We start from the raw sequence: 72,089 nt of genomic DNA, 5'->3' as shown, positions 1-72,089 counted from the left end.
TGATTTTCCGGAGGAAAAAGCGCCAGCAGGAAGATGATCGAGACCGTGAAGAGACGGAGGAAATGTACCGCGCTAATAACGCACGAAAGTCTATGAGAAGTTGAACCGTTCACGTAAGGGCAACGTGCCACAGCCCGATATGTGTAAGGACATAAACGGGAAGCTTCTTACAAACGAGCGTGAGGTGATCCAAAGGTGGCGGCAGCACTACGAAGAGCACCTGAATGGCGATATGGCAGACAACGGTGGCGGTATGGTAAAGAACCTAGGAGCACGCGCGCAGGACATGCGACTTCCGGATCCGAATCTCCAGGAAATCCAGGAGGAGATCGGCCGGCTGAAAAACAACAAAGCCCCTGGAGTTGACCAACTACCAGGAGAGCTGTTTAAACACGGTGGTGAGGCACTAGCTAGAGCGCTGCACTGAGTACCAAGGTTTGGGAGGATGAGGTTCTGCCGCAGGAGTGGATGGAAGGTGTCGTGTGTCCCATCTACAAAAAGGGCGATAAGCTGGATTGTAGCAACTACCGCGCAATCACATTGCTGAACGCCGCCTACAAGGTACTCTCCCAAACTTTATGCCGCCGACTAACACCAATTGCAAGAGAGTTCGTGGGGCAGTACCAAGCGGGATTTATGGGTGAACGCTCTACCACAGACCAGGTGTTCGCCATACGTCAGGTATTGCAGAAATGCCGCGAATACAACGTGCCCACACATCATCTATTTATCGACTTCAAAGCCGCATATGATACAATCGATCGGGACCAGCTATGGCAGCTAATGCACGAAAACGGATTTCCGGATAAACTGATACGGTTGATCAAGGCGACGATGGATCGGGTGATGTGCGTAGTTCGAGTTTCAGGGGCATTCTCGAGTCCCTTCGAAACGCGTAGAGGGTTACGGCAAGATGGTCTTTCGTGTCTGCTATTCAACATCGCTTTGGAGGGAGTAATACGAAAGGCAGGGATTGACACGAGTGGTACGATTTTCACGAAGTCCATCCAGTTATTTGGTTTCGCCGACGACATTGATATCATGGCACGTAACTTTGAGAGGATGGAGGAAGCCTACAGCAGACTGAAAAGCGAAGCTAAACGGATTGGACTAGTCATCAACACGTCGAAAACGAAGTACATGATAGGAAGAGGCTCAAGAGAGATCAATGTAAGCCACCCACCACGATTTTCTATCGGTGGTGACGAAATCAAGGTGGTTGAAGAATTCGTGTACTTGGGCTCACTGGTGACCGCCGATAACGATACCAGCAGAGAAATTCGGAGGCGCATAGTGGCTGGAAATCGTACGTACTTTGGACTCCGCAAGACGCTCCGATCGAATAGAGTTCGCCGCCGTACCAAACTGACTATCTACAAAACGCTTATAAGACCGGTAGTTCTCTACAGACACGAGACCTGGACGATGCTCGTGGAGGACCAACGCGCACTGGGAGTTTTTGAAAGGAAAGTGTTGCGTACCATCTATGGTGGGGTGCAGATGGCGGACGGTACGTGGAGGAGGCGAATGAACCACGAGTTGCATCAGCTGTTGGGAGAACCATCCATCGTTCACACCGCCAAAAACGGAAGACTGCGGTGGGCGCGCACGTAGCCAGAATGTCGGACAGTAATCCGGTGAAAATGGTTCTCGACAACGATCCGACGGGAACAAGAAGGCGAGGTGCACAGCGGGCAAGGTGGATCGATCAGGTGGAGGACGATTTGCGGACCCTCCGCAGACTGCGTGGTTGGCGAAGTGCAGCCATGGACCGAGCTGAATGGAGAAGACTTTTATGTGCAGCACAGGCCACTCCGGCCTTAGTCTGATAATAAATAAATAAATTAGGTGCTTCATGGTTATAGGCCGCCATAGCAGCCCGCGGTTTGATTTTTGATCAATCGCACCTACCAGAAACTCGTCGATTACGATGAGGAACAATAACGGTGATAGAATACATTATTGCCTCACACCAGCTACGACCCGGATAGGGTCGGACAAGACCCCATTGTGCAGCACTCTACACGAGAAGGCCTCGTACTGTGCCTCGATGAGGCCGATGATTTTCTCAGGAACTCCCTTGCGTCTCAGGGCGCCCCACATATTCTCGTGATTGAGACGGTCGAAAGCTTTTTCGTAGTCAATGAATACCAAGTAAAGGGACTCTTGGAATTCGTTGACCTGCTCCAGAACGATGCGGAGCGTGACAATATGGTCCACACAGGATCTTCCGGCACGGAATCCGACCTGCTGCCGCCGGAGAGTCGCATCGATATTCTCCTGAATCCGGGCTAGGATTAGTTTGCATAGAACTTTGAGAATAATCATAATCACGAAATTATAATCGCACCTTCGCTGCCTCATGCTGCTCAAAATTTCACCCGGTGGTGATTTCCATCGAGATTCGCATTCCTCTCTGCTGGTCCACAACACAAGTCAACAAGCTTCCATTGGATCTCCAGGACGCCCCATGAAAAGCATTTTGGGAGAATTTCCCGGTTGCTCTAGTTCAGTCGCGCCTGTTGCAGCCAACGTTCTTCGAAGTTGTCCTGGCCCTGAACTTAGATGTAGATCGGGGAGCTCCCAACCTGCTATTGCAAGCAAGTACTCTTACATCCCTGAACCTTCACCGCCTGATGCCGTTCAAACTTCTAGAGCCCCGTTTGTGGATTCCAACCTCGTTTGCGTTGACGAAGTGCTGATATATTATCAGAACGCCGGTGGGATGAACTGTGATGTCGAACAATATCTTCTTGCCACGTCCGATGATTGTTACGATGTGATTGTGTTGGCTGAAACCTGGCTCGACTCCCGTATTCTATCTAGTCAGGTCTTTGGGCCTGAATACGAAGTTTTTCGCTGCGACCGTGGCCCCATGAACAATCGCAAATCAACTGGAGGAGGCGTCCTAATCGCAGTGAATAAAAAACGAAAAGCAAGAGTTATTTACAACGACTTATGGGGATGTGTCGAGCAAGTATGGGTGCGCCTCCAGCTTTCCCATCGTTCGGTGTTCCTGTGTGCAGGGACAGAAAAAGTCATTTCAACTACACTCACACAGCTGACATCCAACACATAATCAAGTTGCTAGTCCTTCCCGAATTTTAATGTGCGAATGAATAGGACAGCATGTGCACGAACAGTAGCAAGCGATGACATTCGATGTCAGCGTTGTTTCGTGCGGTGTCAAAATGAATCTTCAGCTTGGCACATTGATATTCAATTTGAAATCTCAAAATATGAATATCATTTCATACTGCGGTGTATGGATTCAACATTTTGAAGTAAGATTCCTAAAATATATGCATATGTTTAGTATATAAAGTAAAATAATCATCATTTATCGGTACAAATCAACCGCAATTCAAAATATTCATTTCAGCCCCGGTAGATATTCATTTTTTACGCTCGATTATCAATCGGCTATTGAGGATCGGACGGTAAATTTGATATGGAAGTTTGACAGCATGCTGCGAGATGTTCGTGCCTGCATTGCCGAGCGTCTGATCAAAACAAACACGAATCAATGACGAAGCTGCCTACTGAGCATCGATGCAACTGATAGTAAAACGAAGATTTCCGTCCTTGCCTGTGTGCACTATACATACCTCCTGATCGTGTTCGCGATGATACACTGATCGAAGCCCACACACAATCAGTCTTGTCTGTGATCAAAATGACGAATGCTTCAGACGAAATCATCATTATCGGCGATTTCAATCTGCCAGGAATTTCGTGGAGTTCCTCCTGCAACGGGTTCCTTCACATAGATATGGAACGATCTTCATTACACAGTCATGCCTCCAAACTCCTCGATTACTACAGCACAGCCACGTTACGTCAAATCAATCACGTTACCAACGAAAATAATCGCAGCCTGGATCTGTGTTTTGTTAGCGCTCAGGACGCTGCTCCGCTAATTTTGCATGCTCCATCACCGTTAGTTAAAGTAGTTAACCATCATCCTTCGTTGATACTCAAGCTGAACAACACGCGAGCCAATGTTGTTGCATCGATCGAGCCCATAATCTTCAATTTCCATAACGCCGATCATCATAACATTGCTGAGTTCTTTGCTACATTGGACTGAGTTGACATTCTTGGCGGTTGTGATCCAGAGAATGCGGCATTGACTTTATCGCATATTATTGGACACGTGATTGAAAGACATGTTCCTAAGAAAATCGTCGCTCCTAATAGTTATCCTTGGCAGACCCGTCAGCTTCGTAGAATGAAAACTGCTAGAAGAGCTGCTCTCAAGCGCTATTCCAAACACTACAAAAAGTTAAACTCTGCGTACAAGATTGTTAGCCGCCTCTGTTTTTCTCAATATCAGCAAAATATACAGCAAAACTTGAGGACCAGGCCTAAAACGTTCTGGAAGTACATAAATGAACAAAGAAAACAAGCAGGGCTCCCTACAACAATGACTCTGGACGAGAAAGTGGCCTCTACACCCCAATCCATCTGTCAGCTATTTGCCGACAAGTTTGTGAGCACCTATTGTAACGAAGTCATCTCTGATGTCACAATCGCTGAGGCTGCTAACAACGTTCCTGCAGTCGGGATCACTTGGGCCACGTTTTTCGTAGATGCAGAAATGATCCGTAGAGCTAACTCGCAGTTAAAATCATCCATGAGTCCAGGTCCGGATGGCATTCCGTCTGCGTTCTTGAAAAGGCACATCGAACTTCTGCTCGCTCCCTTTCAATTGATTTTCAACAAATCGCTATCCAGTGGACTTTTTCCGGCCGTGTGGAAAACCGCTACAATGTTTCCCGTGTACAAGAAGGGCGATCGAAAAGATGTCAACAATTATCGCGGCATCGCATCCTTGTGCGCTGCATCCAAATTATTCGAGCTAGTTATAACAGAACCACTCATATCTCACTGTAAGCAACATCTGAGTGCCGATCAACATGGGTTCATCTCAGGCAGATCTACGACCACTAATCTTTTGTGCCTAACTTCGAGCATTACCGACAGTTTTGTGCAGAAAGCACAAACGGACGTTGTATATACGGACCTATCTGCAGCTTTCGATAAAATTAACCACGCTATCACGGTTGCGAAATTGGAAAGACTTGGCATTGCTGGCTATCTTTTGCGCTGGTTCTATTCATATCTTACCGGACGGAGACTGTCTGTTACGGTAGGCAATTCTCAGTCCACTGAATTGTTGGCAACCTCAGGCATTCCTCAGGGAAGCCATCTTGGCCCCTTGATATTCCTCTTGTATTTCAACGATGTAAACATTGTGCTTCGAGGACCGCGACTATCGTATGCGGATGATATGAAGCTCTATGCACTAATTCGGTCTATCTCTGACGCAATGGACCTACAACAAGATATTAATCCATTTGCGGCTTGGTGCACATTGAACCGGATGGTTGCCAATCCTAGCAAATGTTCCGTGATCTCTTTCACTCGTGTACATCAGCCAATAATTTACAACTACGAGCTCAATGGAATTGTGATGCAAACTGTGAACTGTATAAAGGATCTTGGTGTTATTCTAGATACGCAGCTAACATTCAAGCATCATGTCTCTTACGTGATTAAGAAGGCTTCTAGAACATTAGGATTCATCTTTCGCGTCGCCAAGGGTTTCACCGATGTTTATTGCTTGAAATCACTGTACTGTTCGCTGGTTCGATCTACGCTGGAATATTGTTCCGCTGTATGGCATCCTAATTACCAGAACGGATCAGTAAGAATTGAATCTGTTCAACGCCGCTTCATTCGTTTTGCTCTTCGGTTGCTTCCATGGCGAAACCCATTCCGGTTACCAAGTTATAGCAGCCGTTGTCAATTAATTAATCTTGAAAGCCTACAATTGCGGAGGCACATTGCACGGGCCATGGTCGTTGCTGATACGCTCCAAGGCAGAATCGACTGCCCTGAAATTCTGGAATCAGTAAACTTGAACGTTCGACCTAGGACACTGCGAAATAACGGAATGCTGAGGATACCTTTTCGAAGAACGAATTACGGACAACGTGGAGCGATGGTGGGTCTACAGCGGGCATTCAACGAGGTTGCCCCATGTTTTGATTTTAATCTATCCCGACAGACGATTCGTCGTAATTTTACAAAGGCTTATTCTGCCATGTTTCATAATTAACGATGATTTTATTATAATTACTTTTTTAGTATTAATTAGGATAAGCATCATTAGGACCTAAGTTGTCTGTTGATGAATCAAACAATAAAGAAACTATGAACTATGCTAAAGAACGGTACACAGCAACATACATAATGCCTCGCTAGTTATCGCATACAGTCAAGTCACCCTCTTTTTGGGAACCTTTACTAAGATACCTTGCATCCAGTCGACCGAGAAAGTTGCGGTGTCCCAGATATTACGAACTAAACGATGCAGTTGTTGAGCGGATGTCATGGGGTCAGCTTTGAGCATCTCGGCTGATATGCGATCGACCCCTGGGGGTCGATTCGATTTCATGCTTTGGATGGCTGTTTGAATCTCTTGCAGTGATGGAGCTTCGGTATTGACGCGTGTTATACGTCGGATCCTAGGCAGATCATGCCGAGGTGGTGATGGCCTGGCTGGCACTTGAAAAAGTCGTTCGAAGTGCTCGAACCAGCGTTTCAGCGGGTCAGTTGGGTCGGTCAATAACTGATCATTCGCGTCTTTCACAGGCATCGTTGCATTCACCTTCGCCCCGCTTAAGCGTCGTGAGATATCGTAGAGGAGGCGAATGTGCCCGGTTGCTGCGGCTCTGCTTCGTCGGCCAGAGAGTCTGCCCACGCTCGCTTGTCCCGTCGACATGAGCGTTTTACTTCCTTCTCAAGAGCCGAGTACCGTTGACGGGCTAAGACTTTGGCTCCTCTGGTTTTTGATCGCTCTATCGCGGCTTTGGCTTCTTCTCGCTCCTCTATCTTTCTCCAGGTCTCATCGGTGATCCATTGTTTTCTCTGGGTGCGCAGTTCGCCCAGATTGTTCTCGCTGGTGGCGATGAAGGCATTCTTGATGGCGGTCCATTGGTCTTCCACGCTGCCATCTTCCGGAATATCTGCAGCACGCGTCTCCAGTTCTTCAACGAAGAACCGTTTCACCGTGGCATCTTCCAGTCGGCGTGTGTTGAACCGTCGTCCAATATCTCCTTCTGCCGACGAATCCGCGAATGCGACGAATGCGCAGGCGTATTTCACCGATGAGGAGGTGATCGTCGTCAAGAAGGCTCCGTTTCCATTTTCGGCTGATGCAGATGAGGTCGATTTGATTTTCTGTAACGTGACCTTGTGAACCGGTCGATCAGGCAAGAGCGATCCCCCGATCACCAAGTCGTTATTACCACAAAATTCAGCGAGCAGCTCTCCGTTTTCGCTCATTTCTCCGAGACCATGGCGTCCCATAATACGCTCATGGTTCGAGTTGTCTGATCCGATCTTCGCATTGAAGTCTCCCAAACAGATCTTGATATCACCGTTCGGAATTCTATCTACGACGGCATTGAGTTGACTGTAGAAGACTTTGTTTTGCAGATCGGCAGCATCGGTGGGCGCATAACATTGGATCCGTGTTCTAAATATGGCAACGATTATCCTTCCACTTATAGGTTCCCATTTCATAGGCGCAGAGTGTGCCTGACCGCTTAGTATGAAGCCAACACCGCGTTGCCGGGGAGCGTGTTCACCTCGTAAACCAAGAGTATAGCAGAACGTGTCCCGACGGCGTTCTATGTTCTCCAAAGTTTGGCCAACGGACTTCACTCAGGATCTCAAGCTTCATGCGGCGTGCCTTATTGGCAAGTTGTGCCAATTTACCCTGCTGGGCTAGGGTTAAAACGTTCCACGTTCCTATTTGTGTCCGTTGTTTCGCGTTAAGAGTCGTCGCCGTAAAATCAGTCCGTATTCTTTCATTATCGGATTCTCGAACAAATTGATGTCTCGGGAACAGTAGGTTGTTGGCCCAAGGTTCCCTATCCACCGGGATTGGGCTGCCATCTTAGGTATAGCTTCCGGGGAATAGCATTTCATACTCAGCCGCTGGATGCCAGAATAGACGCTGTTGGAGCCGCACCTCCTTGGTGAACAGACGCTCGATCAGTCGGGTCAAATTTGTTTAAAGTCCCACCCAACACCAGGACTAGGTTAGTGCGCTTTGAGCCCATTGTCGAACCCCACCACATCCTAGGTAGACCCCACAGGACGCACCCTCTCACGCTAGCTGATGTCAGACGGACAACAGTGCCCAGGCTGCACTACCAGCTAAGTACGCAACCCTTAGCTGGCGGTCAATTGTCATCGGAAGACCCGTGGAAGCGTGCGTATTGGAACTTGTGAGGACCAGAGCTATGTTAGGCGTTCCTTCCCGGATGTCAACTCACTATTACGTAGCCCATTCACAATTATCGGTATTAAAGAAATGAAACAAAACAAAATTTGTATTAGTATAAGTTATTGCATTAGCTATGATGGTTTATTGGCTTATTAGTTTATTGTTATTCGGGACGTCATATGTGTGACTTACGATAGGTGTCATGTGATGCATTGTTTAGAATAATTTAATTATCCTACGATTTTTTCCTAAATGTTGGTCAAGGTTAATTTCTATTTATATAAGTTTGTTTGTAAGTGTTGTGTTTGGTCGTTGTATGCTTGAGTCGGTTTTAGTTTGTTTTGATAAGCCCCCTTTGTTTTTAGTGTTTGATCAATGCATGATTTGTAACCTGATTTATGATTAAGTTTATCTTTGTAACAGCATAGCTGGGCATTTCGATGACAATCCAGGGCAATCCTACCAGCACAGAATTACATTCTCCCGATGCAAAACCATGCCGATGAACCATTCTGCATTACTCCATCACCAGTCGAGGGAAGTCAATCCGAAAATTGCCTAGGCCGGCACCGGGAATCGAACCCAGCTACCCTCAGCATGGTCTTGCTTGGTAGCCGCGCGTCTTACCGCACGGCTAAGGAGGGCCCTTAAAGTTACAGTGCGGTTAATTGAAAAATACCATCATGAGAATCGTTATGCTTTTCAATATGACAGATAAGACATCTATCTATCTATTCAATGGAACGATATCTTTTAATTTCAATTTAAGTTATTTCGTAGAATAAGACGAGTCCTAATTGTTATATGTTTACCAGAAAATTGAAATATGTAAATCAAGAATGAGAAGACACATTTGTAATTATCATGTCATACATATCAGAAACAAGGAGTCTGTACAATGAAGTTCATAATCTAAACGCTCCTTAATTATTAATTATTATATTTTTAGTTTATTTCTTTGATGAATAATTTTCTTTCGGAAGGGATGTCCTCATACCACGTGGACTGAAGCCGAACAGTTTTAGATGTGTAGGGTATGATGGGGCAAGATGGGTCGCCTAAGGCAAACCCTGAATATCTCAAAACAGAAACATTTTAATTCAACTTTTCAACATGGATCTATAAAAATAGCTCATAATCTGTAAGCCAGGGGTATGAAATAACAAAAACTCCACTTTTTATTCCATTTCGAGTCATTAAAGTAGAAGTCTATTTTTCTGTCAATCAAAAAATGGCGGGGTAAGATGGGTCAAACAGCGGGGCAAGATGGGTCACCTTTAAATACTGCAATTAATATTGTTTTTATTCCCAATATTGAATTACACACAGATAGATAGCTTTATTGCCAATGATTATATTGAATAAAAAATAATGTTTAAGCCTTGGATGATGAAATGGCTCTACATTTAAAAATGTCTGCAAATTCTTATGAAAACAAGCCGTCTAAGTATAGCTTTCTTAAAAACAAAAAATAGACATTTTCAATAAACAAATTAACATCATTATGTCAAAAGTAACCTTAAAATGATTAAACCAGCAATGGAAAATATGTTTTGAATACGAACTATGCCCTTCAGTATGCGCTGACCCATCTTGCCCCATTTGTAAGTTCACGTTAGAATGTCTAATTTTCGATCAAATTTATTTATTTCAACGCAGTTAGTATAACATCACCTACATTACTTATAATACGTTCACTATGTTACTAAAAATGTTTAAATTTCACATTGCTCGACGAGATTACACATTTTGTAGAAAGTGTGTTTCGCATAAGAAACAATGATGAAAAATATTTTATCTTGCCATACTCTACCAAAATAAAATTTTATCATCAAATCGAGTGATAATAAAGTAGAACCAAATTATTCCTCCTACAAAGTCATAATCACCACATGAAAATGTACACGATGCCCAAAAACGGCCCTGACCCATCTTACCCCGTGACCCATCTTGCCCCGCCTAACCCTACTTCCTTTCATCAGCGTTTTGGGTTTAAATGCAAATACAAATACAAAAGGGTTAAAGTGATTTTTCTTATAAATAGAGTTCATCACTGAGGCAGGAACACAAAAATGTTTCGATTTATTATAAAACATAAACAAAGTCAACAACGGTAACAAGTGATGTGGAATCGTTATCATTTAATTACAATGCGCTGCAAATAGTTTCACTTTTTTTAAACCTGTTATATTATTCCCAATACACTTGACACTGCACTAGTTTCTGAGGTCGCTGATCTCTCAAGGACGAATGACCAGCGAAGAAATGCGAAGAAGGAAAGGAAAGTGACCAAATGCCGGCCACTTGATAAACACATTCGGCTTGGCACGATGTTGTGTGTCTTATCAAGCGCATAGAAGCGATTGTATAACAACGAACTAATAAGGTGGTGCCTGCTGCTACCAACTTACGTCGGCTGAATGATTTCTGCGAAGAAAAAAAAATGTACCGAGAAATTAAGCCCGCCGGAGAATCTCAATCAGCTGCGATTGATCAACGTTGATTCATGTGCTAGCGAGCTCATAAATACCATCTTTGCTGTGAACTGAATTAGTGCTGGGATCGAGATTACAACAATTGCAAGTAACTGACGGGGCAATAAAAGAGAAATAATAATGTGCTCTCCAATGAAACTGCTCTTGAGTTAGTTAGGTGAAGTGGGTGGATCTTTAACTACTTGGCTAGGGCGAATGTGTGGTATGTGTTGTCGACTTACTGTAGCCCATAGCATCTGCTAGACAATTGAACTGTCATTTTCGGGATTAGATTCAATACTTGATTAGAATATCGAAACGTAGTTGAATAATGGTTCAATTCAACATGTGAAATAACTTCATCAAATTTTATTGTTGAAGCAGTTTTTGTGGCATTGCAACAGGAATTTCAATACTTTTCTAACGTTCTCAGTTAATGATTTCAGATAAATATTACCTTATGTGATGAAGAAATCGGCCCTAAGTTTGAAGACTAACTCTTTATAAAACATGTATCAGATTGAACAATACTTTTTGTAGTTTTCTTCCCAAGCCATTCTTTCTATTCCCGTTATTTAGTGGACACCTGTTAATCAATTTGAAGGTATAGGATAGCAATGAAAACGTTATTTAAGTCCATTTTCAGTTCTAGACATTGCTAGAATATGAGAAATATAGTGAAAGTTTCAAAGTAGGAGAATGGAAAGAACCTGGGATTGCACCCAGGCCGTGAACTATTTGGACTGTCAAAGCTCTCTTTGGTAGGACCATTTGTTTGAAAATATAAAGTAATTAAAATAATGAAGAAATTTTAAAAATACGATTTGTTGACCCGTTATTAAACTATGGTTTAATAACAAATTTAGTTGAAGTTTTTGAGATTTTGAGCTCAACGTGGCATTCTGAGGAAAATTCTGAAACTCCAATAAAACCATGGTCTCTGGCAGACTTCAGTATGTGTTTTTTTTTGTTTTTATGCTCTTTGCATTCAACTTGCAGTAAAGTATTACCACTGGCGGGGTCAGTTATTTGATAGAGCACCACTTGGCGCAAGTAGGCTGCCTTTGTCAACTACAGCGTGCTTGCGACGAGTGGTGCCCACCTTGTTTAAAATTGGTGCCCACCATATTCAAGAGTAAAATCTGCTGTGTGATGTGTGTATGATCTTTCTTATGTTAATCTCCATTCTTCGTTTATTATTCGTTATGCCGTCGTAGATAGAATTCCGAAGGGTGATATCAAGATCTGTTTGGGCGACTTCAATTCGAAGATCGGATCCGACAACTCGAACCATGAGCGCATTATGGGACGCCATGGTCTCGGAGAAATGAGCGAAAACGGAGAGCTGTTCGCAGAATTTTGTGGTAATAACGACATGGTGATCGGGGGATCGCTCTTCCCTCATCGACCGGTTCACAAGGTCACGTGGGTCTCCCGTGACGGCTTTACAGAAAATCAAATCGACCACATCTTCATCAGCCGAAAATGGAAACGGAGCCTTCTTGATGTACGGAATAAACGTAGTGCCGATATCGCGTCTGATCATCACCTCCTCATCGGCGAAATACGCCTGCACATTGCGCGGATTCGTCGGCAGGAGGAAAGATGCCACGGTGAAACGGTCCTTCGTTGAAGAACTGGAGACGCGTGCTGCATCGAACATCGATGCGACTCTCTGGCGGCAGCAAGCCGGATTCCGTGCCGGAAGATCCTGTGTGGACCATATTGTCACGCTCCGCATAATTCTGGAGCAGGTCAACGAGTTCCAAGAGTCCCTTTATTTTCATTTATTTATTTCGTCAACCGACGTAGACTAGTACATATACAATATACATGTTTTTCTTTATTTTCTTAATGCTATAAATACGGTATTGAGGCATTCCACGGGGGCATGTCAGTCGATCCTGAGCGACCATTTCGAAAATATTTGAAACTCTGCACAGTTTTTCAATTTCATCTAAATCGTCATTTTTCGATATCAAATCTTCATATTGAGTCACGACTAACTTTTCAAAAGGGTGTATGTGAAAATGGTTCATAAATATTTAAAAAGCTGCACAGCAAAAACGGAATGTTCGATTGTTATGATTTTTTCAGCAAAGTTAGACAACTAAATGGTGATTCTTAAGAAAATGCGCACAGTAAAAAAAATTTTTTTGCCTTTAAAAATATCATTTTGTCACAAAACCCAAATATCTCAAAACCCTATCTTTTTTTCGAACGTAATTTTTTGGGGAAAACGGTCCATTATATTAGCTATCTACCATAAAAATTTGGTGATGGTAAACTAATAAACAAAAAAGTTATGACATTTCAAACATTTCACAATTTTCACATTAAGTAAAAAAAAAATTTTTTTCTGTGTAAGTTATTTCGAGAATTGCAGTTTGATGCAGATTTTATTGTTAAGGGACGTGATTTAAACAAGTTGTTTTCATGATATTTTGATTTAATTATTCATAGCATCTATAAGAAACTTAGACACGATCCAGTGTTGTGATCAAAAGTATTGATAGTGTCATAATTTTCATTGCACGTGACTGGCGAAAAATTATTTTAATAGTGTTGAAACCTGTTGATAATAACGTTGATAGAAACATATCAGAAATGTTATTTTTAAGACAAAAGCTGCAAAATCAAAGATTTATATACACGTGTACGTCTATAGTTTACCTGCAAAAAATATACCTCTTAGAGAATAGACTTTATGATCGGGAGGAAACGGGTATCTTCAACAACAACAAATGCATGATAGGTACATACCATGACAATGCTCACGAAAAAGCAAAAAAATACTAAGGTTGTTAAAGATCTTATAGTAATTTTTTTCTTCAGTCAAGCAAATGACACCAAACTAGTCAGTAAAAACTTAAAAGTGATTTTGTTTATTGAAATATTACGAACAACATGAGTAGCCGCTTTCTCAACTGTTGTAGGCCGTTTGATGGAAAAAAGTGTTCAAAAGAGTTACGAAATCTCACCGAAAGCACCATAGATAAACTGAAAGCGACTGGTTATGCTCCAATGTCCACATTGAATACAAATTTACGCATTTGCACGTCCTGCCGTCTAAACGTTGACAAAAGAGCAATCTGTATATCATCGGTTGAGCAGTGCGCAGGAAGTTCGAAAACGACAGCAACTGAGGAATTGCCAGATGTATCGACAACAACTGAGGAATTACCAGAAGTATTAAGTGCTGAGAGCCTTGCCACCGTACCATCAGCGAAATCTGTTTCAACAAATCAATCGGAAGATGAGTGTATCCAAAAGGTCAACATCGAACGCTTTAACGAGGGCATAGCTGGGATAAAAGTGACTCCGATTAAATGGAGTAAGATGGACTACGTTTACCCGGAGAAAAAATACCGTGAAATAAACGAAGCTGTACGAAGAAACCTCTTCAAATTAGGACCTGATGATGTGGAAAATACAGACTACGATGAGGTAATTATAAATATGAAGGAAAGGTTCTCGAATGCAGCCACGACAAGGAAAGAAAAATTATTGATTTTGTTGATGCTGCCAAGTTCGTGGTCTATTCAGGATGCCATTGATGAGTTCAAAACCAATAGAAATACAGTAAAAGAGGCAAAACAATTGAAGAATAACTGTCTTTCTACCAAAAATACTAGGTCTAGTACTGCATTAACAGATGAGACAAAAGAAATAGTAGTTCAATATTTTGAAGATGATGAAGTAAGTCGAGCTATGCCTGGTCAAAAAGATTATGTATCAGTAAAAAAAGATGGAAAGCGTCAAGCAATCCAAAAACGATTAATGATGACGACTTTGAAAGAAGCGTACACACGCTTCAAGGAAATTCACGATAATATTAAAATAGGTTTTTCCTCATTTGCAAGCCTTCGGCCAAGGGAATGTAAGCTTCTTTCCAATTCAGGAACACATAATGTGTGTGTGTGCACAACCCATGAGAATATTAATCTTATTTTACATAGTTTGAAAAGAATCAATTTAACAAAGGATATTAAAATGTTAACTGGAAGTCTTTTGTGTGAAAATACAACATCAAATTGCTATCTACGATCTTGTTCGGATTGTCCAGATTCTTCATCATTGGAAAATACTTTATTCGCTGAGTTTGAAGAAAAATATATTGATCAGTTATCATTTGAGCAATGGGTGACCACGGATAGGTGTGACATAGAAACTATTGTAAAACCTGTAGATGAGTTTGTGTCATATTTTTGCTTGAAATTAGAAAGTTTAATCCTCACGATTTCATTAAAACAGAACAATCCAGCTTTTTAAAAATACGAAAAATACATTACAAAATGGTGAATTTTTAGTCATTTGTGATTTTTCTGAAAATTACAGCTTTGTATTGCAAGATGAAGTGCAGTCCCATCACTGGAACGTACAACAAGCTACAATTCATCCATTCGTTATTTATTTTAATGGAAGTACGCAAATTGAACACTTAAGTTTTATTATAATTTCCGAAGATTTAAGACACGATTCAGTATCCGTAAACTTGTTCATTGAAAAATGATTAACTTTTTACGCGTTGATAAGCATAAAGAAGTCAAAAAGATATATTTCATGTCTGATGGAGCAGCGTCGCAGTACAAAATCGTAAGAATTTTTCGAGCCTATGTCAATTTAAATCAATGTACGGAATTGATGCAGAATGGCATTTTTTGCTACATCACATGGCAAAGGTCCTTGTGATGCTATTGGAGGAACAATAAAGCGCATGGCCACAAGAGCAAGTTTAGCCAAAGAACGTGAGCATCCAATTAAAACTGCGAAAGAACTTTTGATTGGGCAAATCGTAGAAAAGAAAAAGATTTAACCAAATTATCATTTTGTTTTACTACTACTGAAGAGTACGAAATAAAGGCTTCAGAGCTCAGCGAGCAATTTAATAACGCGAAAACGATCCAAGGAACCCAAAAATTTCACTGTTTCATTCCATTGTCGGAAAATAAAATTAAAGCAAAACTATACTCAAACTGTGCTGATAATAATTCAAAAGTGTTCGATATTTTAAAAAATTTGAATAAAAAAAAATTAAAAAAACAAAATTAATAAACTGTTTTCATGATATCATACCAAAATTAAAACCCAAAACTCTTAGAGTTTCTATAACAACATTGTGTAACTGCCACATTTAATTTAATACTTAGGATAATATTAATTCATTTTTATTTATTTATACATATAATATTTATACATATAATATACATAATATCGATGAATACATAAATATGGAATATCATACAAACAACTTGTTTAACTCACGCAAGGCCCTTAACAATAAAATCAGCATCAAACTGCGATCCTTGAAAAAAAAAAATACACGGAAATTTTTTTTTGTTTACTATATGTGAAAATTGTGAAATGTTTGAAATGTCATAACTTTTTTGTTTATTAGTTTACCATCACCAAATTTTTATGGTAGATAGCTAATATAATGGACCGTTTTCCCTAAAAAATTACGTTCGAAAAAAGATAGGGTTTTGAGATATTTGAGTTTTTGTGACAAAAATGATATTTTTAAAGGCAAAAAATTTTTTTTTACTGTGCACATTTTCTTAAGAATCACCATTTAGTTGTCTAACGTTGCTGAAAAAATCATAACAATCGAACATTCCGTTTTTGCTGTGCAGCTTTTTAAATATTTTTGAACCATTTTCACATACACCCTTTTGAAAAGTTAGTCGTGACTCAATATGAAGATTTGATATCGAAAAATGACGATTTAGATGAAATTGAAAAACTGTGCAAAGTTTCAACTCAATAGAAAATCATGAATTAAAAATTTTCTTAAATTTTGATGCTGTTGCTTGGAATCGCTCATTATAGTGTATAAAAATAAAAATAGTTTGGTTAAGTAGTGTTTAATTTTGCGATTCAATGTAAATTTAGATGTGTAGGTTTCGAATTGTGATCTTGGTATTCATTGACTACGAAAAAGCTTTCGACCGTCTCAATCACGAGAATATGTGGGCGCCCTGAGACGCAAGGGGGTTCCTGAGAAAATCATCGGCCTCATCGAAGCACAGTACGAGGCCTTTTCGTGTAGAGTGCTGCACAATGGGGTCCTGTCCGACCCTATCCGGGTCGTAGCTGGTGTTAGGCAAGGATGTATTCTATCACTGTTACTGTTCCTCATCGTAATCGATGAGATTCTGGTAGATGCGATTGACCGTGAACCAAACCGCGGGCTGTTATGGCAGCCTATAACGATGTAGCACCTAAACGACTTCGAATTGGCTGATGACGTTGCATTCCTCGCGCAACGGCGCTCTGATATGCAGAGTAAGCTCAACGACCTTGCCGAGGTCCTCGGCAGGTTTAGTCATCAACGTCAACAAAACCAAATCGTTGGATGTAAACACGGTGACTCCTTCCAGTTTCACAGTTGCCGGGCAACCAATGTTGAGAATGTTGAAAGCTTCCAATATCTTGGTAGCCAAATGGCGTCAGACGGCGGTACCAAGATCGACATAGGCGCACGGATCAAGAAAGCAAGGGCTGCCTTTGCGAGCTTAAGAAATATCTGGAAAAACAGGCAGATAAGTGAACGCACCAAAATACGAATTTTCAACTCTAACGTGAAATCTGTGCTGTTATACGCTAGCGAAACATGGTGTGTATCAGTGGAGAACACTCAACGGCTGCAGGTGTTCATTAACAGATGCCTGCGGTATATAATTCGGGCCTGGTGGCCTCACAACTGGATCTCAAACAACGAGCTCCATCGTCGTTGTCACCAGAGGCCGATAGCAACAGAAATTCGGGATCGGAAGTGGGGCTGGGTCAGCCACACTCTACGTAGGGGCGGAAACGAAATCTGTAAACAAGCATTAGACTGGAACCCAGCGGGACATCGCAGCAGAGGCAGACCCAGAGGCTCATGGCGGCGAAGCCTCAATAAAGAAATAAAAGAAGTCGACCGAAATCTAACATGGCAACAGGTTAAAGCGATAGCCGGGCAACGCTCAGGATGGAGATCTTTCGAGTCGGCCCTTTGCACCACCGAAGGTGTACAGGATCCAAGTATGTAAGTAAATATATTGAAATTGCCGTTTTTTAGTGACCTTAACGGATGGTTGTTTTTATAGTTTAACATTTAGGTGCATTCCCTTTGCTCCACAATTCTTTTATTTCACGCCCTTGCTTGATTTCGGAAAAGCTTATGGCATGCGAATGGTGAACGTATGTTGATTGTATCTGTACGCTCTCTTAATACAGTACTGAACGAATTAAACATGTATCTTCTCAGTGCCATGTTGTAGCATGAAGCAATCCTTCTCGCCTCGGTTCCGACCCGATGTTGAGCCCGATGTGCTTTACTACAGGTGTGGTCCGAACCCTAAAGTAGTATTTGTTCAACGAACATTCGCTCTTTTGAGAGAGAAACTATCAGCTGGGTTGCCGAAGATGGCCGATGGCGACCGAATGTGACGTCACGTCTGGCATACTCAGTACATTTTTCATAACAGACGTGACGTTTCACTCGGCCCACCCACTGTGGGTGGCAATGTTTACGTTATTTTTTCGACTAATACAGACTTGAGGTACTTTGGCCCACACATTCACTGAAGCACATCGGTAATAATCATCATCGAGTGCGAGTCAGCTCTCAACTTAAAAGCGCGTACGTTGTTCGTCGATTAGTTTTCGTGTTCAATACGTTCCACATTGCAAGCTTTGAAAAGCTTTGCTCGTTGAGTTAGCATTACCGATATTGCCATAGCGAGGATTCTAACCCATCGAGCGAACGTAATTTATATTATAGCATGGTAGCTGCTCAATGCTCGGAGTCCCAATTATATGAAAAAAAACCCAAATTTATCCACCAGTGGTGATTATGCCTTTCTCGATTCAATGTGTTGAATTAGAATTAGTATGGTAAATGCAACGTAAATTGCCTACATTTTGGCGGTTAAAAGTTTTGATGCGATTATATCACGCTACTTAAGAATTACTCAACTATGAGAGTAATGGATTGCGTCACGGCTAAATTGATTAATGATTCAAAGTGTGCATGTAAACAGCGTATTTGTTAAAAGAAAAATAGAAATATTATTCAAACCGAATGAGTTATTTACAAACAAAAACAATAGTGTCCAACTAGGAAAGTTTCTTTGTCGAATGAAACTAGTTGCACTCGAAACGGGCAGCAGGGACTTTGTCCAAGGGCTTGACGACCCCTCCCCATGGCCACTGCGAGTTAGGGGGCCTGTCTAGGATGTGGTGGGGTTTGACAGTAGTGGGCTCTGTTGATCCTCTATAAAAAGCTGCATGTGTCTGCAAGCAGGCCCTATCAAAGCGACCGTGCGCCGCTCAAAGCACACAAGCCCAAGAGGAGTGCCAACCGGCACATCAGGATTCACACCAGTAAGATCCTGATTATGGTATACTGGTCACGGCAAACGACATTGGACGATTCTCGGTTATGGATAGGACTAGGCGTATATGGGCTGACAGCCGAGCTATTCTGTTTCCTGAGTAAAAAAGAGTGACATCTTTTTCAAATGGCAAGCAGGCTAATGGTTCGTCTGCCTCCGTCCCGATAAACAACCTGGCAGGCCTCCGGTAACGCTCAAAACCTGTCACCTATACCGGTGGGTAGTAGGTTCAGATGCACCATTCCTGATTTACGCCGATCCGGCTCTGAACACGGTGCTATAAGGCACCGGAGTCAACCCTTGCATGGACCTCACTGTTTACAAAGGCACCCATGGGATCACAAAAGGCGACTATCTACAACAGGTAGAGATAACGGCCCGGAGGGGGGACCCTTTTAACATGGAAACGAATACAAAAAACAACGAAGGAGCAGGCGGAGCGAATGTTTTCGCAAAAAGTGGGAAGTTGCAGCGATCTCCAGTGATGTCGCAGGCAGCAGTAGCGAGTACCAGTAGTACGGCCAAGGCTGCTGAGAACCAGGCAGGCCAACAGGAGTTAGGATCCGGGAATAGGGTGTCCACCCAAAAATCGGAAAGTGGTGCTATTCAGGAGGAGCTACAACTTGAGAGGACCAACCTGATGGAGGTGCGGAAGCGAGTCAACGAGCTTTATGACTTCGTGAAGGACAAGCACAATGTTCACACGAAGATCAAGCTTCTAGTGACGAGCATCAAGTCCGCCGTAAAAGCAGCCGAACACGAACAGATCGCGCTAAAAAAGAGAGCCGAAGCAGCTGAAAAGGTGCTGAAAGAAGCGGCGGATCATACAGCAGTTGAGATACAGCAGGCACCTAAAAGTCCTCGAATCACTCGCACGGAAAAGCGAGGAAGGGATTCGCCTGGAGAGCAGGAAGTCACGAAAAAGCAACGGAATGTGCAGGACTTGGCCAGCGTGCTGAAGGAACGTGTCAAAGGTGGTGAGTGGCAGACCGTGGAAAGTCAGCGGGAGAAGAGGAAGAAGCGGAAGGAGAATATAGAAAAGAGGAAGGAACAGAAGAAAAAAGAAAAACGTCGTTCTCCTCGGGAGAGAGTTAAAGGTGATGCCCTGGTCGTGGAAGCGAGCGACAAAACGTCGTACGCAGCGATCCTGAAGAAGGTGAGAGAGGACCCGGAGCTAAAAGACTTGGGTGAGAAAGTGGTGAGAACTAGGCGTACCCAGAAGGGGGAGTTGCTGTTCGAGCTGAAGAAGGATCCCACGATCAAGAGCTCGGCCTTCCGGGAGCTCATTGTCAACTCATTGGGCAGTGACGGTAACGTAAGAGCTCTAACGCAGGGATCAGTGGTCGAGTGCAGAGACATTGACGAGATCACGACGGAAGACGAACTGAAGGATGCACTGGTGTCACAATGTAAGCTGGGGGAAGTGCAAATGACGATTCGACTGAGGAGAGCGTACGGTGGCACACAAGTAGCTACGATACGACTACCAGCAGAGACTGCCAACAAAATGGTGGAGGCGGGCAAGGTGAAAGTAGGATGGTCGGTGTGCCCGTTGAGATTCGCTCCACGAGTCACCAAGCAGATGGAGCGATGCTTTAAATGCATGGCGTTTGGCCACCAGGCGCGAAACTGCAAAGGCCCGGATAGATCCGGCCTATGTAGGAAATGTGGTGAAGAAGGACACGTTGCTAGGGACTGCACGAAGCAACCAAGATGGCTGCTCTGCAAACCGGAGGACGGAAACGAGCATACGACGGGTGGCTTTCAATGCCCTGCATACAAGAAGGCGGTGGCGGGCCGGGATTAATGGAGATCATCCAGTTGAATCTCAATCATTGCGACACCGCACAGCAACTGTTGTGGCAGTCGACAACAGAAGCAATGTGTGACGTGGCAATTATTGCTGAACCGTATCGGATCCCTTCTGACAACGGCAACTGGGTGGCGGATTCATCGGGGATTGCGGCTATCCAAGTGATGGGCAAATTCCCTATTCAAGAAGTGGTAGACAGCTCAAGCGAGGGTTTCGTTATCTCCAAAATCAACGGGATCTTCGTGTGTAGCTGCTACGCACCCCCAAGATGGACCTTGGAGCAGTATAACGTCAGGCTGTGCAACGAAGGTACCGTTAGTACAGTTCGCAGAGATGGCAGGGAGTCCATCATCGACGTCACGTTCTGTAGTCCGTCGCTGGTGAGGAACATGAGCTGGAGAGTTAGTGAGGACTATACACATAGTGATCACCAGGCGATTCGGTATAGTGTTGGAACACGAATGCCGACGGTACGGCGAGAGATTAGGAATAGCGGTCGAAAATGGAAGGCGAGGGACTTCGACAAGGATCTCTTTATCGAATCACTTCGAGCAGACAGCGGCGCTACAAATCTCGATGTAGATGAGCTGACAGAAACTCTTGCGAGGGCATGCGATGCGACGATGCCAAGGAGACTGGAGCCAAGGAGAAGCCGGAGGCTTAATTACTGGTGGAACGAAACTCTTGCTAGTCTTCGTGCTGCGTGTCTCAGAGCCAGAAGACGCTTCCAGAGAGCAAGGTCTGAAACAGTCAGAGAGGAGCGTAAGATAATCTTCCGTGAAGCTAGATCGGCCTTCAAACGGGAGATTAAAGTCAGCCAATCTAACTGCTTCAAGGAGTTGTGCCGGGAAGCTGACGCTGATCCTTGGGGCAATGCGTATCGGGTTGTAACAGCGAGGATCAGGGGTCCAGCGACACCAGCGGAAATGTGTCCTGACAAGCTGAAGATCATCGTTGACGGTCTCTTCCCGCAGCATGATTCTACGATGTGGCCGCCTACACCGTACGCAGATGAAGACGGAGCAACCATTGCAGGTATGCAAGTCTCCAACGACGAGCTGTCATCAGTGGCGAAAGGTCTGAAGATGAAGAAAGCTCCGGGTCCGGATGGAATTCCAAACGTGGCTCTAAAAACTGCGATTCTGGCGTTTCCAGATTTGTTCAGGATGGTGCTGCAGAAATGCCTAGCAGATGGTAACTTTCCGGATAGGTGGAAGATCCAGAAACTAGTGCTGCTGCCGAAACCAGGGAAACCGCCGGGGAATCCAGCATCGTATAGGCCCATATGCCTGCTGGATACACTGGGGAAGCTTCTGGAAAGGATTATGCTTAATCTGCTGACGCAGTTTACAGAGGACGAGACCGGCTTATTGGAAAAGCAGTTCGTATTCCGAAAAGTAAGATAAACGGTGAATACAATCAGGACGATCATTGAAGTTTCAGAGAGAGCGGCCAAGAATAAGAGTCGCGGCAATCTTCGCTGTAGTATAGATTGACGGCAAAAATGCTTTTAACAGTGCCAGCTGGGAGGCCATCGTCGCAGCGCTGCACGGTATGCGGGTTCCTGACTACTTGTGTAGAATCCTGGAAAGTTACTTTCAGAACCGGATCCTGGTTTACGAAACGAATTCGGGGCAGAAGTCGATTAGGGTTACGGCAGGTGTTCCGCAAGGTTCCATACTAGGCCCAACGCTGTGGAACATTATGTACAATGGAGTTCTAAAACTGAAGCTGCCCAAAGGCGTGAAGATCTTCGGATTCGCGGACGATGTCGTCCTTACAATAACCGGAGAGCCGTTGGAAGAAGTAGAAATGTTGGTGGCGGAAACGGCCGACGAAGTTGAAAACTGGATGAACGGAGTCAAGCTGCAGCTAGCTCACCACAAAACAGAAGCTGGTTAGCAACTGCCGAGAGATCCAGCGGATCCAGATTACCGTAGGAGGGCACAACATACTGTCCGTGCGGGCTTTGAGGCATCTAGGAGTGATGATCGACGACCGGTTGAATTTCAACACCCATGTGGACTATTCCTGCGAAAAGGCGGCTAAAATGGTCAGTGCGTTTGCAAGGATCATGCCGAACGTGGGTGGTCCTAAAAGCAGCAGTAGACGTCTTCTGGCAGCAGTATCATCCTCGATACTAAGGTACGGAGCTCCAGCCTGGGGAGCTGCGCTCAAGACGAAACGTAACCGCAGAAAGTTGAACAGCGTGTTTCGCCTAATGACCGTTCGAGTCGCGAGTGCGTACCGAACCATTTCCTCGGAGGCAGTTTGCGTTATCGCAGGGATGATTCCAATCTGCATAACCCTAGCAGATATCGGATATCGAGTGTTACCAACGGAGAGATACCAGAAATGTGAGGAAGACGGTGAAACTGGACTCTATGGTGAAGTGGCAGCAGGAGTGGGACAATGCGGATAATGGAAGGTGGACCCATCGGCTCATCCCCAATGTGTCGACGTGGGTGAACAGGGAGCATGGTGAGGTGAATTTTTACCTTACACAGTTCCTGTCCGGACACGGTTGTTTCCGCCAATATTTGCACCGGTGTGGCCATGCGTCCTCGCCATTCTGCCCGGCGTGTATCAACGTAGAGGAGACTCCAGAGCACGTGTTATTCGATTGTCCGAGGTTTGCGGAAGCACGTAGAGGAATGCCTGCCCTAAGCGTGGACAACATCGCAGAGCGAATGTGTCACGATGAAGATACGTGGCATGCGGTAAGCAGAGTCGTGAGGCAAATAATGTCAGAGCTGCAGCGTAGATGGAGAAGGGACCAGCAAATAAGCGTCGGCTCGGAGTAAAAACCAGCATAGTGAGCAGTGTTTGGCCTCGGGTCGTCGGGGCGCCGGTGAACCGGAAGTCTTCTGCCAACCGGAATCGTCGGACCGACTTCGGCACTCGATCAGTCAACCTGCTGAAGAAAGAAGAAAGAAGAAGGAAGTGCTTCGGGTATGTAGGGCACCGCCAGTGCGGACGTCATCCACCACCGGAACTGTCGGACCACCTCTGCAACCCGAAGACGAAGTCGGCGCAATGCGCGAAAGCGTCCCCTGCGATAGCCGCCGGTAGTCGGGGCACCATCAGTGCGGAAGTTTCCTTCACCGGAACTGGTGGACCACCCTCGACGCCGGGGGAAGTCAGGAGGATTCGAGTGAGGAAGTTTGCGGCACGACCGCCGAGGGATCGAGACAACGTAGCAGTGGATCTCAGCAAGCCAGTCGGCGAACTAGCCTAAGCTAGGGGCCGGAATTTTAGAAGAAGTGCATGAGCACAGCCCCCCCCCGAAGTAGTCGCAGCATCCCGTGGTCCCGGGGGGATCGAGGCAAGGAGGATAAGGGACCCGGTTTATCCGCATTGGTCAATCTTGATCAAATTAAATAGCATGTAGGGTAAGATGCCCAATAGTGGACGCCCTAGTAGCGAAATTTTGCTCTTCCTGTCATAAGAACTAGAATTTTTCAACATAGGGGTGATCGGGGCAATATGGGCCACCTAAGGAAATCGTTCTGAAAAGCGCTGAAAAGCTCAAAAAAACATCATTCAAATGTAGTTGACTTATACTAGAGAATGTTACCTTTCATATTACGTCGATGAATGACGAAAAATGCGTTTGGAAATTGTTGGAATGCACTTTTAAAAATGTATTGATTTCAATGTATGTTCCCGACTATATGGGGCAATATGAGCCACCATTTGGGGCAGTATGGGCCACCCATCCAAAACGTTTAATTAGGCGAAAAAAGTATTGTAATATGGTAGAATATGATATTCCTACAACAGTTTGAAGTATTCCATACCAAATAAAATTAATAAACCGTACAACAGCGGACTGAACCGATTTGCCACTCTTCACTGTTTGAACAGCCACATTTCAATTGGTCAATGGTCATTTTTTCTGTTGTGATCGCAGTTATGCGCTGTTGTAATTTTTCCGTAATGAATCTTACATATATGATAATATTCTTGTATTTGACTACTGAAATTTGAATTTGTTCGCATTTTAGGGCCTGTTATCTTGATCTGTGCAGGTATGCCCATATTGCCCCATAGAGACTGGTTTTGGAAAAAAAAGTTTTATGATAAATTTAGATTTGTATCAATACAAACATGTGTGCACAATATTCAATTTTAATATATCTTTTGATTGTGGTGTATTTTTGACCTGTATTTTAATCAGTTTTGTGTCAAAACCTTATTTATAAACTTCAAATCTAATAATAATTTTGACTATGCAGCGAAAATTTACATATTCAAGTGTATTTTCATGTTGGAATTGAATTTGAATGCGGTTTTCACGTTGAGGCATATGTGGAGCATCCTCTTAAAGATCATATAACTTTTACATGATAAAACTTGTCAATAAGCTCAAAATGAGGGTTGCTCATATTGCCCCTACTGCCCCTATTAATTCTGCTTGGTATCTAATAACAAGTTCTGCATCTCCTCTTCACGATGCATACATAAAACACTCAAATACACGACCTTATTCATTAAAATTAACATTTTAAAGTCTGACTAAATTCGCCCATCGCGGGGTCCATAATAGGAAATTACTTCCCAATAGTCGACACTTCATTTGATTTTCATGTTTCGTTTCGGGACGTTCTTCTTCCCTATTATGGACCCCCTAAATAGTCCTATAGTGGACATTCTCGTGTTTATTTTTTATAGAATTGTAAAAAATTATCTACACACTGAAATCATTTCACAGATTTCGGTGAATTTTTCCTCAATTCACCGAAATCTCAACAGCAGATTTGTTCGGTAATTATTTCACCGATTTTCTGCGGTATTTTCCGTTGTTCAACTGTCAAAACTACCAAAAATCTGTAAAATTTTTACCGAACAGTTCTGCTGTTGAGATTTTGGTGAAATTTCACAGAAATCTGCGATTTATTTTAAGTGTGTAATTTTACTTTCCATAGCATTTCCAATGCATGTAATCAAATCACAGAACTGTAAGGTAGATTCTCCCGATGGAATTTCATAGCAAAATGTTTACATTGTGCTGTAATAATGCAAAAATCGCTGGAGGGTCCACTATTGGGCACTTTATCCTGATAAGAAGAGTGGCTCTGCGAAAGGATAAAATCAGTTAGGTCTAAGTACATGAAAATCGTGTGAGCTTTTAAGGTTGAAAAAGTGACCATACAGACACACAAACATACACACACACAGACATCACCTCGATTCATCAAACTGAGTCGAATGGTAAAAGAAACTTTACTATCAGATGTTTCTGTAAAAAGTTCGTTTCCAGAGTGAAATGATAGCCTTTCGGTACAGCTTTGTTGTACGAGAAAGGCAAAAAACTAACTTAGGGCCAATGCCCACGTAGCGTTTTTTTCAAGCTGCATGCACGCCGCGTCCACGCAAGCCCTACGTCAAAATTAGTAGAGGAAAACTAGAGATATTGATGCACAATGTGATGCGAGTTGCGGTAGCAGATGGAGAAGCAGGTCAATTTAAAAATAGATTCTTTGAATCGAAGAAGATAAGTTACACAAAACAAACGCTAAGAGATAAATATAATTCATCACATATGTTACTGAACAGTGTACTTGAGAGTTCACACTATCTAATTGTATTTACAAGTGAAGTAAATGCTATGTCATTTTTTTTGTAAGAAGCGGTTGAAAATTTTCTTTAGATCAGCACACTTCCAGCAACTCCCTTCCCCTTCCAAGCGTTACGTAACGTATAAACGTTCCCAATGCAAATGATTGCGCATGTGGGGTGGGCTATTTACCTGATATCAGAATAAACAGAAGCGATACGCCCATAAATTCCACTTACCGTAAAAGAAGATCCGGAGTTGTCCTGGCTGAACTCCTGCGTGTCCGGAATGGAGAAATGCATGTCGCCGGCTGGTCGTTGCAGCCCTGCAATTAATCGTCCTTTTCCTTTTGTGTTTTGCTTTGTTGACGCCTGTGATGTTGGTCGTGTTGTAGTGCCGTTGATAATTGACGCCGGTTTTTTTTTTCACAACCAGCAAGCGCTCGTATCGTCTCTTCTAGTGAATATTGTGTACTACTATTCACGCCATTTGCCCTACATGATCATATTTCCTACAGCACAGCGCACACTACAAAAAATCAACGTACACAGAGCTGAATTACTTAATGAAGGAATGCGTATTCTTGTACAATGTCACTTGGGTTTCTTCTCGATTCGCGTCCGTATTCTTTCTTGTACGCCTCAGGCGGTGTTTATTCAATATTAGTGTAAATTGCACTCAATTCGTCATTGTTTGGTGGGTGTTAGCGATGAAAATAGGGCATCCAGTCTATGGTTCAATAAACAACAATAACGCTAAAGAAGATTACTTCAAGGTGGGATTCTCATGAATGTTTTTAAACATGTACGACTTGAAGAAAACAAATTCTGTTTTATTTTGGAGGGGCGATATTAAAATCATTAAACGTTGACTTCACTGAGCAAGTAAATATGATTTTAACGCTTGATACATGTACCATTCTGCAACAATTGTGCAGTTTATTTGACGATAACCCGATAACAGTACTTAATTTCAAGTTGAATTGTCTAATCTGCATTTAAGTACCTAACTAAAGAAAACGGTAACATTTTATGTATGCAAAATAATAATTATTCCAGTTTCATCCTGTTTTTATCGCGAACACCCAGCAATTCCTTCTCCAATATGTTTCGTGTTATCATGAGACGTATCAATCACTCGTCTGGCCACAGGGCGGCGGCGATCATGGCCATTTCGAACAAGACACAAACAGCATTCTGACTAAACACAAACACTTTACAACATTGAATGCTTTCACGATGATAATAATGTGCGATTGTTCGCTTTCCTGAGGTATGACCAGTCCTGTACTCATCGGACTGATTTTTTGTAACTCTAATGGACGAAACCCGTCCAAACATTCAGCTTCAAAACTCCACTCATCGCAACATTAATCGGGCAATCTGGTTCAAGAGGGTGGCCTTTGCTCGAAACAATTGTCTAAAGTTCGTCAAATCTGCACATAAGTAAACTGCTGTGCGAAGAATCTAATAATAATCCAGAGGCTAAGTGGGGCCACCGTTTGTTCCCTTCACGACTTTTAGCAACCTACACAACACCGAGCAGCCAGCCAGACAACAAACTTCACTTTGCACTTGGCAGCAGTATTTTTACAGTTTTTTACTTCCTTCGCGACGACACTCCAGCGACTACGTCGACTTGCACAACAAACGCGAATGAATGACGAACGATGAATGAAGAGAAGACTGTCCTGTCTAGGGATCCTACATTCAGAGATATGCGAAAGCGGCCATCTTGAGCCAATCGAACATTGAGAGCTGTCAGAAGCTGAGCCAAATGAACATTGTTATTGCTGCGGATTGAAAGGTATTGCGATTAAAAAGGAAAAAAAATACGAAAAGTTTTGTCGAATAAACAATTTGTTTTACATTGGCAAGATGAAGTCGTCTAGTTTATGCATGGTACTTTGTTCATTTGTATTGTACTTTTATTCTAGTGATAATGCACTGTTGGACGTTAGATAACGAAATCTGAAAATGCCATTATGCGCAAAGTCATGTTCGAGCTCCAACATTTTGCGCCACGGCAAGTGCTGGCAGCGTTTGTTTACGAAAGTAACAGCGTTGCTAAATTGTCTGGAAAAGTATTCGCACATCTCTTAATATAGGATCCCTAATTTTCATTCAAGATCGACGCTCACCCGACGATGCATCGACGACGCTATACACGGTTAAACTCATCTACCCAAAATGAAGTTCAAACAACTCAAAATTAAGTTCAATTCGCGAATACGAAAGTAATCCCGGATAAAAATGTACTATTGGTTCAATAGTGTAAACCGAGGTGTAAACAATTGAATTACCATAAAATGTACGGTATACAATAGGATACATTGTTCCTTGATGGTTGCACAGATTGTATCAACACTGAGGATACAATACATCAACATATTTCTCTATTGTAACTATACTTGCAATTGTTTTTGAAACGTTTTCGTACATAAGTTTAATACATTGATAACTATTGAAACGTTTCTTTACATTGCATATAAACTATATAACAATATATAAATATGCATTTTTTCCTTTTAAATTGCATTGTTGAACAGTTAAACTGTCACAACTGAGAAATTAAAAATCGTATTGTTTTACTATACAAATACAATACAATCCATTGTATTTTGAACAGTTTTGTTCGGATATTTCAACAATATATTAACCATACACTCTATTGCCAATTTAATGTTATTAATAGTAGTGTTACAATAAATTGTATTGTTATTCTACTGTATTTTTTATTCGGGATGCCTCTACTAACTCTTATGGCAAAAACACATTGCTAGACGAATCCAAGTAAAATAAGAAGAAGACACACGACGGTGTTAACTTTGACAGATCCTACAGCACAGCATAGGAAGATCATTTTGAAATGCTTATAATAAATTCTAGACAAAATGTAATTAAAATCTGATTGAAGTATGATACGGGAAAAGTTCCGAACTGTATACACCTGACGTAAGCATAGTAAAACCTACTGTATTCTAAACCAGTAAACAACATAGTAAAATCTACTGCTTATCTGGTCGATTCAAATACATTTCGTGTTCTACCGAAATCAATTGGTAGAATGTTTTAGCATTACCCTTGATATAGTAGGCGTTACCATGTCGCTTTTCTCAGTGTAGTTTCATCTCGTTTTAAATATGTACTGGAGTCTGGAAAAAATTCCTTACACTGCCAAAAATATCTATATAAGATATATGTGTCACCGTTATAAATTTTTGCAATAGCTCCACCCTAATATAATCGATATAGAACCACACATAAATTAAATAATTGCTAATTCGAGACCACACATAAAGTTTATCTGGATATATATTTTATTAGTAGCTCGCGTGGAGAATGGTTATGTGTGCACTGATATACATCATTAGTTAAATCTATGGATTTTTGCCAATAAATATGTGTGGATTTCTAGTAGTGTATAACTAAGGAAGGGTCAAAATCTCACTGTACACACTTATTTTTTTTCGCCGAGGCCGGCAAAATAAATTACCGAGAATCCAACAGCTGATATATCGGTAAAAATCTCGGTGAAAGTTCAGATTACCGATCGGTCGTAAAATGTGAGTAACCACCCATCTGTCAAAAATTACCGATCCGTTCGGTAGTTCATTGCCGAATAGATCGGTAATGTGTTTTACCGAAATTCAGTGAATAAATAAATTTTGTTTGCTTTCAGATAGACCAAAATAAAAAAAATTAAAAGCATCAATTCACATGAAAAATAAATATATTTCAGGCGTTTTTTTGTTGCTGTCCATATTTAAAAATCGAAACAATTTTGGTAATACGAAAATATCTTTTAAAATTTTGATTCAGTAGGAAATTTATGCGTTTTGCGCGCAATTTACGTGGTCATGGCAGCCATCTAACAGCATCATTCCGCGATACCACATATCTCTGTTGCAACATGTATATTATACTTAGGCCGACCTCAGAAGTTTTTCGTGCGTGGAAGTCGAATTTTGTCCATCTTTCAATGACTATGACAATTGATTGTATTATGAACTTTCTGAAAATATATATACATACATCAATTTAATTATTTTAGTATTGAAGTTAGCTTATAATGTTGTTTGAATTGGTTTATATTGGTATAAATAAAAAAAAATAACTGAAGTTAAAATGCTTACCAAGAGAACAGAAGATGGTCACGTGTTTTCTGTGATAGATCGCGATAGAAGTTTATACTTTTGATAGTTGAGTTTGCCGAAATTCGGGTAAATTCCGGATTACTGATATCTATGGCAAACTTGACTGCCGAGTTTCAGTAACTTGTGTAAACGTCACATTTATTAACGAGATATCAGTTAAAATTAACTTTAACGATCACGTTCGTCACTTTATTTTGCCGAGAATATAGTCTCGGCGCGAATTTTTGTCGTAACTTACTATGTGTCATCATTACGTTCATGTTTTTATGTATTGCATTGATTGATAATATTAGTAATTTTCGTGTTATGTGATGTGTGAACTTTGCCTGCCTATTGCAAAAGCAAAGTTTTGTTGATACGTTGCCACAAACTGCTGATTTCGAGTGATAAAACTTGGTTCAATTAATCGTTTGTTTTCTGCGTTTTCTGTTTGTTTTGCTTTTCGCCGGGCGAGGCGCCCGCGGAAATGGGTGGTGAAGGAGCGAACCCAGCTTCGGCAATCATCCGTGCGCTCAGTGTGCTGCGCCTATCGATGATCATGACGATTGTGTCGAGTGCTTTGGAAGATGTAAACTGGCTATTCACATCAAATGCCTACCGGGGGCTACGAATGAAGAGATAGTATTGCTGCAAAAAGTAAAGAATGCCGTGTTTGTATGTGATGCATGTCTGAGCCTCGCCGAGTTCGATGATAGGCACAGTGAAAAACGATTGGATGAGATTGCGAATAAAATGGATAGTCTTGTGAATGTCGTCGATCTGTTCAAAAATTTCGAACAAGTGATTAAAAAAGCTGTAGCTGAGGAATTAGTGTGTTTGAATAAACGGGATGTCTGTGGAGCGCCTTTTCCGGGAATTCCGTCTTTTGCTAGCGTGTTACAGTCCTCTAGTGGTGGAAAAAACCGAATCAAACGTAAAGTTCCTGACCCTTCCGATAGTGTGCAGTTCATCCAAAGTTCTAAAACTCCGGCTACTTTTTCTGAAGAAGGTGGTCTGCTCCGTTCCGGAAAGCGCCGCAGAATTGATAATGCGAATAAACCAGCTCGTTCTTCCAGTATTCTCCCACTCCTGTACAATCTCCAGTGCCGGTCTCACCGCAGCGTAAGTCTAATGCGGTTACCAAAATTGAGCAAACTGTCCTTTTCAAGCCTAAACAAGAACAATCCGCAGAGGTAACTAAGGCTGACATTTGCGCTAAACTCGATCCTGCGGAATTCTCTGTGAAGGATGTTCGGTTAAGGGAAAATGGTGTTGTCACTGTGAGGTGTGAGACCAGCGGCCACGCAGTGAAATTAGCTGCAGCCGCCTCTAATATTCTCGACGGGAATTATTGCGTTGAAAGCCAGAAGCCCTTGAAACCACGAGTTAAAATAATTGGCATTTCCAAGGATATTGACGAAGAGGAATTGATTCCTAAGTTGAGAAAGCAGAACCCCGGAACGAATGCTCTCGATCTGAAATTAATCCGAATACACAAAAACGAGTCGCAAAAACGCAATCATATGTTGGCCATACTGGAAACAGATGCTCGTGGGTTCGATGATTTAATCAAACGGCAGAGAGTAAACATCGGATGGGAAAGGTGCAGAGTCGTGGAGGCTACGGATGTGCTGCGTTGCTTCAATTGCTCGGAATATGGTCACAAAGCTGCTTCCTGCAAAAATCCTTCATGCTGCCCGAGGTGTGCTGGTGATCATCAGGTGAATGAGTGCCTTGCCGATTATTTGAAGTGTAATAACTGCCATGTATTGAATTCAAAACGGAGTTCGCCTTACGACCAACTACTCGACGTAAACCATGCCTCTTGGAGTACTGACTGTCCCATTTTCGCCAAGCGACTTAAATCGGCTCGACAACGCATAGATTTTTCTACCTAGCAATTAGGAGAGTATGCTGACAGTAGGGAGTCTCTTTATTCCGGCCATCAAGCAGCAGTGCATCATTCATCTAAAAATCCTCTCGATCGGACACCGGGACGCACACTTGCCCCCAGCCTTGTGGAAGGTCCCTATCCGCTCATCACAGTCGAGCCCATCCAGCCTGCGATCATCAGCCGTCCAGGCCCTGTGTTTGAGGCAGGTAAGGGGACCTTCCAACAGCGATTATCAGGCAAGTACGCTCTCAATACGTTCAGTCCATCTTCCAAAAGAGTCCTGCTTCCAGCCTACGCGCAGCGACATCTCACTCATCGGAATATCCTCTCGATCGGACACCGACGCACACTTGCCCCCAGCCTTGTGGAAGGTCCCTATCCGCTCATCACAGTCGAGCCCATCCAGCCTACGATCATCAGCCGTCCTGGCCCTGTGTTTGAGGCAGGTGAGGGACCTTCCAACAGCGATTATCAGGCAAGTACGCTCTCAATACGTTCGGTCCATCCTCCAAAAAGCCTCCATTTTCCAGCCTACGCGCAGCGACGTCTCTCTCATCTGAATATCCTCTCGATCGGACACCGGGACGCACACTTGCCCCCAGCCTTGTGGAAGGTCCCTATCCGCTCATCACAGTCGAGCCCATCCAGCCTGCGATCATCAGCCGTCCCGGCCCTGTGTTTGAGGCAGGTGAGGGGACCTTCCAACAGCGATTATCAGGCAAGTACGCTTTCGATACGTTCGGTCCATCCTCCAAAAAGCCACCTGTTTCCAGCCCACGCTCAGCGACGTCTCTCTCATCTGAATATCCTCTCGATCGGACACCGGGACGCACACTTGCCCCCAGCCTTGTGGAAGGTCCCTATCCGCTCATCACAGTCGAGCCCATCCAGCCTACGATCATCAGCCGTCCCGGCCCTGTGTTTGAGGCAGGTGAGGGGACCTTCCAACAGCGATTATCAGGCAAGTACGCTCTCAATACGTTCGGTCCATCCTCCAAAAAGAGTCCTGTTTCCAGCCCACGCGCAGCAACGCCTCACTCACCAGAATATCCTCTCGATCGTACACCGGTACGCACATTTGCCCCCAACCTTGTGGAAGGTCTGGCAGGTGAAGGGACCTACCAACAACGAGCATCAAGCAACGAAAACAGTGGTCTGCGTATCTACTATCAGAATGTTCGCGGGCTTCGTACCAAAATCGATGACTTCTTTTTGGCGGTATGCGAAGAAGATTACGATGTCGTTGTATTAACCGAAACTTGGCTGGATGACGTCATACATTCAGCACAGCTTTTGGAAACCACTACTCGGTGTTCAGAACTGATCGCAATCCTCGGAATAGCCGTAAAACCCGTGGTGGTGGTGTACTCATTGCAGTTTTGGCAAAGTTCAATTGTGTTCGTGAATCCGCTGTCGTCAGTGATACCCTTGAACAGTTGTGGGTTCGTGTCAATATGACCGGTTTCATTATCAGCATTGGGGTTGTGTACTTGCCACCTGATCGTATGAACAATCTTGATGATATTCAACGCCATCTAGATTCTATCGAAACGGTTACTTCTACTCTCAGAGCTAGCGACAAGGTCTTGCTTCTCGGTGACTACAATCAATCTGCTATTCGGTGGTGTTCGGGTGAAAATTCCTACCCATCAGTAGACTTGATACGCTCTCGTCTATCAGAATCCAGTTGCGTATTGTTGGACGGATTCAACTTTCATGGATTGACCCAGATCAATCCCATTGTTAACTCAAATGGTCGTGTACTTGATCTGGTACTGGTTAATGATGCAGTGTTGCCAAGTTGCACAATACACCCTGCTGTTGAGCCGCTGACACTTGTAGATGTCAACCATCCTCCGCTTACCTTGGAGGTGTCGTACGTGCCGCCCATTACCTTTGAGTCTGGACATGATTCGAGCAGTTATAACTTCCGAAAAGCAGATTACTCTGCACTGAATGAAATGCTACTTGCAGTTGATTGGGATTGCATCAATTCTTTCGATAACGTCGACGATGCCGTGGACTTTTTCACCGACAGTATCGTTCGTGCATTTGCTATTCATGTTCCGATTGTAGGACCTGCACGGAAGCCTGCGTGGTCCAACCACAGATTACGAATACTTAAACGTCGCCGTTCTTCTGCACTTCGTAGATACTGCAATTATCGTTCCACGTACAACAAGCAGCAGTTCAATAGTGCCAGCAGTGTATACAGAAGTTATAATCAGTTTTTGTATTCCCGATACATCAGCCGCACACAACGAAATCTGCGTCTAAATCCCAAGCAATTCTGGAAATTTGTTAGGTCCAAACGGAACGAAGATGGTCTTCCTACGTCAATGCAACTGAATGGTGTCTCTGCTGACACTCCCGCTGACAAATGCGAGCTCTTTGCTACACAGTTCAAGACCTCCTTCAACGATTTCGCAGCTCCGCTCTCTCATGCCGTTGAGGCTTCTCGCGACGCTCCTCGTGATGTACTGGATTTAGACATCTTTCCCATCAGTGATGAAAATGTGTGCCGGGCGATTCGAAACTGAAATTTTCTTTCCGTGCTGGGCCGGACGGGATACCCGCTGCTTTGCTGCGCCGGTGTTCAAGTGCTTTTATCAAACCGTTAGCAAAAATCTTCAATCTCTCGCTTCGAACCAGAAAGTTTCCCATGCGCTGGAAATCGTCATACCTTTTCCCAGTACACAAGAGAGGGAACAAATGCGATGTGAGCAACTATCGTGGAATAACCACTCTCTCCGCTTGTTCGAAAGTTTTCGAAATCATAGTGAACGACACGCTCTTCACTTGCTGCAAGCAGTACATCTCAACGGACCAGCATGGATTTTTCCCTAAGAGATCGGTCGCGACCAACTTGACAGAATTCACAACAACTTGCATTGAGGCTCTTGATAACGGGCGGCAAGTGGATGCTGTATATATAGATCTCAAAGCTGCTTTTGACCGTGTTGATCATGGTATTCTACTTAGTAAACTGGAGAAGTTGGGCGTTTCCTCTGCGTGCGTGGATTGGTTTAGATCCTACCTGACGGATAGAAAATTGCGTGTGAAAGTCGGATCATCTTTTTCGGATCCTTTCGTTACTCCATCTGGGGTACCAGTAATCTGGGACCATTATTGTTTTCAATATTTGTCAACGATGTGACACTGGTGCTACCACCTGGAGTGAGGCTACTCTATGCTGACGATGCAAAGATATACATTGTCGTCAATAGTCTTGAGGACTGCATTAAACTACAAATACTTTTATCCCGTTTAGAGGGGTGGTGCGAGCGAAACCATTTGTCACTCAGTATCCATAAATGTCAGACAATAACGTTCAGCAGAAAACGAAAACCTATTATTTACAATTACATGCTGGCTGGGACAGCTCTTGAGCGAGTGCAACAAATCAGGATCTTGGAGTTATACTTGACGACGCACTAACCTTCCGTTTCCACTACGATTACGTGATTTCTAAGGCAAACCGACAACTTGGCTTCATAATGAAAATCGCCAAAGGATTTCGTGACCCATACTGCCTGCGATCGCTCTATTGTGCGCTTGTACGATCAACACTGGAGTTTGCTGTCACTGTGTGGTGCCCTTATCAAGCCACCTGGATCTCGAGGATCGAATCTGTGCAAAAAGTTCGTGCGCTTTGCTTTGCGCAATCTTCCTTGGCGTGATGGTCAACATTTCACCCATATGAAAACCGCTGTCGGCTGCTTGGGCTGGATACTTTAAATGTTCGACGCCGTGTGGCACAGGCCATGTTCGTAGCGAAAATCCTCAATGGTGCTTTTGACTCTCCAGCAATACTTAGTAAGATGAATTTTTACGCTCCTATGCGTCCGCTGAGGAGAAGGGACTTCATTCAGCTTGGTGCTCGAAACAGTCGATATGGTCAGCATGATCCAGTTCGATATATGTCATCCAATTTCAACGCAGTGTTCCACCTCTTTGATTTTAATCTATCGCCAGCAAATCTACAGCGAGTTTTCACAACACACTTTCGAGACACCGTTTGACACAAACGTAGTTTGTTAAGTTCTGTTTTACTGTAGTGATTAATTCTTGTGTATTATGATTATGTATTATGTGTATGCTTGTTAGATTCAGTGATAAGTTTTACCCTTGTAGTCATTGAGACATCAGATGTCAGATGACAATTACTACTAAATAAATGTTAAATGTTAAATGTTAAATGAGAAAAAAAATTGTCGGTTAAGTGTGTACACTGAGCTTATTTCCCATCTAAATTATATGTGCAACGCACATATATTTTTGCAATCAAGCTTTGCAAATAATTTTTATTGGTCTTGCACATAAAACTTGAAATTTAGGAACTGATTAATTTTATGTGCAGCGCACCCGTAAAATAAATGCACATACAATAGGATTTCATTGGCTTTCCCATTATATTTTAAATGCAGCTGCAAATGTTATTCGTGTGGGCTGCTTCATAAACCAAATGGAATATTTCAAGTTTTGTTCGAATCATAAATTCAAATTTGAATAAAACCAACATAATATATTTTTATTTGATATTGTTTATTGTCTCATAGAAAACGTATTATGGTTGCGATGCTCAAAGTTATTTTCTATACAAACCGTTTTCAGATATTGGGAATAGCAACAGTTACAAACAGTAACAAAAGTTGCTTGCCTTCGTCGACAGGTTTAATTTGCAAATAGACATTTTCGATCCGCACCCGCGGCTCGCAACGCGTTTTGTATTTGCCACCTTGAGAAGTTTGATGGTCCGTAAGCTTGGGTTGAGCCCCTGCTTACGTAGTTTGTGTATGCGCCACTCATGGCTAACCTGTTCACAACGCCTGCAAAATAATATAATTTAGAAACAAAATGAACGCCATCAACTATTATTGCTATAAAATACATAATCAATCACCGCCTGCAAAGTTGCTACGGAAGTTATGGCGAAAAACGGTAATGAATAATTCCCCGCTATTGATGACGAAACAACTCTTGTCCGCCGCCGGCGACTGTTGTCGATCTGCTGGTGAAAAATTCTGGCACACTCGCTGGCACAGCGGAAATTTTTCCGCGTTTACGATGCGTCGCGGCTCTTCGTTCATGCACACATTAATGGCAGGAAATCGTACGGATCTGGAAAAGAAAATTTATGAGAAGGAATTCTGTTTAACAAATTGATTTTACTTACATTATTTAGTAGCGAGAAGAATATTCCAGCCAACAGTCCACCATGTTGTAAAGAAAGAAAGTATTGTATTTGTTCTTGAATTTTATATGCTAGTATTAATAGTTCTTAACTATGGATCATTGCACATAAAATTCATTGTTAGGTCCAGTAGAATATAAATAAATTACCTTTATATTGTATATGATTAAGTATTAAATATCGTTGATGATTAATAAATTATGAATGCTGCACATAAATTCGGAATGAAGTCAGTCGAATCTATTTTATGTGATTCACGCATATAAAATATAATGGTAGTTTGATCTCAGTGTAGAACCTCCAAGAAACATATTAATTACAAAGGTCTTATATTTGATCTCCAATCTCAAAAGCGTAACATCCATGGTCTGAAAATGTGGTATCTTCATGGAGTTCAACCTGTCTCATATATTCACCCAGAATAATAATTTCTCATTCTAGAGAACTTGCCTGCAAACCGCAAACGTTGACCACTCCAAGATGAATACACAGCTAGGTGTTTCAATGTGCTCAATTTATGGACGAGAAGAAGGCGGGGTGAAAAATTCATTTTCGGTGCAAAACATAAACAAACCGGCTGGCTCTCCCATACTAAAATCCAAGATGGCTGAATCGTGAATTTGGCAGATTGGAACACCTAGTGGTGTATTCGTCTTGGACCACTCTATGGTACCCAACAGCTATAGTGATACTTCAGTCCCACCATCTTTCCACGGAAATGCATCCTCCAATCTGTGCACTTATTGTGCGTTCAAGCGTTCAAGCCATGGAACCTTATGCGAGATTGGTGTTACGGTCGGTGAAAATCTCTAATAAAATCGTAGATATTTATTCTCCCAACTTTTTTTTTACATTTAGCTGCTACACGTGGGTTGGCATTCGTGAATGACTGATAATCAACTACACAAGTATGTTGGTGTAAGACTTTTCTACAGCGCGTCACAATGCCACAACACTGCCGGCTGGTCCTACTGGTAAGACCTGCTGCGAGCCTGACTCTTTGGGACCCATGTTTTAAGGGACGAAGCGGATGACAGAATATTAACTGGTCACGGCGACACTATTTAGACACTTATAGTACGTTCAGATTATGAGCTATATCACTTGATATAGCGAATCTTGACATGAGATGCCATATGCATTATTTCCAGTGAAAACTAGATGTACAAACACTGATGTCAAGATGCTCTATATCAAGTGATATAGCTCATAATCTGAACGTACTATTATAGCCTATTCAGATTACGCCATTAATGACATCCCGCATAAATGAAAACCATCTACAGTATTCTTGCTACTATTCACTCGCATTAAGGAGTACTGTAGCTAATTGTGTAATCATAGATGTACAATGTAACTATATGTTGACATAGAATCAATACCATACAGCATGTTTCATCGATAGTATCATATGTAATAATGTCATATTTTATTGTTTATTTATAGTGCCTTATCTTCCGTTCTTTCGAAATAAACAATAATAAACTGTAAATAATTTATACAAGGTATGTCAACAACATGATATATGGCTGTGAAATAATTATGTATCTTCTAAATCTAGTTTTGTTTTGTTCCGGTGTTGAATCACAGTTAAGAATTATATCTTCCAATGATAAATATGCGATTAACATATTAGTTCAGCAATGATGCTTAAAAGACCACAGAATTATTTTCCCGTGTAGCTGTTGTTGATTTCGTTGGACAAAACTAGTTCGGTGGAATCAAAATGTTCCTTGTTCAGTTGTTTTGCTGAACTTTCTACTTACTTTTTGTACTTAAAATCATTGGTAAGTAATGAAATTTGTGTAATCCATTCAAATGGTGTTAAATAACAAAATTTTTCTTCAATTCTCAACAGTTATGATTGCGAAAAAGTGTGGAAGAAGAGCTCCCTTAGTCCCAAAATAACGTGATATTGGTAAGTATTTTGTTAATAAGATATGTACTCTGCATATTTATAGTGTAGGGGTTTTCCTCCTGCGTGTTTTGTAGGTAAATTTCGGATTCTCTTGCATGCAGCTTCCCGGATGCCCAAAGAAAAAGCAAAGACAAGCTGGCTCAATTTTACTTTGCTTATATTTTATTTTCAAGGAGATCAAAATATATATCTTACAAATAAATAACTAAGATGTATCAAACACTTGTATTCTTTTTTGTGAGAGAAATGATAACTAATTTCCTTTTACTATAGGTAAGGTAAGGGATACGGTGTGCCGATTTTTGTCATATAATTCTACTATTTGCATACTATATTTCATATTGTTCTCACCTCAAACACGGATTATAACTGGACCATACCACATGTTGTATTATGAAATTAATGTACTGAAAATGCCCTTTTTATACGGTAATTATACTTAACCGCCCATTACCCGTATGCCAATAACAACATACCATACTGTGAATATCATTTATGGTGAGGTTGGTGTATCTTTAGTATAAATAACAGCCAGAACAGTAGAGGTAAAGTTATTTATAGTCATGAACGTTTTGAGAAATAATCCACATATGGTTCATGATTATGCGGGATAATAATTGGCGTTTCAGGGTAAATACGCTTTATGATGTCATTATTTACGTAATATTCCATACATTTTGCGCTGTCAAAAGATACCCGCTAAAAAAAGTCATGAAGAATTTATTACGAACAATTATTACGAGAGAGCTTTCGTTCTAACTGGGATGCAGGAGAAATTCAACAAAACAAAACTGACAAGCGTCACGCTCTCTTTGCCAGAGAGAAAATTCTCTGTTTTCATTTCGTTTCGTAGTTGACAGTCATGCTCTTTCTATCGCAGCAGGGTCGAATGCATGTTAGATGGAAATCTTCTGAGCGCTGAAGAATAACTCAGATTGTGATGGTTTTGTGGAAAGCATTTTATATGAGGGACGATTCAAATATGACGTCCACTACTTTTTGAGATTTCTAGACCCCCCCTCCCCCCTCTGTCACGCTTTTTTGTATACCTAGTATATGCAGTGTCACAAAATCTTAGACCCCCTCCCCCCCTAAAACCTGTGACATCATTGTTGAACGACCCCTGATGGAAAATAATGATGATAATTATTTATTCTCCACTTATTCAACATGAATTGTTTAAAAAACAGATGCTCTCTAGAATTAACATGAAGTATTTAACTTAAACCTAGATTTAATAGAACAAATCGAATAAATTTTCAAAGTTCAAGGGCCAATGCGGAAGACAATTTAAAACGTAGGAATGGTTGTAAACGAATATATTTGATGAATAAACATGATTTCATAAATTGCTTCAATTTTGCTCCTTGAATGGCTTAATATACTTTAGATTTCAACATTTTTCACGTGAGACAACTGTACGATTTGAATGGGATGTATATATAAAGTAGAATAACCTTAAATAAAACATGGATTGGTAATGCATTAATTCATCCAAAATCCAGTTTAAATTATATCACATTCACACGATTCGATTTTGTTAGAAGCTGTATCATTGATTGTGGAGTAGAACGCAATGGTTCAGTTTCCATATTTGAAAAAAAATTGCTGAGTTGCCCTTCATACAAGGAGATACTGGTGCAAATACATTTTGGTTCGATAATATTTCTTGAAAATTGGTCCAATCGTCCTTTTTTATTTATTTGTGAGAATTCCAAAAGTATCTAAATTTTTCTATCAAACCTCCGTTCGATCGTAGTACAGAATCAAAATACTTTTTAAACTTAAAATAAATTGTGGAATAGTCTGATTCCCCGAAGAACGGCGCACCCAACTAATGAATGTAGCCTCGCTCATTATCCTTAATGAGAGCTTCAAATATTCTTCGAAAATCCTTTTCATATTTTTTTTATATTTTTTTCGTAGAAACTTTGCTCAGAAAAATGTTCGATTGTCGCCACACAAATGCTTGATTTCGCCAATTAAATTTTAAAACTCTCCTTGAATTCAACCCTGTATTAGCGTGCAAATGAGGAAACATGGAAACGTCAAGATATATTATCTTGCTGCAGTCTGAACACCTCGTAATAATTGGATACCCTCTCACTTAACAAAGTCATAAATAGCCCAATCTGAATAGGCTATTAGGCTGTGAACCATTCCACCGATTCGTTTAACTTTTAGTTAAAATTTGACAGTTCGATGGTTATTTCGCCGATGGTTATTTTTTTATTTTTTAAACCTATTGGATTTTGAAATTTCTCGCTAATAATCGTTATTTTAATATTGAAGACATTTGAAGACATTTTTAAACGACTGTGAAGACATATATGTCATATATGAAAATATCTTCTGGCATCCCTGTTTCCGACAGAGGAGAGAGGACCGACACTCAGTTATGCTACGTTTTGACAAGGCAAGTGAGTTGAACAACTCAGTTGAATTCAGGTACTGACATCATATTGTTTATGCTACGTTTTGACAGGGCAAGTGAGTTGAACAACTCAGTTGAATTCAATTGATTTGCCAAAAGTTGAACATGTTCAACTTTCTTTTCGTTCAAGTGAATTGAATTAAGGTGTTTACACGTTCAGTTCGCGTTCGATTCAAGCGACTTGCTCAATTCACTTGCCTTGTCTAAACGTAGCATTAGCCCATCGCCAGATCGTAGCCAGGATGTCCTGGGCTATATTTTTTTCATACTGCATTTCAATGATGACAGCGGTCTATGTCTATTGATGATGATGACACCGAGCTTGTCACCGGCTCGGTTGAATTCAATTGATTCTGCCAAAAGTTGAACATGTTCAACTTTCTTTTCGTTCAAGTGAATTGAATTAACGTGTTTACACGTTCAATTCGCGTTCGATTCAAGCGACTTGCTCAATTCACTTGCTTTGTCTAAACGTAGCATTAGGGTCTCGCCGACATTTCTCACCAACACGAACGCAGGTTCGTGGCTGCAAACAATCCCATTTGATTTTGCCGTGCCATGACAGCTGCTCGTGGTTGCAAACAAACCGAGTAAAAGTGTGAGTGAAACGTGCGTGTACGTATACGATCGCTGAAAGCCTAGTTGGATTTTGGATTCGTTGGATGTTGGATTCCAAGTTCTGCGACTCGGTCGGTTCGGTCGGTTCGGCAATTTTTTATAAAGGAAACCTCTAGAAGTGTTGTGGTTTCCTTTCTCCAAGTACCTCTTCGTCATCGTCGTAATTTTCACGATTTTTAGATTAGCTAAGTCTTATCAGGTAGGTACTTATAAAAAGCAACACAGTTCTGAGAAGCAGTTTTATCATTTATTTGTGTGCCTTAAAAGTGTTTTGAATAATCAGTTCTTTGCAGACGAATTCATTTGATACTTTTTCGCTTCTTTGGGCGTAATTTGAGTGGTAACCGGAGACGGAGTAGATCCCTGATAAAGATGGCGAGCGTTGAGGCCGAGAAACGACTCCGAAGGTTCTCCTTTCGCGATGATGAAATCAAACTGCAAGTATTGAATAGTCCTTTTGTTGCGAAATCAGAAATCGATGTTATCAACATACTGGGTCAAGCAATGAATATGCCACTCCAAGAGTTCAAAGATGAGCAGGAGGAAAAGCTCCTTGATGGAAAAATTTGTATGTTTTCAAGTAAGAATCAAAACGCCTTGCGGAAGATAACAAAACAGATGAGAACTTATCGCTTCCAGTTGATTCCCCTGGTACTGGTGGTAAAAAAGATGGCTCGAAGTTTTTTCGAAACGTTACTTATAAAAGTCCACTGTTCTCCCAATGAATATTCGTATGTCGATGTCGCTGGAAGAATTTACGATAGCTTCAACAAATTTCTGGACGAAAACAAGTTCCCGCGTGGGACTCTGTTCTACCCGGAGCGTGGAAATTTGAGCCTCAATATACATAACAAACTACGAATCGAGCGCTATGCAGTGGGAGCATCAAACGCTGATAAACAGGATATGGATGCATTTGTTGGACTGCTCGGTATCACGGGATCAATTGGGTGTATATTCGCGACCGGCGGAATGGCCATACCACAGACAAACAGACATAACACATTGAATATTCACTCATCAAATTCATCGTCATTTAAACGCTAACGACATCTGTTGATCTCAGTTAGTTAGGCAAATCACGAACCAGATGGCAGTAGTGAGCAAACGTCAAACTCGAGTAAATCCGATGCGCGCGCTACTAGTAACCGATTGGCCAACTAATGATTATTTGAATTGACCAGTAAATCAGTGAACGATGGAAATTTGACGAGTGTTATGTCTGTTTGTCTGTGGCCATACCTTTCGCGTTGGTGACCGGCATATCCGCCCTGTACGCAACGAAACGAGGAATCGAAAATTTGGTGGATGCCGATCAGCACGGCATATCGGTGAATCCGTTTGAGGTTTGTAAATTGCGTTCATGTTGATGCCGAAAAAGCTCAACTGGCATGTGATTACTCTTGTGTTGAACTTTGATATTTTCATAGAACCTGGGACCAGAGAACGGTTCTTTAACATTCCCCAGAAAACCACTTCCAGAATGTACCACGATTTTTTTACGTCGTTCGGACGCTGCTGTCCGACATGAATTTTGGGTTAGGTGTGAAATGATTAAATAAATGAATATAATAAATAATTACCTTTAAGTATTAGGAAAAATTACACGAGAGTAGAGCGTTCGCCTCGTGCGAAAATGAAAATACTCGAACTATTTAAATTGATATTGAAAAAAGTTGAATATAAAATTATAAAATGAGTTTTTTTTTTGCTGCATTAGAAATTGCGCATTTTATAACTTCACTTTTAAATTACCGTCAAACGGGGTGTCTTGCAACAGCGGGGTGACTTGCAACACTTGGGTTTTCCACAAGTTTTTGTTTTTTTTTTACAATAAAAATATACCCAAACATCGACCTATGTCATCCGTAGACGCATCTAGTTGGTATTTTTTTTTTAAATTTGTCCCTCTGAGGGGTGACTTGCAGCAGCTGATACACGATAGTTTATTTTCCAAAAACTGCTGATTCAGTTTTCAAACCTTTTTTTTCAAACTGGCATTGATTTTATGTTACAGAATTCCTTTATCATGCCGCAAAATTACAAGAAACCTGCAGGAAGTTGCATGTATGCTAATTTTTCAAAGAAAACTTTGATGAAGGCAGCGCTAGAAGTTAAAAGCAAATCGTTTATCCGGGAAGCCGCTTGGTGGTACGATTTGTCCCTAACAACAATTTTACATGATCCTAATACAGAAAACAGTAAAACTAAGACTTACGTTGGTCAAACAGACCTAATTCATTTCATTTATTTAGTCTACATCTAAACAGATAACACTGAATCAACAATTTGACGCCACAATACACGGTTCGAGGCCGCATCTCTCCATCCTCGAATACGCCCTACGCTCGCCAAGTCGTTCTGCACCTGGTCTGCCCATCTCGCTCGCTGCGCTCCACGTCGTCTCGTACCTGCCGGATCGGAAGTGAACACCATCTTTGCAGGGTTGCTGTCCGGCATTCTTGCAACATGCCCTGCCCATCGTACCCTTCCGGCTTTAGCTACCTTCTGGATACTGGGTTCGCCGTAGAGTTGGGCGAGCTCATGGTTCATTCTTCGCCGCCACACACCGTCTTCTTGCACACCGCCAAAGATGGTCCTTAGCACCCGTCTCTCGAATATTCCGAGTGCTTGCAAGTCCTCCTCGAGCATTGTCCATGTTTCATGTCCGTAGAGGACAACCGGTCTTATTAGCGTCTTGTACATGACACATTTGGTGCGGTGGCGAATCTTTTTTGACCGCAGTTTCATCTGGAGCCCGTAGTAGGCCCGACTTCCACAGATTATGCGCCTTCGTATTTCACGACTGACATTGTTATCAGCCGTTAGCAAGGATCCGAGGTAGACGAATTCCTCGACCACCTCGAAGGTATCCCCGTCTATCGTAACGCTGCTTCCCAGACGGGCCCTGTCGCGCTCTGTTCCGCCCACAAGCATGTACTTTGTCTTTGAGGCATTCACCACCAGTCCAACTTTTGTTGCTTCACGTTTCAGGCGGGTGTACAATTCTGCCACCTTTGTAAATGTTCTGCCGACAATGTTCATGTCATCCGCGAAACAAATAAATTGACTGGATCTGTTGAAAATCGTACCCGGCTGTTACACCCGGCTCTCCGCATGACACCTTCTCAGGGTTGTAAATATTCGGCAGCACTGGATGAAGGTGATGTTTTTTTATATCATTTTTTTATTTTCTTCCTGCTTTGAAATCAACCTCACATTCCCGGAGAGGCAGAAAAGTAAACAAAGAACTCACATCACCCACAGCGCCGCGAAGATGAAATGTACCACAGCAAAATGTACACATTCACCCAGCAAATTGAAAAATTCACCACGCGTTTAAATGGGCCACTCACAGTCATACGGTAAGGCGCGAACTGAGCAGCATGTCAGAGCGACTTGTGAGTGGCTGAATGCGAAATTTAATAGTCGGTGTTGGAAATGATTTTCGGCTGCACCCAGTCGCACTCACCACGGCGGCGATGAAGGCGACAGCAGATTTTACTGAGATCCATGTTTTTCACTGCATTGACTGTGAAATTTTTTCTACCCTGCACCTTCTAGCGCAATGTTGAACAACAGGCACGAAAGTCCATCACCTTGTCTTAGTCCCCGGCGCGATTCGAACGAACTGGAGTGTTCACCCGAAATCTCCACACAGTTTTGCACACCATCCACCGTTGCTTTGATCAGTCTGGTAAGCTTCCCAGGGAAGCTGTTTTCGTCCATAATTTTCCATAGCTCTACGCGGTCTATACTGTCGTATGCCGCCTTGGAATCAACGAACAGATGATGCGTTGGGACCTGGTATTCACGGCATTTTTGAAGGATTTGCGTACAGTAAAGATCTAGTCTGTTGTCGAGCGGCCGTCAACGAAGCCGACTTGATAACTTCCCACGAACTCAGTCACTAATGGTGACAGACGACGGAAGATGATCTGGGATATCACTTTGTAGGCGGCATTAAGGATGGTGATCGTTCGAAAGTTCTCACACTCCAGCTAGTCGCCTTTCTTGTAGATGGGGCATATGACCCCTTTCTTCCACTCCTCCGGTAGCTGTTCAGTTTCCCAGATTCTGACTATCAATTTGTGCAGGCCAGTGGCTAGCTTTGCCGGGCCCATCTTGATTAGCTTAGCTCCGATACCATCCTTACCAGCTGCTTTATTGGTCTTTAGCTGTTGGATGGCATCCTTAACTTCCCCAAGGTGGGGGCTGGTTGGCTTCCATCGTCCGCTGAACTGACGTTGTCATCTCCTCCGCTGCATTGACTTTCACTGCCTGTACTCTCAGCGCCATTCAAATGTTCCTCGTAGTGCTGCTTCCACCTTTCGATTACCACACGTTCGTCCGTCAAGATGCTCCCATCCTTATCCCTTTACGGGTTGCGTTGAGCTTCTGATAGAACTTGCGTGTTTCTTGAGAACGGCACAGCTGTTCCATCTCATCGCACTCCGCTTCTTCCAGGCGGCGTTTCTTCTCCTGAAAAAGGCGAATCTGCTGTCTCCGCTTCCGTCTATAACGTTCCACGTTCTGCCGGGTACCTTGCTGCAGCGCGACCGCCTGCAGTGCGTCCTTCTCCTCCAGAATCTGTCTGCACTCTTCGACGAACCAATCGTTCCGTCGACTTCGTTCCATATACCCGACGTTGTTCTCCGCTGCGTCGTTAATGGCTGCTTTGACTGTATTCCAGCAGTCTTCAAGAGGGACCCCATCGAGCTCACCCTCTTCCGGCAACGCTGGCTCGAGATGCTGCGCGTATGCAGTGGCCACATCAGGTTGCTTCAGTCGCTCTAGGTCGTACCTCGGCGGTCGTCGGTACCGGACATTGTTGATGACGGATAGTTTTGGGCGCAGTTTAACCATCACCAGATAATGGTCAGAGTCGATGTTAGCGCCACGATATTTCCTGACGTCGATAATGTCGGAGAAGTGCCGTCCATCAATCAGAACGTGGTCGATTTGTGATTCTGTCTGCAGTGGTGATCTCCAGGTGTACCGATACGGGAGGCTGTGTTGGAAGTAGGTGCTGCGAATGGCCATATTCTTGGAGGCAGCGAAATCAATTAGTCGTAGGCCGTTTTCGTTCGTCAGCCGGTGTGCGCTGAACTTCCCAATAGTCGCTCTAAACTCCTCCTCTTGGCCAACCTGAGCGTTCAAATATCCTATGATGATTTTGACGTCGTGGCTTGGGCAGCTATCGTACTCACGTTCCAGCTGCGCGTAGAATGCGTCCTTATCACCATCAGTGCTTCCGGAGTGTGGGCTATGGACGTTGATTATGCTGAAGTTGAAGAACCGGCCTTTGATCCTCAACCTGCACATTCTCTCGTTGATCGGTCACCACCCGATCACGCGCCTTTGCATGCGACACTCAATAAGATTTGCACCTCCGGAGAGGAGCAACCCCCCCCCCCCTTCCCTGTCAGCATACGACCATAGTTCCCACCGGGGTTGGTTACCCGATCTTCTCTAAGGTTTCTCGTATCCCGGCCTGCACCGCGGGGAGGTAGGGATAGGAGTTGCTGGGTAAGAAGCTAAGGACCGCGAGATGGGGTCTATTCTCTGTGGGTCTATTTTATTCCTTCAGGTACGCGAAGTACCAATGGTACGCTTTACCCAGCATTTGCCGTGCCGTCAGCTTCGATTTGATTTTTTTATATTGTTATCTGAGTTTTAAAATATAATATATTATGACGGCCTTTAGGAGGCGCTAGTGTGTTTTTTTTTTTAAATTTGATAACTTAACTACTATGTACACTAATATTTACAATAAAAATTTGACAACCTAGATTGGAACTAGCGCCCTAAGCGCTTCTTGGTCCGAGTGCAAGCAACGGACCCTAAACTTTTCTTTACACTCACCAAAGCGTTCTTGTAAGGTCTTTATCCCGGCCAGACGGTGGACTTCGGATGTTCTTGTCCTGGGAGGGGTGTTGAGGATCATCCTCAGGAATTTGTTTTGGACCCGTTGAAGTTCGCCGCGTTGATACAGATCTTCCAGCTGGTGAGGTACTCTGTCAGGGCATCCAGGCCTCGTTGGAGTTTTGCCATTAGCGCTCTGATCACTCTACCGTTGTAGACGATGGAGGTGTCATCTGCGAACAGAGACAGAATGCCACCTTCTGGAGGTTCTGGCATGTCGGAGGTGAACAGATTAAAAAGCACGGGCCCGAGGATACTGTCCTGGGGGACGCCTGCGACGATGTTGTGCGCATTGGAACTCGCTCCGCTGATTGAGACCCGGAATGTCCTTGCCGACAGGTAATTGTTGATGATTTTCACCAGGCAGCTGGGAAGATTGTAGCGTTGTAGTTTGTACACCAGGCCATCATGCCTTACATTGTCAAATGCCTTCTCGACATCGAGTAAGGCCATGGCGGATGTTTTTGAGACAAACTTGTTCCGTCTGAGGACGTTGGTGTACAGTTGACCGACCGCGTCGGAAACCAAACTGTTCCTCAGTGATGAATAGCTTGGATAACCCTGAGAGAAGGCTGATGAGACGATAAATTCTGGGGGAGGAAGGATCCTTCCCAGGCTTCCGGATGGGGATGACTTTCGCTGACTTCCAGGACGATGGGAAGTAGCTGAGCCGGAGACACTGATTAAAGATCAGCGAGAGGTGCTCAAAGAACGGAGCACTCATGTGTTTGAGCTCGAGATTCAGGATGCTGTCGAAGCCTGGGGCCTTCATATTCTTCGATGATTTGATATAGGCCGTCAATTCGCCAGCTGAGATCTTTAACTCCTCCGACAAGTCGTTGGGAATCAAATGGATGTTGTTAGCATGCTCGGTGACGGCTGCTTCGTGTGGACTGACGATGTTCTGCCCAAGATTGTGTGAGCTGACGAAGTGACGACCTATTTCAGCGACCTTCTCTGCAGGAGTTATCAAGCGATCCTTAGAGCCATTATTGTCTAGTGGGATCAAAGGTGGAATGGGCCGAGGCTTGGATTTTAGAATTTTGGTCATTTCCCAGAACGGCTTAGCATAATCTGGGAGAGTGCGGATCTTATTCGAGAAGTCGTTATTTTTTGAGGTCCACCATTCTGGCCTTGATATTTTTTTGTGATTCGATTGCAGCGTGCCTTAAGCTCAGGCAGTCCAGCACGCTGAAACTGCCTGCGAGTGACATTCCGCAATCGAATCAAATCTTTGGTTAGTGTATCGATGGTTAAGGAGTTGCTTACCTGCCGAGCCGTCGGGACATGCTGCTCTCTGGCCACCGAGATTGCCTCATCGATGGCGCACAGTTGGCGGTCGTCTCCGGACGCACCTCGTAATTAATGGTGTTGTCGACGCATTGCTGGAACCGCTGCCAGTTCACTGGATGGTAGTTTCGCCGTAACTGCTGGTGCCGATTGACCGAGGAGCCCACTTCCGCCACCACCGGATAGTGTTCCGAGCTGAGCTCCTGGTAGACGACCGGCTGCGAGACGTGGTCGTTCATGTTTGTTATTTAGAGGTCGAGGGTTGCGTGGACACCGGACCGACTCAGCCGAGTGGGGGAATCCGGGCTCAAGATCGTGTAGTGGCCTTCCTCCATGTCGTTGCTCCAGATGGTGCCGTTTCGATTGCCGCGACTGTTGCCCCAGGCTTGATGTTTGGCATTTAGGTCGCCGGCAATGATATACTGGCCTTGCCTCCGCGTAAGCTTGACGATGTCCCTTCGAAGGGCAGCCGATGATCCATCGCCGGCTTTGGCTTGCGTTGGACAGTACGCCGCGATGAGCGCGATTGTGCCGACCGAAGTAGTCACTTCGACACCGATGGCCTCGATGACACTGAGCTGGAAGTTTGGGAGCAGAGACAATTGATGTTGTAGCGAAGAGCGATGGCTACACCACCACTTGGGATTGGCCACCTCCATTTTGTAGCACTCGTCAGTCGGATGGGGTTCGCCACACTTGTTGCAGCGCGGCTGTTCCTGGTGCCGTGCCCGAAATTGAAGCAGTTGGTGCATTGCGTGACATCGCGGTGCACTGGCCGATATCGCTCCCAGTCAACGACGGTGTAATTTATAATGCCAACCAGCTTCAGGTCCTTCCAGGTAGTGGAGCCGTGCTCCAGATAGATCAGGTAAACCTGGTCGCGATATCCTGGTTCACGCCCTCGCTGCAGAGCCGAAAAGTACATTTCAGCCCCTTATTGGCCCGTTTACATATTCGCTAGTTCTAGCGGACAATGCACTATCCGACAATACTAGCGCGATATTAGCCCAATGTAAACAGGAATTGTCCTCGCTAATAAGCGTTTACATTGTGCTAATATAGCGCTAGTATTGTCGGATAGTGCATTGTCCGCTAGAACTAGCGAATATGTAAACGAGCCATTAGCGATCAGTTGGCGCCAACGCGAGGAAGCGAAAACGTAAACAGTGAACGAACGAGAAAAAACACTTGGAAAAAATGCGCGAGCAAAAAAACACGTCCTTGTTCTGACATTCTTACCTTTATGAGACCAGCATGAGAATAGGGACCGTGTAAAGCATCCATGAACGGGTAGAAATGAACACCATTCTATCTTTACATTAATTATTTACTGCTTCTAAGCAACAGGCAGCTTGATGTAGGCGATTCTACATTTATCTGGTTAGCAATTACAATTTGAATTGCAAAGAGATTATTGACGAAATTATCTTATACTAGGCGAACCTGCCCGATGTCTTTGATCTGTCAATCATTTAATTGATTGAGGCGTCGCACTCTAGATCGATTTCAGTTCGAGCTTGATGGCTTTCTTCAGAACTCATAAAGCCGTTGCATTTAGACAACTTCTCAATTTTCCTGGCAAATTGATCAGCTATTAGTATGTACGAACACAGCTGATCCCAAGACGAATCCAATTCTGAGAGAATCTTGTAAATTGGTCCACCCGTTCGTGAGTTATATTGTCTCAAAGAGATCTGCTGTTTTCCGTGAATACTCCGTTTGGCTCGTTTAGTCATTGACCCGGTACGCCAGGAATTCATTAGTTTCCTCATAATACCTAACTCCAATAAATGCAACGAATCTGCCACAATCACGTCCTCTATCTTGTCAATTGGCAGTTTTGTTAATGGTGAAATAGCACGTTGATGTTCTGGATACTCAAATTGTCTAAACATTTGATCAGTTCGTAATTTAGCATGTGTTTCAGGAAATGTCATGCATCGTGTTTCATGGGAATACTTTCCCTTTGTTGTACACTTGAGGCACCCATACATTGAAGTTTGTTACGCACTTAGTGAAAGCTCGAGCAGGTGTGTCACAAATGAAAGCCCGGATTATGCTCATTAATGAAGACTCCGGATTCTAGAACAGTTAGAAGTTCATCCACGAATGGTGAAAGATATTCAGTAGCATCCTTTGGCTTGGTCGTCCCGCATGATTACTGGCTTTATATATGGCAGTTCATAGATATTCGCAAGATAAGGCATTCAAAGTACTACAATTTGAATCAGCACAATCTCCGAATTTTGAGATTTTTAAACGGTTTCAGACACAATGGTACCGCTTAAAAAAAGCTCATACCATTCTGGTGTGAATGATGTATTCGTTTAATAATCAATAACAGACAACGAAAGGGTGACTATTGGATTGTTTTGAGCGACAACCAAAAGAACAACATCACCGCGAAGATTATCATCAAGTTATTTAGCTTACGCCTATATTTTTGGGAGGGAAAGTTGAAAAACATTAAAAAATTAGCCCGATGCTTTCCATAATGCAAGATGGATGGCGAAAATCTTTTATTCACTAAAAATGTCCCTTTACCGACACACTTTCGCAATACCTAAGGCAACTCAACAACAGATAGCATGATTTAATGGATTTATTGTTTATTTATTTATTTATTTATTTAAGGCCTACATCAACAGACTACTACTACTATATATCTGCTAATTCAAAATATTGTCACATATGAAACTAGTGTATGACCTACTAAATACGGTCTGAGTTCAATGATGTATGTTTATGATGTATCATGGATATAAATCTTGATCCCGGAAGTATAAATATATTGCATATATCCATTTGATATCTGAATGTATTTATGCGGGGCTTACTGTTAGTGATAGTGACCTCGGAGTGGACATGAAATACCAGGCACTCTGAAATGGGTCACTGGAGCTGCAGTAGAGCTAGCACTTTCTAACTCCCGGATTAAATCTGACTGTTTTAACAGACAGCTTTCTTCCATAACATCACTGCTAGACAGTGGGGGTTAGTTTGTACACACACACACACACAACATCAACAGAAGTAGGATTTTTCTCCAGATACAGGCAACTTTCCCAACTTCGGAAAAAGTGCGCTGGATTCGCCTAAAGATGCGCTAAACAACACATTGAAAGTTGTTATTTAATTTAATCTAAGCTCAGGGTCAATCCGGGAGTTATTGAATGACGGAACGAACTTCCCACGTTTATGCACCGATTGAACGATTTTTCAATATAAAGATGGCGGAAAAAGGGAAAATATGATCATCAGAGTCGTAGCGTGGACTCCCGGCGCCCTTGGCGAAATCTTTTTTGGGCGCCCCTTTTTTTCTAAGGACAAATTTGCAATATTTTACACTCCAATAACAATTTAAATCCCACCTTAAAGTTTTATAAATTTTTATTACGAGATTTTCTTCTCTATGTTGGCTCATCTTGTAGAACAATAAGATTAAAAAGTTTAGTGGATTAAAGATGCTTCATTTAACAAGCAGTATATTAGGCGGCATGTCCCTGGACAGTTTTTAAATAATGTGAGCTTTTGCACTAATTTGCAAAATATGGAAGATATGTTAGGAACTTGGCAGAGTCGTGGGCATTTATGGATCCTCGTACGGAATCTGTTGGAACATTGTTAAGTTATTTACTTACAGCTCATAGTGTCCTAACGGCTTTTTCTTGCTCTTAGTGGAATGAACTAACGAACATGCCACTACACAGCAGAGAAAAGAGATTTGAGAATCGTGACAAATCATTTACTAATATCAAATGGTTGGAACAAGAAAATCCAACTCTGAAGTGGATCGGTCGATGATCGAAAACGGATTTCGGATCAAGAAAGATACAACATAAGAATGGGTCTGTCAGTGGATTGGAGGTACTTTGATGGGTCAATAATATCCAACTTTGAAGTGTTCGGAATCGACATCGGAAGCAGGAGGGCCATGTGGTGAAATGAGGCTATGAATGCTTTGATAGCACATGCCTTGGCACATGTTGTATCTATTGCGGATAAATTTTGCTAATCTACGAGAGATTTGATAAATGATAACCAAAGTAGTCATTTAAGCAAGCCGCATTATAACTGCTTACCGTAATCCCGCCAGGTCAAATGCGGCCATGATGATAATTTTTCGGACTAAAAGAAGTTTTTCTGAATGAAATGAGCAAATTCGTCTTAAATCTACACCATCCTTACCCTTACCCCTACCCGATATAAGTCATTAGCGCAAAAGGTCCTTCACAATTTTAGTCAACATCTGTGGCAGTAATTGTGCTTGAAAATCCGGTAACAATCCGATCTACAATATTCAAATAACTTTTTAAATATAAGTTTTCTAGACTTGTCCTTAGTCCCTTGTAACCGGTTCCGAAAATCTCAGAGAAACCGAAATGGCAGTCAAAGTTAAGACCAAATCATTCGACTTGTTTATTTAAGATAGAAGAAAGATTAGATTCCTTGAAATATTACCGCCTTAGATCTTTGGACTTTGTCGGTTTGTTATTATTTGGTCATGTAACGAATAAAATTGTTCTGTTTCCCATACCGTAATTATTGATTGCGGCGCCCCCTGATGGCTGGCGCCCTTGGCGGGGGCCAACCCGGCCAACCCCACGCTACGGCGCTGATGATCATAGAAAATAATAAATAAGAAATTTTTAATTGAATAGAACTAGTAACTAAGAATGTACATTTTTATTTTTAACTTTAATTAAGGGAAATGGAATGGGAAAAATCAACACACCTTTTTGTTCGGGTAGCGGTCGTCTACATGTGCAGCAGTAAGCAGATTCCAGTTGGCGCTATTTCTGCTAGCGTTCATCGAAGCGTTGAAACGGAGTGAGGGAGAAGAAAGCACGGTGACGTCCCTAAACTCGTGCACGGGGTGACAACTCATCGGATATTGAGCTCCCTGCAAGTGGGGGTAATCCCGCCGGACCTTACAGGGGCTCTCACCTCCTAGACAGCCGTTGCCACTCGCCCGCCACGTGTGATACGTTGATAATCAGAAAAATATATTAAGCTCTTTTAGTGGAATGTATTAAACCGTCTAAGACGAATTAAGTACTGTCCATTTAATTCCACCAGTTAATTTTCGTTATCTTTGCAGATACGTATTTCGACCACAACTGTGTGGTCGTCTTCAGTGTCTTGTACTTGACTCGACTTGAAAGTTGTGGTCGAAATACGTATCTGCAAAGATAACGAAAATTAACTGGTGGAATTAAATGGACAGTACTTAATTCGTCTTAGACGTTGATAATGACGGAGGTCGTCGATTACCAGTCTAGAACTCGCCACCACCCACAATCTGTGGTGGCATTGTGCATCTCGATTCGAACGTAATTCTATCGAGTCGAACATGTGTGGCATTACGGGTTTCGATTCGATCTCGAAAACGACTCATCGTTCGAGTATGTTTTGGCATTATGGAAACTCGATAGCACACTGAGAAACGACCCAAGTCGAATGAAAACACTCGTCACCTTTATAGCTTTCTGAATGTTGTTCGAGAGTTATTTCTGTTATTTCTTGCTGAAAGTTTTTAATTATATTTGTTATTATTTCTCTACGGGAAGAGAATAAATGTTTTATTATTGTCTCTTGAGGAAAGGAATGTCATTAGTATACCTACTTTTATATTTTCCAGACAATATGCAATCTCTAATTATCCCGAAATCTGTGTAAAAACGATTTCAACTAAAATAGGTTTTTTGAAGTTTTCACGTATTTTTTGACGATTTCGATAAATCGCATGAAAAATCTATAAAGAAAATCTGCGTAAAAACGTAATCTACGTAAAAATAGATTAGTTAAATAAAAAAACGCGCATGAGATGACTCAAGTGCATTTAAATAAAACACATGGAAACATCAAAGTAATTTATTATCAAATTCTTCTTTAGCTTGAAATTATTTAGCTCAAAATTGGATCTGTGGCACACACTCGAATAAACATAAAACTTATAATTTGTGTCGTAACAATAGGGACACGGCAGGTATTTCCGTCCATCGTCGTAGGGGCTAAAACCAACGAAAGCAACGTACATTTGCTAGAACTCCACTATAGCAGTACGTTTCTCCTGAAGTTACGATTTGGTACGTATGAGTTTTACAAAAAAGCGTCTCTTTTATTGGTTTTCGAGACTATGACGAACAGACGAAAATACCTGCCGTGTTCCTATTTCAATTTACAAAACATGTCGTATCGGCATAATGTTTTAATTGGTTGCAACTACTCAATAAATAATATTGCTTTTTAAAGTCATTGAGCACAAATTGCTTGTTTATAAATTAACTGCCAATTCATGCCCTGAAGGATGCCTTTCCAACAGGCAATATGCTACACGCAGATGAAATTACTCTTATTCTCTCTGTTTACTCACTCTCGCCATGCGCTTAAGGTTGTCTCTCCAGCGGGCGGCATACTAAACACGGAGACAGCTATCTCTTATTCTCTCTGTTTACGTTTCGTTTGACAGAACAGACTCGATTGAGCTATAGTACTGCACCATTCGAAATCTTGTACTGCGACTGAATGAAGTCGAACGAAATACATAATGCCGCATTTTTTTCGAAACGAATCCAAAAACATACGAATCGAGTGATTCGATTCGAGATGCGCAATGTCACCCCTGGTTATTATCAGACACTGTTTCGTATCGCCGTCTCTCGTTGGATGAACCAGCCCTCGTCGCGCCGCTCGGTGGATGAATCCGTCGGCTGCGGTGTTGATATGGCGTCGTTCTTGGCTTCGGTAAGCTTCACTCGCTGCGTTCACCACCTACGCTCCGGTCGATGTACGCCCACGTGGCACAGTTGGCAGGCACTACCCTAATAAAAATTTCCAAAAGAATTACAATAGAAATTATTGTGACAGTACGCTGAAATGATTAGTAATTACATTAAACTCTATTGTGGGTCACAATAGAATTACATTGAAGCCTATTGTTTTCCACCATAAAGTCTATTGTAAATGGCAGTTTTACAATAGAAAATAGGGGTTGTTATCAGGGTTTCAACTTTTCGTTTCAATGAGTCAAAGCAAGCGTTTCTCGGGCCAAGGGAGAATCTTTTTTCGTTTTTTATGTTGAGGATCATCTTTCACCCATCAATCTTTCTCTACAATTAGCCGTGGATGATAAACGAAAACCTTGCCTATTAGATGAAAATCCTGTTTCGTTTCATCACTTTTACCCTCTCACTCACTTTTCGCGAGAATTATCGCAGAACAATTGCAAAATTGTATAGCCGCGTCGGGATTCGAATCCAGAATAGTAACAATAATAGCCGCTTACTCTAGCCACATCACCACGCTATCTGTATGAAAGCATTAACTTATTTGTTCTACATAAGCTACTACCATTTGCATTGAAGATGCCACGAAAAGATTCGAATATGAAAGAAAAAGAGCAACCCAACGTTTGGCGGCAATCGAAGTGAGCGAAAAATGGTTATCACTCTCCAAGCTGTTTTTCTTTCGCGAAAAGTGATTTCTCCCCGAAAATTTTCGTGAGGGAGCAACCTGTGCTCCTGAGATTGAGTGAGCGATACGAACCCTGGTTGTTATGTATCTATACAATAGAAAAATCGATTTTTTCTCGAACAAATTTTTGCCATTACAATTGAATTTAATGTATTTCTATTGCCGAAATTTCACTGGCAATAGAATTTATTGTACGTCTATTTGAATAACAAAATGGCATTTTAATTGGTATGATATAAAAACAATTGAATTTAATGCTCATCAATAAAATCTATTGTATTTTTTATCCGGGTAGGTTCACTGCAGATACCAGGATGGTAGAATCGCGCACGGAATCTTCTACAACTAAGCACTCTGCTTATCGCTACGGCAAGATGCTGATTTCCTGTCACTGCAAAGTGGTAATTAATTTACTTTTAAAAACGCGAACTGTGGTTTGAAACTTTAGCCGAATAAGATCCTGAACCTGGTTTCAGGTGGTTTTTATATCCGCTGGACCGCAGTTTACAAAACCGCCATGGCATAATGGGTATTGTTACCGACATGGTAGCATGGTAGCGGGTTACGGTCGTTGTTACAAACGTTCGTTTGTTGTCAGCGGTTACTTGGTGTCAGGGGGTAAGGGATAATTCAAATTTAAATTTATAATAGGGTTGTAAAGGGCATCTGACACCGAAGGAAAGGAACTAGGATGGGATAACAAAACTTTTAAATATATAACATTACTATCTTAATCTATTTATTTAATTATATATATATATATATATAATTTTTTTATGTACATTTTTTTTAATTGTTGATCGATGCTACGATAGGATTGTAACTGAGAGGTTACAACATCTATTAGTTTGACAGATAAAACTTCGGAAGAAAGTTCGGTTCGGAAGTCCCGACTTCCGAATTCTAAGTTGGTGCTACGCCGACAGTATATTCAAGCCTTCCATAAATACATCAGGTAAATATTTTGTTCAATTTGTTCAATGTGTTTGTTTCTAACAATATTTTGATTTTTTGATGAGATAACCAAAAAAATGTGTCTGCTAAATCCATAGTCGAATCAAACGACGTTTTAACACTTGAGCTGCACTCATTTGTACAAAAAGAAAAAAGACAGGAACACCGTCTTCGACCAGAGGTCACCCGAATAAAAAATACAGTAGAATAACAATACAATTTATTGTAACACTACTATTAATAACAATAAATTGGCAATAGATTATATTGTAAATAAAACCATAGAAATACATTAGAATGCATTGTTATGAACCATTTGCTGAAATGTAAATGAAGTTTTCGCAATAGAATGTACGGGTTGTTAAGTATCGTAACTATACAAAATCTGAGATTTTTCCATACATTTTTTTCGTCACACAATAGAGTATATGGTTAATATATTGTTGAAATATCCGAACAAAACTGTTCAAAATACAATGGATTGTATTGTATTTGTATAGTAAAACAATACGATTTTAATTTCTCAGTTGTGACAGCTTTACTGTTCAACAATGCAATTTAAATATTTGTAAATAGCAATTGCAATTTAAATAAACGTTTCAAAAGTTATCAATGTATTAAACTTATGTACGAAAACGTTTCAAAAACAATTGCAAGTATAGTTACTTTAGAGAAATATGTTGATGTATTGTATCCTCAGTGTTGATACAATCCGTGCAACCATCAAGAAACAATGTATCCTATTGTATACCGTACATTTTATGGTAATTCAATTGTTTACACTATTGCACCAATAGTACATTTTTATCCGGGCCTACAGACTGAAACACTTAACACCTAGAGACAACGGACAGGACACATAAACACCCAGTGGACCGGTGGAGAATTTTTCGATCACGAAAAGTTTTCTCCTTACCGGGCGGGAATCGAACCCACGCTCCATAGCCCATGCGTCTAGACGATTGACGTCGCTAACCGCACGGCCACGAAGTCCACAAGGCAGTCAGCGCACCAAAGAATTATTTATTATGTGCTCTAGAGATTCCGGAATCCTCGTTGGAAACTGATATTACGCAGTGGAATAGCAAGATGAATATGAAAGATGCTGGGTCATTAGGCCGAAGGCCATTAGGCCGAATGGTCATTAGGCCGAATGGTCATTAGGCCGAATAGCCATTAGGCCGAATCAGCAGGTGGGAGTGAGAAGTGAAGAAGGAAGGAGAAGAAGGAAGAAGGAAAAAGGAAGAAGGAAGAAGGAAAAAGATAGAAGAAAGAAGGAAAAAGGTAGAAGAAAGAAGGAAGAAGGAAAAAGAAAGAAGGAAGAAGGGAGAAAGAAGAAGGAAGAAGGTAGAAGGAAGAATGAAGAAATAAGAAGAAAGGTAGAATGAAGAAGGAAGAAGGAAAAAGGTAGAAAGTAGAAGGAAAGAAAAAAGAAAAAAGAAAAAAGAAAGAATAAGGAAGAATGAAGAAGGAAGAAAGAAGAAGAAAGGAAGAAAGAAAAAGAAAGGAAGAAGGAAGAGGGAAGAAGGAAGAAAAAAGGAAGAAGGAAGAAGAAAAAAAGGAAAAATGAAGAAGGACGAAGATAAAAAGGAAAAGAGAAGAAGGAAGAAGAAGGAAAGAAGAAGGAAGAAGGAAAAAGGGAGAAGGAAGAAGGAAGAAGGAAGAAATAAGAAGGAAGAAGGAACAAGGAAGAAAGAAGAAAGAAAAAAGAAGAAGGAAGAAGGAAGAAAGAGGCAGAAAAAAAAAGACAGGAAGAAGGGAAAAGAAAAAAGAAAGAAGGAAGTAGGAAACAGAAAAAAAGGAAGATAGAAAAGGAAGAAGAAAGCAGAAAAAAAGGAAAAGGGAAGAAGGAAGAAGAAAGAAGGAAATAGGAAGAAGGAAAACATGAAGAGGGAAGAAGGAATAAGGAAAAAGGAAGAAGGAAGAAGAAAAAAAAGAAAAGGGAAGAAGGAAGAAGCAAGAAGGGAGGAGGATGAAGGAAGAAGAAAAAAAAAGAAGAAGGAAGAAGTAAGAAATAAAGAAGGAAGAAGGAAGAAGGAAGAAGGAAGAAATAAGAAGGATGAAGGAAAGGGAAGACGGAAGAAGGAAGTAGGAAAAATGAAGAAAGAAGAAGGAAGAAGTATGAAGAAAGAAAAAGTAAAAAGGATGAAAGAAGAAAGAAAAAGGAAAAATTAAAAAAAAAGTAATAAGAAGGAAGAAAAAAAGTTGGGCGAAGAAGGAAGAAGGAACAGCGAAGAACAAAGTAGGGAGAAGAAATAAGTAAGATGAAAGAAGGAAGAAGCAAGAAGGAGGAAAGAGGAAGGAAAAACTTCATTTCTTTTTCTCATTCGGCCTAATGGCCATTCGGCCTAATGACCGTTCGGCCTAATGACCGTTCGGCCTAATGACCTTCGGCCTAATGGCCTTCGGCCTAATGACCTTCGGCCTAACGGCCTTCGGCCTAATGGCCTGACACCAATATGAAAATGCCGTTTAACGAATTAAAAGCTTGGAAGTAGTCAATGACAATGCGGAGCGAGGTATTGCATAAATCAAAACATATAATTCGAAATTGTCAACGGATGAAGATCAGAAGCAGTTTATTTTGCAATTAGTTGAGTAACATCGAACAATGTATAAAAGTTAAAAAAATCAGATGTTATTCAAGAAAATGTATGCGATGAAATGTACCAAAAATCTACCAACATAAATTTTGTTAACACCCCAATACCGTTCCCTCCCTTTCGTTACGTGCCTTTTGCCACAACCATTGCAAAAGTTAATTATATCCGAAAATACCGCATTAATGAATAATTCCCCATCCCTCCAACAAACAATTTTAGCTAACTAAACTCTTCTTCCTCATAGAAACAGTTGAATAAACATTTACTCGATTACACACAGTCGATCACTCAGAAATTTTTAATCATCTTAATCTCTTGAATTTTATTGCACGCAACGAAAAATAAGCGCGAGACTTCCGACTTGGACATTAGTTCACAATGTTCTGAAAACTCGATTGTGAATATGTACATTATGTGGAAGATTTTGATTTGAAAAATGTATTGGAGGTTATGACTTACCTTCGATGGGACTCGAACCCATGACCCTCAGTACGCTAGACTGGTGCTTTTAACCAACAAATCTCCGTCGGCCTTCGAAACTTAGCGGCTACTGAATGAGCCCGAGATTCCCAAATCGGACGCATAGTCGAAGCATTAACAATCCATATGCCAAACCAACGCTTCCAGATGTGTGTAGTGCACTTTTACATTCAGAGTGAGCGTATTTAAGTTGTCTGGCGACTACACACATTCTTCATCAGCAATTGTACTGATCAAGCAGAGGTTGTTTGTGTGTACTATTTGCCAGTCGGTCGTCAAGATCATACCCGACATTGCGTAGGCAAGAGCACGCAACTGAGTAAACCTTCCTCATGTACATGTCCATTAGAGTGGGGCGTCATGGTCATTTTTTCAAATCAATGGTTTTTCGAAGCAATTCTGGGTCCTGAACAACTGTGCAGAATTTGGGACCGATTGGTTGCTTCCTCGCTTTCCGCATCGCGTTTGAAGTTTGTATGGAAATTAGTATGGGAGAACGTACATTTTTGCATTTCTACTACTAGAGGCTTCAGTTCATCGTAAACCAAGTGGCCCATTGCGTTAAAGTATAACCCAAAGGATGCCGAAAAACTTTGCTGAAGAAGGCACGTTGGTGGAACGTCCACGAAAAAAGTTATAACGCTTAGAACATTGAGTGTTCAAACCATATGCAAAAAATCGTTTATTCTACCAACACTGCCGTACTACGTAGACCAATAATTGAACTGAGTGTTATTTCAAAATAATTGATCTTATAGGGCTTTAGAGCTAATGGGAGATATCCGGAATCATTTCACAAAGAAAAAAATCCGACGAGAAGGAAGATGGGTTTTGCCCTTCGAGAACCATAGGTTGTCCGGTAGTGCTGGCAGAAACATTGATTTCTTGCATATGGTTTACACAATCAATTTTCGAAACGTAATAACATTTTTTGTAGACCTTCCAGCTACGTACCTTCTTCGGCAAAGTCTTTCGGCATCTTTCAGACTAGATGCTAACGTATTGAGTCACGTGATTGATGATAAATTGAAGCCGCTAAGAGCAAAAATGTAAAAAAGTACGTTTTCCCATACTAATCTCCATGTAAATTTTAAACGCGATGCGGCATGCGAGGTTGCAACCAATCGAGCCCATATTTTGCACAGTTGATTGGGGTCCCAAAACGATTCAGAAAAACCTTGATCTCACTTGATCGGACGAAGTTTGCGTTTTTCCATACAACTGCGCCCCACTCTAATGTCCATATTCAGGGTCATGCATTGAAACAAAGGAAAAATACATTCAACATTCCCTATTTCGGGGAAATAGTACATTGTTCAAGGAGAATGGTTTTCAGAGAGACGGTTTTCTGGGGAACAATATGTCAATATTGTTTAATCACTTTAGTAGCTAGTAGATCGTTCTGTTAAGAAATAATTCATAACGTTTACCTATTCCACAGAATGCCGAAGCGCGCAATAACTGGTTCATGATATCGGCCAATTTACTGACGTTTGCATCCATTGGTGCAGCAGCTAGGCTTGCGATGGCCTCAAAAATGAAAAGCATCAATCCTTCGCAGTTGCAACGCATCCTGCTAGCCAAACGAGTCATCAATGGAGTAAACGCAGGAGTCAATGGTTTGATGGTCATCGATACGGTAATCTATACCGTGATCAACTGGACGCGGCTGACCATCCAGGAGAAGGTAACTTTGGCCTGCGCTATGTGCTTCAACGCCAGGGAGGTAATCAACTTTACCAATGCAGAACGATTGATTCGAGGTAAACAAGTCGATGGCATATGTAAGTTCTTCAAGGGATGTTCGGACTCGGCCGTTAAGGCCGTGACTGTCGGGTCAGGGTTTGTTACGAACGTCAAGAAGTTCCTCGGCGATAATGAAATTTACGTACCAACAATTTTACAGATGATCAGAACGTTTGTGGAGAACCATTTTGAAGTTTCTGTGAGCGATGACTTTGTGCACATCAGACTGTTCGGGTTTGAGTACAAAATGCGAAATATCATTAGTATGAAGGAAGGCCAAGTGCGTAAATTTTTGTATATGATTCAGGGCATAGCCCAGAGTTTTAAAGAAACTTTTGCTTTGTTGAGACAAATGTTTGGCGATGAACCGATCGCCAATATCGTCTTTAAGCGGGCTGAAGAAACCGGAGGTCAAGTTGCCGATTTCGGCAAAGCGATCAATCAGCTGATCGAGATATATAGGACCGTTCGCAAAATCGTCGACGATTTCAGTATTTTGACCGATACTGAACTACAAATCGGCGCAGGACACCGTTTTACAATTGGTTCTGCGTATAAGACATTCGTTTCCAATGGTGTAGGAAAAGGGATACCCCTTCTTCGAGCGCTTTGTGCAATGAATCGAAGAGAAATAGAAAGCATGAACAGCCTTCGCAAACGTTCGGGAAATATGGAAGATATGATATTTGATTTCGTGACGCATCAAACCCGTGAAAGCGAAGATATGCTTTCCAAGATACGCTTCTTGCTGGATGTATCAGAAGTCTGTACGGAAAAGTCATTCCGCTTTGAACTGAAACCAGTGGATCAGACCGTCGAAATTGAATCAATCGTTTGCATCACCGCTGATGTATTCTATCATGCGGTGTACCGAGACTTATTGATTGACCCCGAAATCTTGCGGGTTTTTGAATCTGTTTTGGGAACTCATCGTGAATTCATCGAAACCGTATGGAGGGGCACGTGCAGCCGTCCAGATTGTGAAGACAAATCATTCGAAAAACTAGAGTCACTTAAAGTGTCGTTTCAGTACCGTTCAAAAACTACTATTGAAAACGTGATCTCCTACGTTTCAAAAATGGAATGCCCGGATTTCTCGAGATTTGTCGCTCACTCACTGTTTGCCCTGGAAAATTTGGACGTTTTGATGCGTGATATGAATCTAACTGAAACGGAGGCAAATCGCTGTCTGTTTGAGGATTTTGCACCACTCCAGTCTCGCTTTCTGGAGCTGACTACGAAGGCAAAAGAGCACTCACTCGATGGCTATCATAATGTAGATGATGGCCTGTTGGAAGCTGAACCCGGAAGGCTGATCGAAGCTATTAAACACTTGGCGTCGCAAGAAGTGCTTCGTTTCGGAACGGTTGAGAATGCAGCTCTGCTCCTCAGCCAGTACCCGATGCTTCGGATTGGATCGGAAATCCGGACGTTCAACCGGTTCATTGCTAAGAAGAAGTTCGAGCGGGAAGATGTCGTGAATGTTCCCGCTGGCAAGCGATTGCTATTTCTAAGCAATGATCAGCTGAAGATCTTGCTGGGATTTGTACAAGGTGTGGGAGTCTACATTGATACGATCGTATTTACAAAATAGGTCATAAACTATTAGGACGTGCACCGAATGAACACAATGACGTTTGAGGATAGGGATAGTTCTCCCGGAAAACAAATATTTTTTTAAGACTTCATTAAAAAAAAATTCAGAAAGATTGCAAATTCATTCTTTATGATCGAATACTTAATTTGCATAATTGGTTTGCCGTTTTTTTTAACAGAAAGTACACCCAATTCTTTTTTACACGGGTGAGTTTTAGTCGATTAAGAAAGACGTTTAGCGTTAATGAAACTTTGAGTTAATCCCATGAAAAAAAATCACAAAAAGTCAAAGAAAATTCAGGTGGTATTTTAAAAGCTATCAAAGATCAGGTTAACTGGAAACGTGGTAATATAGGAGAGTCATTGCTATGTTTCAATTCTGGGATCGTCACGAAAACAGGTCAAGAAGTATGGGCCAAAAACTCAGCCATTTTTTAAGCGGATTCTGGAGATTTTGTTATTAATTGATTAATAAACTCTATGATTTTATACAACTATTGCAAACATTTGATTCAATGCATTTAACTGTTGAAAAATTCCTTTTTTTCCAGGCAGTTTGAAAATTTTAACTTTACAGGGAAATAAAAAAAAATACAAAAATAAATCGACTTACGATGTCACAGAGAATTGCTCACAATTTGCACAGCTTCATTGGGAACATCCATTAATAACGTAACGCTTAGAGTGGAAGGGGGGGTTTCCCGGAGTGTGACGACCAAAACAAAATTTTCAGCTGATTCATACAAAAACTGTGACATAGGAGAGAGGGGGTATTGAAAGTTGCTAATTTTTACGTTACGTAATTAATGGATCTTCCCATCTTTTGTCGGGATAAAACTTGAAAAAATTTCATAACGTTTTTCAAAAATTTCTTTGTGATATAAAATATTATGAATAATGTTAAACTAACAAAAAAAAGTCCAAGTGGTACTTGAATACATTAAAATTTCACTTTACTCACGTATGAAAAAAGGATTGTAATCAGTGCCTTCAATAATATATTATTCAATCAATACTTATCAATATAACCAATACAATTGTATGACATATGTTTTTCTGCGCTTAGATGTAAGTGCCTTAATGGTTAGCGATTAAGCATTTCCGGCTTGGTACCTATTCTAGCACAAGATCAAAAATGAAAAGCAATATTATGTTACCCAAATTCAAGTGAATCCTTTGAGCTTACTCGAGAGTTCACTGTGAAGCAATAATATTAAAATTGCTCAAGAAATTGCTGTTATAAACGAGTATGCTGATACACGATACAAAACCTGCCGGGAATACTTTTCCATGCTATATATTATTATATTATCATATCAATAACAACCAATATAAGCAATAACAATAAATAAAAAAAAAAGTGATTTTATTTGTAGTTGAAAATATCCAGGAGTATTAGTTATGTTTTGAATATAAAAATCATTTTCAAATTAATTAAATTATTTTCAAAATTATAATAAGCATGATTGAAAATGGTTAGAAAAAAGTATCTATTTTAGGTAATTTTCACTCAAATAGAAGAATCCAAAATTAAGTAAATTTTCTGAAAAGTATGATTTATTCAATATTAAGTAAAATATACTTAATTACGAGTAGAAACTGATCATAAGTTAGGAAAATTTAACTTTTGTAAACATGAGATTACATAACATTGGCTTCCCACTCTTTAATAGACCAGTGCATGATGACGTAGGTTGACAGTTCACAGAGCTTTTTCACCGGGACTTAGCCTTTGGCGAAGCTTCCGATAAAAATGTTTCGTCATTTTATTCGCATGTAGATGTCCTTTGCGATTGATTTCATGCTGAATGCAAAGAATATCATTGAAATATTCGGATCGCAGCAATTTTAAACTAAAAATATGAATTTTAATTTTCTCCTCATCGATTTTTCTTCTAACACCTTGTAAACAAGCTCTGTGAACTGTCAAATAAGTGAGGTTAGATCAAGATCTTGCATTGGTCTATACCCTTGTTGGGTAGCTTTGCCCGTCTTATGACAAAAAAAAGGAAAATGGAAGTACTTTTTTCTAACTGTGAGTGATCGTTCGCCAATTGGGACACGATTTTACCCCGATTATGGAACGCCGTTGGCCAATTGAGGCGTTTTGACAACCGTCAATGTTGTTCACTCTATGAATTGCTTAAAGACAAATTTTACACGCCACGTTTGAACGATCCCGCGAAAACGAAACGCCAACACGGTTCTGACATCAAATGTTGACGTTTGGCTACTTTTTAATTGGGTTTTACCCCAATTAGCGATCCCCCGACAAGAAAGCGTCCCAACTAAAAAAAAAAAAATAGCGAACGTTTACTGTATTTGGCCGTCAAAAATATGACAATGCGACTGTTATTTTTATAATTTTTTGATCTATATTTTTCTGGTTAGGAAAAAATGTAAACATTCATTTCTATAAACTTATAGTGACCTAAATGTTGTTGTTTTCGTGTTGCCGTAATTATATCACAATTCCAGCGCCAATTTTCAACATACCCAGCTAGGGACGACAGTGTGATATTCCTGCTGCCGTGACTGGTCCTACGTATAACTTAACGCACTCCTTCCAAAACAACACGCTTTACGGTGCCTCTCTGAAATGTAAATTGAAAACATTTTCTCGATTCAAAGAGAAAAACCTGAATTAAACCAGGTAGTAAATGATACTTCCTTTTTGCATTCAACCATCACACCAACCTTTTTGGATTGTTTCACCATTCTCTTCACAACTTTTGAATGCAATGACCGTCGACTAGAGTGTGCCAATTACAGAGGTATCACCCTTCTGAACTCGGCGTACAAAATTCTGTCGCATATTCTGTTTAACAGACTAAGGCCGCTAGAAGAGTCCTTCGTCAATGAATACCAGGTAGGTTTTCGTGATGGTCGATCAACGATGGATCTGATGTTTAAGGTAGCCTCACACCTCGGGAATTTGGTCCACGGATTTTTTCCCCATGCATTTTAAAATGCACGGGGTTCAAAATCCGGCGGAAAATTTTCCCGAGGTGTAAGGTAGCCTTTAGCCTGCGGATGATCATTGATACATTCCGGGAGCACAACTTGCAGACTAACCAAACTTCTTGTTTTGGTGTATCGGATGCTCCCAATATTTTGGCGTTTATGGACATCAATGTGCTTGCCTGTATGTTTCGTTCTAATGTTTTCTTCCGTTTGCCTCGACGACACCATTATTACGACCTGAATGAACCAATTTGATCAATGATGATCGTATTTAACGAGACGTGTCCGAATTTCGACTTCGACTGACAAAGTGATGTTCTTATTGAGGTTAAGAATTAAGGTTTTTTTAGAGTAAAATTTCATTGAGACAAACATACACTGTCGGATGTTTATTATACCAATAATAAACAATACACATCATAAATAATAAGAAAATTATTTTGAGCTTTTTGCCTTTCTCGTACAACAAAGTTGTACCGAAAGGCTATCATTTCACTCTGAAAACGAACTTTTTACAGGAACATCTGATAGTAAAGTTTCTTATACCATTCGACTCAGTTTGATGAATCGAGGTGATGTCTGTGTGTGTGTATGTATGTGTGTGTATGTTTGCGTGTCTGTATGGTCACTTTTTCAACCTCAAAAACTCACACGATTTTCATGTACTTAGACTTAACTGATTTTATCGCAACAAGTTGCATTCCCCAGAGCCAATCTTCTAATTACATGCTATTTAATTTCATCAAGATTGATTAATGCGTTCGCAGCTGACAAGGAAAATGGTTTAGGCAGTTTTCCATTTTTTCCCATATAATCGGGACTACGAGCATTGAGCAGCTACCATGCTATAATATAAATTACGTTCGCTTGATGGGTTAGAATCCTCGCTACGGCAATATCGATAACGCTTTCGCAACGAGCAAAGCTTCTCAAAGCTTGCAAAGTGGAACGTGATGAACACGAAAACTAATCGACGAACAACGCACGCGCTTTAAAGTTGAGAGCGGACTCGATGTTGATTATTGCCATTATACTTTATCGGATCATTCGCACCAACACTCTATAGTTTATTACCTCTATTATAACTCCACACCACCCAAACCAAACAGCATGTTGAAGCATCAATGTAACCCCTCTTTTTCCCCTTCCAATGAATGACACAAAACAAACGCAAACACCACCATGGCCACGAACGAACGAACCAGCAGTTAATCGTGTCGTTATCGAGTGCAATTTCTGTAGCCAGCGATGAAACTTACAACCACAGACAAACAGACATAACACTCGTCGAATTTCCATCGTTCACTGATTAACTGGTGAATTCAAATAATCATTAGTTGGCCAATCGATCACTCGTGGCGCGCGCATCGTTTTTGCTCGAGTTTGACGTTTGCTCACTGCCGCCATCTGGTTCGTGATTTGCCCAATTAACTTAAATCAACAGATGTCGTTAGTGTTTGAATGACAATGAATTTGATGATTAAATGTTCAATGAGTTATGTCTGTTTGTCTGTGAAAGTATCATCGTGCTAGCCTCATGATATACGAATGCAAAAATGGTAATCTGGCTTAGAAACCTTGCAGTCAATAACTGTGGAAGTGCTTAATGAACACTAAGCTGTGAGGCGGCTCTGTCCCAGTGTGGGGATGTAATGCCAATAAGAAGAGGAAGAAGAAGAAGAAGGACCATAAACTAAGATACAATGCTCAACTATTGCATTGGAAATTGTGGCTGATGATTTGTCTGGAATTGGAATAATAATTGTATATTTGCTGAGATCACATTGCATGGTCACAGCATATCTGTTGCCGTTAGAGGTTAAGCTAAATGGACCAATTGTGTCAATTGAAACAATTTCGAAAGTTTTGATAGGTGTCGTTGTTTTAATCATTTTTTCTTTGACGGGTGTGAAATGTTTGTTTATTTTACATAACTCACACGATTTAACAAACTTGTTAACAATGTACTTCATGTTGCGAAAAATATATGAATTTCGTATTTTTTTGTATAATCGTGATATACCAATATGTCCTCCAGTTGGTGAACAATGATTTAATTCCAGTAGTTTCTGTATTTCAGTGCTATCTGATAGAAATTTAGGTGGTTCAAAAATAATAATTTGAACTGTGTTTAAAATTTTGTTTCCAATTTGTTTGAAATCATTAAGATGTATAGAATTGAATATATCATCGTTTTTCGAAATTGCTATAATGTTTTCAAATTTGGATTGTTGGAAATAATCATTAATAATATGAAAATGTTTTTGAATTTTTCAAAGTAAATTCTAGTCCTAACGCTAGAGTTAGGCCTTTTTATATTTTTTGTCAAATAAGCTTATGTTTCCCACCGGTGGATTTAAATTTTGCAATATTTTGAATGCGATTTTACGTAATTTATAAATTTGTTCATTATTTATCGCTTCATATATGTGAAGATGATCAGGCTTCACTTTATTATTTTTCTCGTTGCTTTTTGCTAGGCAAGGTTTGCTTGTCATTGACCTTGTCTGCATTTGTAAGATATTCATATTCTTTAATTCATCAGAGTTTACGTTAATTCTAGATAAAGCGTCTGCTACGACATTACTTTTACCTGGGACAAACTCTATCTCGAAGTCGAACTCTTCGAGGTCGACTCTCATCCGAGTTAACTTCGAGGAAGGGTTTTTCATGCCAAAGAGGTAAATTAAAGGTCGATGGTCAGTACGCACTATGAATTTTTTACCTAATAAATATGGTCGGTAATGCATTATCGCCCAGTGAATAGCAGCTAATTCTTTTCGATAATGTGTTTATTTGCTTCGCCTTTTGTAAACGCGCGACTGGCGAAGGAAATAGGCAGATCATCGTTGCCATGTAATTGAGATAGAACAGCACCGCACGCAAAGTCAGATGCGTCTGTTGTAACAATAAAAGTTTTTTCAAAATCTGGATATTGTAAGATATTGGGCGAGAGTAAGTTATTTTTAAGTTTAACAAAAGCAGTTTGACATTCTTTTGTCCAAGAAAATTTTGTATTTTTTCTCAATAATTTGTTCAAGCAGTTACAAATAGTAGCGAAATTCGGAATGAATCTTCTATAATAGTTGCACATTGCCACAAAACTTCTAACTTGATCAGCATTTTGTGGTATGGGGTAATTCTTTATTACCTCGAATTTGGAATCATCGGGTAAAATTCCTTTATCGGTAATCTTATGCCCTAAGAATGTAACTTCGGGCTGAAAAAAACAACATTTTTCAGGATTTAATTTCAAGTTTCGTTCTCTGAAGCATTGGAAGACTTTTCTTAAATTTTTTAAATGGTGTGATACCGAGCAACCTACAACAATCACGTCGTCAATATATAAAAATGCGCACTCGGGACTCAAGCCACTTAGTGCCATGGACATCATTCTCTGAAAGCTATTTGGACTTATATTCAATCCAAACGGCAATCTTTTAAACTGAAAGTGGCCACGTTCTTGTGATGAGAACGCAGTGAATTCTCTTGAATTTTTGTCTATCTCAATCTGATGGAAACCAGACATTAGATCTAGAGTTGTGAAATATTTGGCTCTGCCGAGTTGATCAAGAATGTCATCAATTCTCGGTAGAGGAAATTTATCAGCTAACAACTTTTTGTTTAACTGACGATAATCTACGACAAGTCTCCATTTTTTTTCATCATTTAAAGACTTTTTAGGAACCAGAAGAATTGGAGAATTGTAATTTGAAACAGATGGTTCGATAATGTCATTTTCTATTAATTTATCAATTTGACGACAGATCTCGTCTCGTTGACTATGGGCATTTCGGTAATTTTGACGTTGGACAACGTCTTACCCGAAGGTACTGGGTGTCAAATCAGAATCTAAAATTGGAGACCGTCACGAAATCATGTAAGATTTTGAACGATAATACAGCCTTTATCTTTCGATGGATTTTTGAGATTTATATATCAATCGACTCGGAAACTCTCCAGCAATTTGTCAATTTCATTGAATCTTTTGATTATTCACGATAAACTATAAGAAATTTCAATTTTTTGTCCTACGCAGTAAAAATATCAGAATCAACCAATCCCGTTCATGCATTCCCAACACGGACATCAGAATGATATAAGTCACGGGCCTTTTGACCCACCGTTTCATTTTCTCTGGGTATGAATAGACCTGTGTTTCGCGCCCGCGCGTCATTTCGGTTCGAGGTTCTACGGAGCGTGGACAGAACGACAAACGGCAGCGACAGCGGCTCAACGGCAAACAGACTATCGTCGGCGTCATCGGCACTCCAGTGAAAATTTCTCGCATGGTTCGGGATCTGGATTTGTTGCAGTTTATGGAGAAGGCGC

At 41.5% G+C, this 72,089-nt stretch overlaps 2 protein-coding genes and 2 long non-coding RNA genes across 11 annotated transcripts in view; 2 read left to right on the top strand and 2 right to left on the bottom strand.

The window, feature by feature from the left end:
• Window positions 1-28,187, bottom strand: part of LOC134226514 (sorting nexin-17-like) — a 36,315-nt gene extending 8,128 nt beyond the window's left edge. The window contains exons 1-2 of one of the 4 annotated variants that reach the window (XM_062707342.1): window positions 28,062-28,187; window positions 26,770-27,058 (exon numbers count right to left, since the gene is read on the bottom strand). In XM_062707342.1, the coding sequence (XP_062563326.1) occupies window positions 26,770-26,832 (63 nt within the window). In that variant the 5' untranslated portion in view covers window positions 26,833-27,058; window positions 28,062-28,187. Of the gene's footprint in view, window positions 1-26,769; window positions 27,286-28,057 lie in introns of all 4 variants that reach the window. The other 3 variants (XM_062707345.1, XM_062707344.1, XM_062707343.1) reach the window with 3 other exon arrangements.
• An 8,935-nt stretch (window positions 28,188-37,122) lies between these two features.
• LOC134223653 (uncharacterized) lies at window positions 37,123-38,041 on the bottom strand. The gene is made up of 3 exons (XR_009982658.1): window positions 37,736-38,041; window positions 37,451-37,680; window positions 37,123-37,388 (listed from the first exon to the last, which is right to left on the bottom strand). It is a non-coding gene; the product is annotated as an uncharacterized LOC134223653 (long non-coding RNA).
• A 779-nt stretch (window positions 38,042-38,820) lies between these two features.
• On the top strand, window positions 38,821-39,844 carry LOC134223651 (uncharacterized). Of its 3 annotated transcripts, XR_009982657.1 has the most exons (5): window positions 38,821-39,106; window positions 39,200-39,258; window positions 39,315-39,540; window positions 39,612-39,671; window positions 39,746-39,844. It is a non-coding gene; the product is annotated as an uncharacterized LOC134223651 (long non-coding RNA). The 3 variants fall into 3 exon arrangements; XR_009982656.1 differs by having other exon boundaries at window positions 38,821-39,258; XR_009982655.1 differs by having other exon boundaries at window positions 38,821-39,540.
• Window positions 39,845-42,737: 2,893 nt separating this feature from the next.
• On the top strand, window positions 42,738-67,229 carry LOC134226513 (uncharacterized). Of its 3 annotated transcripts, none has more exons than XM_062707340.1 (4): window positions 42,738-42,922; window positions 43,017-43,706; window positions 43,967-44,069; window positions 62,893-67,229. In XM_062707340.1, the coding sequence occupies exons 2-4, from the start codon at window positions 43,096-43,098 to the stop codon at window positions 64,789-64,791; spliced, it is 2,613 nt and encodes an 870-aa protein (XP_062563324.1). In that variant the 5' UTR covers window positions 42,738-42,922; window positions 43,017-43,095; the 3' UTR covers window positions 64,792-67,229. The 3 variants fall into 3 exon arrangements, with proteins under 3 accessions (XP_062563324.1, XP_062563323.1, XP_062563325.1); XM_062707339.1 differs by having other exon boundaries at window positions 43,007-43,706; XM_062707341.1 differs by having other exon boundaries at window positions 42,991-43,706.
• Window positions 67,230-72,089: the final 4,860 nt, after the last annotated feature.

This window comes from Armigeres subalbatus, chromosome 3, assembly GCF_024139115.2.
Source record: "Armigeres subalbatus isolate Guangzhou_Male chromosome 3, GZ_Asu_2, whole genome shotgun sequence".
NCBI classification, from domain to species: Eukaryota; Metazoa; Arthropoda; class Insecta; order Diptera; family Culicidae; genus Armigeres; species Armigeres subalbatus.
This window is presented reverse-complemented; position numbering and strand designations above follow the sequence as displayed.

Bases quoted from the DNA above. Each gene is read 5' to 3' on its own strand.
- LOC134226513 (XM_062707340.1), top strand. From the start codon at position 43,096: ATGGCGAGCGTTGAGGCCGAGAAACGACTCCGAAGGTTCTCCTTTCGC. The intron at 43,707-43,966 runs ACAGACAAACAG...TGTGGCCATACC, and splicing joins ACCGGCGGAATGGCCATACC to TTTCGCGTTGGTGACCGGCA. The intron at 44,070-62,892 runs GTTTGTAAATTG...CCTATTCCACAG, and splicing joins TATCGGTGAATCCGTTTGAG to AATGCCGAAGCGCGCAATAA.